General features: G+C 32.0%; 9 protein-coding genes across 13 annotated transcripts; 1 reads left to right on the top strand and 8 right to left on the bottom strand.

The window, feature by feature from the left end:
• Nucleotides 1-3170: 3170 nt before the first annotated feature.
• On the bottom strand, nt 3171-6820 carry LOC100787821 (protein TIFY 6B-like). The gene is given in 7 exon segments (NM_001255391.2): nt 3171-3568; nt 4264-4321; nt 4513-4810; nt 4951-5041; nt 5129-5397; nt 5844-6043; nt 6590-6820. Coding segments are annotated over 7 exon segments (1047 nt in total). The 5' UTR covers nt 6678-6820; the 3' UTR covers nt 3171-3525.
• A 12056-nt stretch (nt 6821-18876) lies between these two features.
• LOC100779271 (plant UBX domain-containing protein 2) lies at nt 18877-23797 on the bottom strand. Of its 2 annotated transcripts, none has more exons than XM_003530677.5 (4): nt 22506-23797; nt 21527-22417; nt 19866-20144; nt 18877-19288 (listed from the first exon to the last, which is right to left on the bottom strand). In XM_003530677.5, the coding sequence occupies exons 2-4, from the start codon at nt 22400-22402 to the stop codon at nt 19049-19051; spliced, it is 1395 nt and encodes a 464-aa protein (XP_003530725.1). In that variant the 5' UTR covers nt 22403-22417; nt 22506-23797; the 3' UTR covers nt 18877-19048. The 2 variants fall into 2 exon arrangements, with proteins under 2 accessions (XP_003530725.1, XP_006584861.1); XM_006584798.4 differs by having other exon boundaries at nt 21527-22404.
• A 2040-nt stretch (nt 23798-25837) lies between these two features.
• Nucleotides 25838-27674, bottom strand: LOC100785159 (uncharacterized). The gene has a single exon (XM_003530685.3). It carries the CDS (start codon nt 27524-27526, stop codon nt 27134-27136), a length of 393 nt encoding a protein of 130 aa, XP_003530733.1. The 5' UTR covers nt 27527-27674; the 3' UTR covers nt 25838-27133.
• A 4153-nt stretch (nt 27675-31827) lies between these two features.
• Nucleotides 31828-34690, bottom strand: LOC100781414 (plasmodesmata-located protein 6). The gene is made up of 3 exons (XM_003530680.5): nt 33737-34690; nt 32345-32470; nt 31828-32211 (listed from the first exon to the last, which is right to left on the bottom strand). Exons 1-3 carry the CDS (start codon nt 34461-34463, stop codon nt 32201-32203), a joined length of 864 nt encoding a protein of 287 aa, XP_003530728.1. The 5' UTR covers nt 34464-34690; the 3' UTR covers nt 31828-32200.
• An 11697-nt stretch (nt 34691-46387) lies between these two features.
• LOC100820440 (ubiquitin-conjugating enzyme E2 variant 1B-like) lies at nt 46388-50698 on the bottom strand. 2 transcript variants are annotated; one of them, NM_001254495.2, is given in 5 exon segments: nt 46388-46586; nt 47588-47714; nt 47788-47913; nt 48450-48589; nt 50580-50698. In NM_001254495.2, coding segments are annotated over 5 exon segments (480 nt in total). In that variant the 5' UTR covers nt 50608-50698; the 3' UTR covers nt 46388-46527.
• Nucleotides 50699-51732: 1034 nt separating this feature from the next.
• Nucleotides 51733-58533, bottom strand: LOC100777684 (histidine--tRNA ligase, cytoplasmic). The gene is made up of 7 exons (XM_041017919.1): nt 56946-58533; nt 55960-56139; nt 55396-55662; nt 54688-54822; nt 53444-53725; nt 52799-52939; nt 51733-52106 (listed from the first exon to the last, which is right to left on the bottom strand). The coding sequence occupies exons 1-7, from the start codon at nt 58227-58229 to the stop codon at nt 51804-51806; spliced, it is 2592 nt and encodes an 863-aa protein (XP_040873853.1). The 5' UTR covers nt 58230-58533; the 3' UTR covers nt 51733-51803.
• Nucleotides 58534-60080: 1547 nt separating this feature from the next.
• LOC100499657 (40S ribosomal protein S15) lies at nt 60081-61507 on the bottom strand. Its single transcript, NM_001250939.3, has 3 exons — nt 61457-61507; nt 61153-61368; nt 60081-60571 (listed from the first exon to the last, which is right to left on the bottom strand). The coding sequence occupies exons 1-3, from the start codon at nt 61457-61459 to the stop codon at nt 60323-60325; spliced, it is 468 nt and encodes a 155-aa protein (NP_001237868.2). The 5' UTR covers nt 61460-61507; the 3' UTR covers nt 60081-60322.
• A 2206-nt stretch (nt 61508-63713) lies between these two features.
• On the top strand, nt 63714-67351 carry LOC100814574 (protein XAP5 CIRCADIAN TIMEKEEPER-like). Of its 3 annotated transcripts, XR_005892437.1 has the most exons (13): nt 63715-63981; nt 64058-64123; nt 64220-64284; nt 64353-64471; nt 64608-64686; nt 64784-64860; nt 65063-65124; nt 65226-65357; nt 65489-65542; nt 66550-66615; nt 66772-66846; nt 67074-67228; nt 67258-67323. XR_005892437.1 is itself a non-coding variant. In XM_014778374.3 (12 exons), the coding sequence occupies exons 1-12, from the start codon at nt 63811-63813 to the stop codon at nt 67122-67124; spliced, it is 1011 nt and encodes a 336-aa protein (XP_014633860.1). In that variant the 5' UTR covers nt 63714-63810; the 3' UTR covers nt 67125-67323. The 3 variants fall into 3 exon arrangements, 2 of the variants coding, with proteins under 2 accessions (XP_014633860.1, NP_001242829.2); XM_014778374.3 differs by having other exon boundaries at nt 63714-63981; nt 64353-64465; nt 67074-67323; NM_001255900.3 differs by having other exon boundaries at nt 63723-63981; nt 67074-67351.
• Nucleotides 67352-68405: 1054 nt separating this feature from the next.
• MYB184 (MYB transcription factor MYB184) lies at nt 68406-70008 on the bottom strand. Its single transcript, NM_001248908.2, has 3 exons — nt 69838-70008; nt 69618-69747; nt 68406-69336 (listed from the first exon to the last, which is right to left on the bottom strand). Exons 1-3 carry the CDS (start codon nt 69983-69985, stop codon nt 68676-68678), a joined length of 939 nt encoding a protein of 312 aa, NP_001235837.2. The 5' UTR covers nt 69986-70008; the 3' UTR covers nt 68406-68675.
• Nucleotides 70009-71230: the final 1222 nt, after the last annotated feature.

Here is a 71230-nt window from a genome sequence, read left to right as displayed (position 1 = left end):
ATAATCCTTAGCATTTTATCTTCCATCAAGTGGATCTAGTTACTTTTGGCCCATAATTATATAGTTGTAGGTCTAGGACCTTAATTGTGTATCACAGAGAAGTTGCATTTCGTAACACCATCGGCACCAAACTTTCCCGGTATACAGTGTTTTTTTTAATGATATTCGGCACGTTTTCTTCTTGTCATTGTCTTAATTTTTTTTTATAAACTTACTGAAAATGATGCTATGGATCCAGCACACAGAGTATTAGCCATTTATGCTTCATTGCTTACATTTGTTCATGACATACTTGCATATTAATTTCTATGGTGTCCTCAGTGTACTTGATTTCAGTAAGGTAAAAGGACTTGCATATTTTAATAAGTTGCTCAAATTTTTCATTCTTATCCAATATAGAATTTGTTTACTCACACTTATCGTTCCAATATTAATTTTATCAGATCAGCAACTTTTGTATAATCACTTAGAATATCAAAACTGAGAGTAGTCTCTATTTTCATATACTTGTAAGGTCGCGGATTAAAACAGAAAGGGGGACTGTATTTATACAACAACAAAATGTGTACAATTTTTTGTACAAAAAAGAAAGAGATAAAAGAGAAATGTGAGATAGACAAGTAATGTGATTTAACAACAAATAATATTATAGAAGATATTGTAAGAAACCGATGAATGAATAATATAACTCATAGAAAGGGAAAGAAAAAAATTAACAGGTCGACGAGTTAACCCATGTGTATTATAAATAGTTGTTTCTGGAATTGTAGTCATATATCAGCAAGATCTCATTTCAGGTTAGAAATAGTACAACTGGGATAATTTTTAATTTGACAAAGGTTGCTAAAAAATTTTGTTGTAGATGTTTTTCTTCTCAACTCAACTTGTTCAATCTTTACAAACTGTCAAATGTATGTATGTCATTACACAAATAAACATCGTCATCATATGGTATGCGAACCCTGCGTGTCACTTTTTTGTGCAGTGATAATAAGTAAAAGGTACATGCTCCTTTATAATTAATTAATTAGACATTAAATTGTAATACAGACCTAACTTTGACAACAAAATTATTCATGCACACAGGACATAGTAAAAATCGATTGAACCTCTAGTTTACGTATTCTTTAATTTGAAAGATAAAAGAACTCAAAGAAACCCATTATACTTGATCACACACGCCTAATCGCTTATATCGCAAGTTTCGTTGAGATTGAGACTTGAGAAGCTACTATTCACCAATTCATGTATTATGGATAGATCGATAAGGAACAGTAATAAGAATGTTTTTGGTGCAGAAGCATCTTTTCATGCATGATGATGATATTTTGAATTTTATAATACAATAAACAAAATTGATGACATAAGGAGGTGGGTTATACAACGACAAGTGGGTCCAAGAATCTTTAGACACAAAAAAAAAAAAATTGAAGGAGTGCAACAATCGACCATTAAAAAAAAAGGTGATGCCACACAAAAATAATTAATTACTTTATTTTCCTATATAATATCAATAGTCCACGGGGAGTGACTTGTCTAGCTTTTAACACCATCTTTGTAAATATGGGATTCTTACTCGCTTTGGCCCTTGGGAAGGTTAAAAGAATTATTCGTTGTAAAGGCATCCTGGATGGTATTTTGGAAAAGAATAGGGTTAATGATGTGGAAAAAAAATTAATTGTTATTTTTTCTTATTTTCAAAATTAATTGTTTTCATCTTTATATTTTCTAAAATGCCTAAATTTTAATCCCTAAAATTAATACTTTTTTTCCTTATACAACGACCGTTCTGAAGTTACTTGTGCAGTAATCTCTGTTAAGATATGTCTACTATGATGTGCATGCTAAATCTAGTGGGGTACCATACAAATTGCTACCAATATTCCTCATGAATCATAATGGAGCAGAGGACGTCTCATCCACTTGACCCTTCTGTTTTTGCTTGTATAAAAAGCGACCCCTCCAAGACCTATTTTACAAGTACAACATATGAAAATGAGGTTATTATTTATGCACGAAAGGAACAACGTTATAGAATTTGTTCAACAATTACTCGTTCGTTGATAATTTATTGAGTGTAAGGCTGTTTTTTCTGTTATAGAATTTTCTTTTAGAAAATAAATTCTATTACAAACAATAATGTGTTTAAGGTTTTGTTTAAGTTTAATTTTTTTAAGATCTTAAAATTAAGTCTTTTATAGTAAAAAAAATATTGAAAAAAATGTGTTCCCTGAATGGATCTATTGGCTCAACTGTAGATTATAGAGACTTAAGTAATTTTTAAAACTGGTGGGTTTTAAAATGAAAAAAAAAATGTATCGTATAATACAAATTTTAAAATAACTTTGTAAAAGAACTAGAATGTGAACAGAAAAACTACTGTCTAGAGGTCTTTGAAAATGACAATAAAGTGTGACAAGCCAAGAGTCAATTAAACGCAAAAATCTTATCTAGTTCTATTGAGGGTTGGCAGAAATGCGCGTCATGACCATTCAATTTACTATTTTCTGAAAATGTGATTATCTTAGCTTGGACAGGTACATTTTTTTTATGTTTTTGGTAGAAAAATAATTCAGGTGAGAGTGGTGAGAATAATTAGTCAGTACGCACAATTTAGATCAGAACCACACAATTTTATATATGACAACCACACTTATAACCTATAGGTACCTTCACGTTTCTGTTTCCGCGTGAATGCTGTATATGATACTTTTAAAATAAAAATAAAAAACTATGATTTCAGACACCTTCATACATCGTTCTATAATTATTTATGTAACATCAATAAGGAAGGACTATGGAGATAAGTCAGACTATAATCTAATCTACATTAAGGTAGGACCTTTTTAAAAGTTTATTAAATTAAAAACTTTTGTTCAAGTAATTTAGAGAGTCTTTCAAACATGACAAACTAATTTGTTCAATAAATATAAATATAATATTATTATATTTATTTTGCTTTAATTATAATATGTTGATATTATGTATTTATTGATCTACTTAAGGGCTTAAACCATCAACTCGTATAAAAAAATAAGCTTATTAATTTATTTTAAAATAGGTTTATTGACCTATTTAAATGTACCATATCTGCCTTTTTTTTCCTGGTCCTTAAAAAGAATCCACAAAAGAAAACTAGAAATAAGAACTACTAAATAAACATAAATATCTAAACTGGGCTTTTACTCCACAAATTTAAACAAATCATGAGTTACATTACATAGTGGTCCAATGTTACAGTGTAGGAAGCTAACATTCAAACAACCTTTCAAATAACAAGGTAAAAGCCCTACACCACAAAAATAATTATGGTAATGGCCTATCTATGTGCTGAACCCGAGAATGTCAGCATAAGTTGTGATCAACGAAAATAAAAGCATCTGCTTACAACATTTTTAAGGTTACAACAATATTTTTCTCCGAAATACTTTGTTTCCTAAAGGTGCAGGCTACTATCCTTGCTTGGCCAAAACAGTGTTAGTGGCAGAAAAGTTAGCACCAGCGTATTCTGCAGTGGCACACTCTTCAGACTTTCTTGTCGAGGTTGTATGGTGCTGCACTCATCACCCTGCAACCACACACAATGACCTCATAAATAATTTCATGCAACTTGGTTATACTAACTGCCAGATTAAGCAAGGAGAAGATATACTAGACTAAATATCTTAAACCCAAAGCAGAAGCAATCTCTTATAGTATCAATAGCTGAGCCTCTCCCACCAACATCTTAAATTATACGAGTCTATAAACACAAGAATGCTATGTTTGCAAGTTTCAGCAGGTACGGGTTGGAACTGAAAAGGATGTGATGAGATGAAATGAAAGAGTTGTCTTTCCCCTTGATTGGATTGATTAAAATGGGGAATTAAATGTCATAGTAAAAGGTTGCAAGTGTAAAATTTCAATAATAAGATAATGTAAACTTCAATAAAAGCAGAAACTCTGGTCTTTAACTGAGCCAAATAACATTGTGTGATTCGTGTAGCCGACCTCATCTAGTGAGACAAGGCTTTGTTGTTGTTGTAAGTGGCAAGTTTAAATAAAAGCAAAGTTATTATCCTCATCGCCCCCCTCGATTTAAAGGGGTGCAAAAGGAGAGAGTTGGTGGACAGGTGGAGGAATGATTAGCTTTACTTTCCAATCCCACTCATAAATTTTTATGTTGTCAACCAATGGATGATAACTACTACACCTTCCTTTTTTGGAGAAATATAAATTGTATCAGATAACACCCACCCAGAAAAATATTGCATCCAAACTAACCTTTCTTTGCGTTTTTCTAAAAATCGAGCCAAGGATGCTTTCCGGGCCTGAGGTACAGCTGCATAACAGATGGCTTGAAAGAATCATCAATCTGAAACATTTGTAATGATGAAACACATAGATAAACTCTAGAATGAAGATGGATTCATCCCTCACTAGTATACAAGTTGTGGACAAATACCCTAAGCAAGAGATCAATACACAGAAATGATGTAGAACTAAAAAGAGCCATCAAACTGCAAAACATACCTGATGTCAACATAGTGGTTGCACTGACTATCTTTGGAGGCTCCACATTGCAAACAGGAGTGGTGGGAACTCCAGTTGTTTTATCAGTACTAGTTGAGCCACTCCCTGACTGTATGCCGGTATGTGAAGAAACAGATAAAGGACTTGAAAGACCAGAGCCAGGTGATGTATTTGCAGGTTGACTCACAGGCACACCATCACCAACAGCCAACTTCGAGACAAGCACCTGAACTTTTGGCTGTGCCATGTTAGAACCTGCAGATAAGCTATTGCCAGCCAACAACATGATAGCTTGTGCCTGTTAAAAGATGGCCACATTTAAAAGCTTAACCACGAGCAAGGCATGATCAGTAGGGAGTACAAGATGCATGCTCCCCTTTTCACTTTGAATTTATTTATTTTATTATGAGGAAGGAATGTGATGAACTAAGAAGATACCTTCTCAGCGGAGATATCATCAAAGACATTGACAGTACCAGCATAGAAGATGGTAAGTTGAGCAGAAGGCGCAGATGGTTTCACAGTGTTACTTCAAAATAACATAAATTAAAGAAATAAAACACAAGCAAGTTTGTGCACTGCACACACAATGGTTAAAGCGTAAAATTAAAACTACCATGATTCGGTCATTCCAGCAACAGCAACAGCAGAGGGAAGAACAGAATGAGGCGTGGTAACAGGTATTCCCCCAAGTAACAGCTTCTGACCAGCAGTTGCAAAATCATTCTTCAGGAATGGATTCCCCAAGGAAAGTGAAATTGCTTGATTGGGAACTGAAAGCATCTTCACATCATGAGGACGATTCACAGAGTTCACATCATGTTGTACAGGATATGGAGTCAGCGAAAAATGAAGGCGACCTTGCCCATCGTGATTGAAAGACTTCTAAATAGTAGTAAAAACAAACAATCAAAGGAAGGAAGGTCAAAAAAGACATCAGCTGATACTCATAGAAGGTAAGATCTTGTGGATCAAGTCTATATATCAAAGGGATGTTGAAACAACAGGCATGAGATGTTGCACAACAATCACATGTTAGGTTCTGATTCAAATGGAATGTTCATACTTCATACATCAGGACTTAGGACAACCATAAGCAAAAGCAGATTTTTATAATTATTTTTTACATAAAAGGGGAATAAAAAGAAAAATGGCTATCCTCTTAATTTTTCATAGTTGACTTAAACAAACAAAAAAAAAATCAGAATGCCCAAAAAAAAATTTGACTCATTTTACTTTAATTCAAGGGATAAACAACACTGCATGTTGAGCTAACTTTTCAATTTTGAAAAAATACAGAGATGAAAAGAGAAAAAGGGTAGTATTCTAACCTGGGGTTCACCAGCACAGCGTTTCTGACTAGAGTCAAATGCTTCTTGACTTAAGATAGACATAAACCCTGCAGATGTTAAGGGATCAGACACTATCTTCTTAGTCTTATCATCTTGAGAAGCCTTGAAAGACATCAAATGTGGAAGGGCAGATACTTTGTTCGAGAATGGCCACTGTGCAATCCGACCCTTTGTGAAGCCTACACATGCCCATAAAAACCACCATCAACATGAGCTAAGAAGTCCAAGACTTTACACCTCAGTTTATTGCCCAGTAGATCTTAAGGGATAAAAGAGATATTCAAAAAAGTTCCACAATTAGCACTTAATAACCTATCTACGTGTCTGAGTTTAGAAGCACACCCAAATCAACAAGAGACACAGCTTGATTATTTCCACTAATAAAATCTAATAACTCATGAATCCCTAATAAATAGGTGGCACAAAATTTACACGAAAGCAAAGTTTCTGTACCACCAATAGAAAAACTCATAAACTTAAAAAGAAAGAGCAAAGAAAAACTCAAACTATTTTTAAGCGTTAACCAAGCAAATCTATGAGCATGGTAAAAAAAAATATTTTTCTAGCATAAATCAACCCAACTGCAATCTAAAGAGGCAAAATTGAACCCAGAAATTAAAAAGAAAAAAGAAACCCAGACGTAATTGACAAGAATGAGTGTAATCTTGCAAGAGAGCTTTTAAATAGAGGAATTTAAAAACAAAAACACAAAAGTTGAAACATGCCAGAGTCTTCGAAGCCATAAACGTGCATCTCCTCCTTCACCACAGCAAGAGGTTCTTTTGAGTTGAGACCCATGAAATCTCTCTCCATTTCAGAGAACCCGATGAAAAATTGAAATTTGAAAACAAAAGGGAAGAAGAAGCAATCTCTTGTTCCTTAGTTACAACAACAAGAAGCAAGCAGAGAGACAGAGAAGGAAAGAAGACCAAAGGAAAAGGTTCCAACTGCATCATAAAAAAGCAAGTCCAATGGGGTTGTGTTTCACACGAGTTTCGTGAGATCTAGACCGTTAAATCTTATTTTATAAGAAAATAAAATGAGTTATCAAAGGTGGTTGCTTTACCGGTAAACCGGTCCGGTAAGGGAGCACGTGCGCGATCATTCACAAACAAGAACCTATGAGCCTATGTCGGTGACACTGCCACCTGGTGAAATAGCGCACGTGTGTACGACACGCGAGGACTTTAATGTACATAAGTTAATGTTAATGTTGTTACTTACCATCAAATTTACAATCTAATTAATGCTACACGAGTTAACAATCATCGAAGTTCGGGAATGAAGCTCATTTAATACACTTACTCACTTTTTCTCCACTTTTTTTTTTAATTGATAAATTGATTGGAAATATAAAAAAAATAAATTTAATTTTTAAATATATAAAAAATATGACAAATTAATTCTATTGTTAAATATATGAAATTATTTTATTATTAAGTTAGGATATTTAATAAGTAATTTAATAATAAATGATATTTTTTTTAAAATAATTTAATATTAAATTACAAAATTTAAGAACTCAATTATCATTAAATTTGTTGTTGAATTAATTTGTCATATTTTTTATATCTTCAAAAATTAAATTAAATTTTTTTATTAAAAATCAATCTATCATTTCATTACACTTTCAATAACTAATTTGATTATTTTTATCATCCTCTCGTACAACAAGTGAAAAGACTCATCTCCTAAGAGTTTGTTTGACTTATTAAAAAAATGTTAAGCAGTAGTCTTAAGTTACTATTGTAAAATATTAAAAGTAACAATACACTTCTTTTTTTTTGTGATTTATAGTACAACTCTGTCAATAAAAAATAATTATTTTTTGTTTTTTTAACTAATTAATGTTCTAAAGTTATTGGTTTATAAGAACCTAAAAAATAATAGATTCAATAGAACAAAAACGATCATTCCTTCCTTAATTTTAGAAATAGGCATGAAATAATGGGGAAAAATGAAGGATATATAAAGTCTTAAAACATAAATGTAAATATTTATTACTCTAACTATTTGACAATTTTCTCTACAGCATTATAAAGACAAAAATATTCGATTTATCCTTTTTATCATTTCAATTTTCTTTAAATCTAAATTTCAATAATTAATTAATAGAGTTGATTCTAACAAAAAAAGATTAATTCCAATCGTAATAATGAACCAAAATTTAAATTTTTATTAGAAATGATACATATATATCCATATTTCGAACAAAATTATTCTTAATTAAAAAAGAATATCTATGTGAGGGTTAAAAAAAAATTACCACAACTAATATCATATTCATTTATTGTTGTCATCATTATGTTGTACCACAACTAATAATTATGGAAAATGGTATATCGTATATTTTTATATTATTTCTTATCTTTAAATATTTTTATAAAATGTTAAAATAAAGAAATCAACAATATTAAAATTTGATATAGTTATATCATTAATCAAAATAAGAAATATTCATAAATAATTATTTTTTAATGAAGAATTGGTCTTCACTCTTTTAATTATCCAGATATTGATACTTAAAACTAAAATATGAATTGATGAAACAGTAAAAGAAAAAGTATATGAAGCATATAAATCAAAATATAAGTAAAGTAATATTTATACCAATCTAATAACTGCAAAATTAATTAAAACTTGTTATGTGGTTCTGATCCCTCCAACTTCACTTAACTAATCTCTCTTTCTGTTTCTCTCAAAACACATCAAACCATTCATTCAACAAATTCATAGTTTCATTATGAAACAAATAAATGTTACCTTCCAAGATTACTCTCAACACAGTGGCTTGCCACCACACCCACGTCGTGTCCTTGCACAGTGGTGCCCTGTCGTGGTGCAAGAGATGGACGCCCTGGTCTCTATAGTGTGGTTTGTCGTGCGGCGCTTCGACAACTTGTAGGCCTACAAGCACTTTGTCAAGAGCTGTCATGTCATCCTCGACGACGACAACGTTGAGACCTTCTGTGAGGTCCATGTGATCTCCGACCTCCTCGTCGCCATCAACATCCAGCGTCACATCATCAGTTTCAGCATGGTTCTCCGTCGACAACACCACTGAGGACATACGCATCTTCGTCGACACCATCCTCCGCTGCAACCTCCAATCCCACGCCAAATTCACCGAAAACCTAACCAACAAACTCCATCAACAGTGACTTCACGAAAATACTATCTGTATCTTTAAATGAATAAAGAGAAATTAAACAAAAGTTAAAAAATAATGATCTAAAAAACAAGAAAATTGGATAGTTATAAAAAAAATAGCCAAAAAAAGGTAGTGGACACATAAAAATTTACAAAGTTAATAATAAAAAAAGAGTAGTGAGTTTTTAAAAAATAATATTTTTAAATTTAAAAAATTAAATAAGAATCGCCCATTTTTAAATAATAGTGGTTTCTTACGTGAGAAGAAGTGGATACTAGAAGGTGATAAAAACAAATTCATTGGTTTGTAGGCATGTTTTTTTATACTTTAATTATTTTCTAAAAAATAACAACAGAATTTCATTAAAAAAATAAGCTTAATATTTTTTAAAATAAAATAAAATAACATAAAACTGATTCACAATTTCATGGGTTTATCTTTTTTTAAAATAACAATAACATTAGCTGGATTTTAAAAGTGAAACGGATTTACTGAAGAAAAAAAATATATGATCGAGTTTTAAATTATTAATTGTAAGAAAAATTCTTGCATGCATGGAGACAATAATAAATGGTGGTAATCCAATAGGTGAATATCAATACCAAAGGTAACATGAGAGGTGCTGGCAATTGTTGCAATTTTTATACTTAGGGAGAAAAGGTTTAACACACATATATAAGAAACCAAAATTTGAGGGAGAAAAAATTAGTGGTAGTTACTTCAAAAAAAGAAATTGTGAGTAGTTTTGTGATAACGTTGAGACATTCTTGATAGTTACACTGAAAAAGCAATTAATTAATAACGTTGAACAGTTTTGACAGTTATTGTCTGCCTAGTTTCTTTATAAATGATGATATTTACTTTTTTTTTATCAAACGTACACTATAACCAAATAACACGTTAAAAATAATTATAAATATCTTATATTTTATTATGTGTTATCTCGATGTTATATCATAGTTATTTTATTATTATCATGTACGATTTCATTGTATGATTTAAACTAGTATTCAAATATCAATTATTAATCAAGAACAAACTTTAACCTATTTTAACATAAAAAATTGATAAATTTTATTTTTAACATTCCCTATCATAGCAGATCTTTTTTTTTTTATTATTTTCATTGTTTCCTTCTAAAATAATCAATTGTTAACGTAGTATTCTATTTTTGTTATTCAAATTATATGGAGGGATAAGTCAAAGACAATAATTTATCAATTTTTTCATTTTTTTCTCTGAGATAAATTTATAATTTTTTTCAAACTTCTTTGAATTCTTTTTATATATTTTATCTAATATCTATTTGTATATCTATTAAAATTGAAACTAAATAATTGATAACTTATTAGGAATCCAAAATAGTAATAAAATTATCCTTATTAATCATAAAATATGAATTTCAAACGCACGCAGGGCAAAGACACAATAGCGAAATAACAAAATTAATATACAACTTAAGACATAATTTATAAATTACAAAAATATATTAATTTTAGTATATAAAAACACAATAGGAAAATAAGAATGCAGACATAAAGGCGTGACGACACTTGCATTTCTGCTAGTTATAATAATAAGTTTGGGACAGATTTTATTTTATTTTTTGAGAGGGGGACAGATTTTATTTGTAATATTTTGATATTAAGATGCGACAATGAAAATAGCTTTAGCTAATTATTTTAAACCTGGATATGAATTTTACAATTATATATTTTTATTGGTAAGGAGAAATTGCACTTCCGAAGGGTAATTCCATTTGAAATTTAGCAAATGAGGATAAATTTTGAATTAATATTCAAATAGAAGTCAGAAGAATTTTTAAGACTTTTGATTATGAAGTCGTACAAAAATTGATGACTTTACTTTTTTTCTTTATTGAAATCGTAAAAATTGAATAATTATAATATTTTTTTTGCTAAAATAGTACAAACTAAACGACTTCAGTCTTTTTTATCTTTTTTTATATAAAGTTGTTATATGTTTAATGACTTCAAAATCATTTTATTTTCTTATTTTTAAATTAATTTTTGATGACTTTAAAGTCATGTTAATTTCTACTCGTTTTTATTTCAATATTTTTAATATTTTTGTTATTGATATTAATAAATAATATTAACTTAAAGTTTATCAAATAATATAAAAAATTAAAATATTTTTTAATTATATTAACTTAAAATTTATTAAATAATATTAAATTCTTTTAAAATATTTTTTAATTATATTAACTTAAAATTTATCAAATAATGTTAAATTTCAAATATTGTCAGCAATTTCTTAGGACTTCATCATCAGAAGTTGTAAAAATTATCATAACTTATTTCTGTTTAGCTATTAATTCAAAATTTACTCCTATTTATTAAATTTTAAATAAAATTACCCCTTTTATCATTCGGAATTTGCACACATCCCTATCAATGGCATATATATATCCTTGTCATAACGCTTGTGCTCATGTATTACTTCGGATCAAAGAAACACAGAATCATGACTAGTTTAACTATTACTCTGGCAATATTTGATAATGATTTATTTATTGGAGTATAAATTTGAAGTGAGAATTGTTCCTACGAAAATAATATTATTTTTATGATTTTTAAAATTGAATCATAATTAAATATTAATAAAATTATTTTGTATCACAACTTGAAAATGGACAACATCAATATCATATAATTAAGAAAAAAGACTCATAAAATTAAATTAAGATGTAATCTCAAATTTTCTCGTGTAATTACTCATAATTCATTGATATAAATATCTTTTGTACTTATCCCTTTTAATTTCCCAACAATGATTCACATTAAAATCAATGTGTTGCATTATATTTAATAATTTTATCTTATAATTTTTTAAGATTATATTTCGCCTTTGCCCGTTTGGAGCTAAGTGGCCCTATTTTTCTTTTTGCAAACGTAGCATGTGTACATTAATATATGTGTTTTGGTGTGTTCTGTTAATATGTAAGTCCATTATAAATTAGAACCCATACTCTAGGGGACAGATCTTCAGCACTGAAAAAAAAAAATTAACTCCGCCATGTGAAATTAGTTTAGAGAGAATGTGAAAAATTGTATTTTATGTATTTGCTCAAATAAATTATATATAAAGTTAATAATCAGTGAAGGGTAAAGATTATGAATTAAAAACTGTGTTTTCATTAAAAAAAATATGTGCACAATTAATTATAAGAAAAAAATTATAATTTTAGTTCTTTATTTTACTTCATTTATAATTTTGATCCTATAAAAAAATATTTGATCTCTTATTTTTTAAATATTTTTTTTTTGGCTTAGCGGTAAAATTCAAAGCACTTACTGTTAATAAAAAACGCTGACCACTAAATTATGGATGTGAAAATATAATATGAAAAATTTTAATTATTAATTTGATTAATAAAACTTTTGAATTTAATAGGAATTTAATTAAAAGCTATTATTTTTTTAAAAAAACTATTTAAATCACTTACAAATTTAATTATAAGATTAAGATTATAGTATCACGTCAGTAATTTAGTGGTCAACATTTTCTTGTTAATGATTGACTTACATAAATTTGACATTTGAACCAAAATCATATCATTAATTTTTTGAAAAATAAAAATTAAATGTCTCTATTTTTTAATAGAAGAATAAAAAATGAAAATAAAATAAAATAATGAGAATAAAATTATATTTTATCCTAATTATAAATATGTGTTTTGTAAAAAAATTTATTTTAGGCTGTTGTGTGTCCTTGACAATACAAAAATATATATACGAAAAAAATTACGAATGTTTTATAATTAAATATCAATGAAAATAGAAAAATAAAAAATTATATAAAAAATGGTATATTGGTTTGAAATAAGAAAAATCTTTAAATTTATAAATAAATAAATAAAACCTACAAAAGATTTATATTTATTTTACATCAATAAATAGATCAAAATTTAAATTTATAACTTGTGCAAGATAAAATTATTAATCTTTTATAAATTAGTAAATCAATGTTTTTGTGTGATCATGATAATATATAAAGTAATTCCATTAAAAATAATAATTAATCTTTATCAGACATAATAAGCACACATACATAAAAATCATGATTTATTTGATAATCAAGAATTAATTAAAATTAAAATTCTAAATTAAGACATAAGTCACTGTAATCATATTTTTATAATAAACAAATATATTGATGCCGTGTGACATTTTTCATGTAATAATATAAGCAGTGGTGACAATGACTATCACATGGGGGAAGAAAACCATGTGCGCAAGGCCATCGGTCCCACATTGTTTTTGGTGAATAAACAAGTCAATTTAGTGTTTTTTCTTTCAAAAGATTGTTTATTGAAACATTGAAAATGTCCAACTACACTTAAACAAATGATAAGAAAAAGAACATTATCGTAATACATAAAATATAAACAACAACAAATCAGAGACACACACACTTAAGAACTAAATAAGTTAGCGATTTTCCTCTCCTGATAGAAAGAAACTAGTACGACACAAAAATAACCCACAACAAATATGAGTAAAGCAATACATATATAATTCATTTTCTGTCCTTAACCGTATATAGTCAAATTATCTACCCATTGACTTTAAATTGGCCATCGCAGCTGGTATATATATTAAAGTGATATTTGCCATTGTCATTAATAATTAAAGGTATATATTTATGATAGGCGATATTTAATATTCGAAAAGTCAATCAAATGTGACAATCATTATATTTATTAATAAATTCTTTAATACGTTGTTATTAAGAATATTATTTCTACAGTACTTGAAACAAATTAAATGCTAGTATCTAAGAAAAGATACATGCATCTTTAATTGATAATGTAAAGTTGTAGTGATTTGGATGAGGGGCTGCGGTTGGCACGAAAAGAAGAAGCACGTGCGTGAATTCCATTTTGTTGTTTGTTTTCCGTTAACTATTCTATTTCTTACCCTGATTAGTCGTATCTGTGTTCATTTCAAAAGTATTTTATTATTCAAACATAATTACAAGAAAATTCATCCAAGTTATATATCACTCTACAAACATCAGAACATCATTCCAGGATTACAATGATAATAAACTCTTATTACAAAAGACTCCTACATAAATGATCATAGGATGACTCTCTTCTCTTACTTTAATAAGGATGATCCATTTTCTTCCCAAGACCCTTTTATATAGTAAATATTTATGACTCCATTCATAAATGAGACTTAGTCAATCTTAATTGTCTCATTTCTCCACCTATTCTATCATTATGATAGTGAATTTTTCAAGAGTCAGGATACAATATTATACTACCTCTCTTGAGATGTATCTCTTGACTTTCCACTTGCTGTATTTATTTGGAAAATTGAATTGTTTTCCCAAACAGTCACTATTCCAACATACTTGACTCGTCTAATAATCCTTTCTGTGTAAACACACATCTCAAAATTAATCTAACAACATTTTAAAAATAATAATGTCCCTTAGAAGTATTTAATTAAACATCATACTTGTCATACAACTTTATGGCTTGCCTCACCATTATTAATCCTGATAATTAAGGCTTCAAACATCTAAGACCTGCTTGTATGTGAAATATTCATAATTTTTATTTATTTATTAACAATTTAATTTTATTTACATAACATTACGTAGAAATTAAACTCAAACTTATTGATTTTATGTGAAATATTCATTGATAGAACTAAATTCAAAAATCGTCCAAACCCAAAAAAATTATAATATTCAATAACATGGGTATGTACAACACCCATGCTATAACAGCTAGCAAGGGAAGGTTTGTCTGCTAGACTTTTTTAATTTAGCCCTACTATTATAGATAGAACTGGACATGCAGATCACATGCATTCATTTTGATCATTCTTTAGTGGTACACTAATAAAGGTCACTTAGTCCAATCATTTGCTTTGGTCTTCATAGCTTTTCCATAAAGACCTTGCCACTAAACCTAAGAGATTGTTTATTACGCATTGCTCCTTCCTGAAAATATATAATTTGGGAAAGTGTGACCCGCCATCCACGTGAACGTTTCCAAAAAATTCAAATTAGTACAGGATGCATGTATGGGTTTTCATTTGTTTGTCTGCGGATGCAAATAAAGAAGAAATAAGGTATAGAACAAAGCAAAAGCAGGGGTTCTATAGGACTGTCTCATTTTGAAAGTTAGGGGCTAATGCCCTATTATGCCAATTATTGATGCAGAGAATCCAAAAGAGAAGATGAACAAACAAAAAAGTGAACTGTGTGCTTTAATTTAGTTGGACATGGGTAAATGGGTCAGAATCAATTGAGTCCACGGAGCAAGGACTTTGAATATATTGTTAACTATATGTACTTACATTCAGGAAATATACTTGCTTCATTAATAATGCGTGTGAGCATAGGTGTTTGGTATTTTTTTTAACCATCTAAGGGTCAAACGCACCAAAAAAAAGACTTCATATTATCTTTCTCTGCATATTCTCAACATTAATCTCAGTTCAAGATATTCATTTCTCCTAGCCTATGTTTCATTAGAGTTTTAGAGTTACATTAAATCTAAACTCAATTTAAGATGATACTAATTGGGGAAAAAATCAAAGTCCTAAATCACTTAAGCTCAAATTCATGTTCTAACATGATACTAATTGGGAAAAAAAGGAAGATGTCACATCAACTAGTTATAATGCTGAAGCAGTGTATATAAGCTGAAGATTAACACCCTCGGGTCAACCATAATACTCACTTTACATTTACTAAACATAATTCACAACAAAATTTTCCAAAATATATGATGCACTAATTTATTAAATTATTATAATAAAGTCATTTTTTGTGTTTTTAATTTTATTTTCAAACTTAGTATTTATCTACTTAATATCACTCATTTTTCTCTGTGTGTAACTCTCATCGAAAGTTTTCATGGAAAAACACATTTTTCATAAAAAAGTTCTAATGGATGTCTTTTAAAATAATTAGGTTGATCTGCCTGCATCTTTCTTATGGTAGAACTTAAGATAGTTTCTTAATATTCTTATTAAAACTAATGATTGCTGACATAATTATGTTCTATTCTATCTTGCAGGTTCTTGCTGTTGTTTATCATGGAATTTGGAATGGATCCGTATAAATTTTATTGTTCTATTTTATTAATAGTATTGACTAGTCGTAGGCCCTAAAACTTACTTTCTTTTTCAGGATGTTGCAGTCAAGGTTTACTTCGGGAATGAATACACAGAGGAGACTTTACAACACTACAGAAAAGAGGTTTCTCTCTCTTTTTATTGGTTTTCATGGGAGCAGTATATTCATAGGAAAGACTTGCCATTGTGACTGAGTTATTACATAGGTAAGATTTTCAGCATCTTCATCTTAGAGCTTGTTATATTAACCGTTAAAGGAGTTGCACTTAGTTTAGAAGTACATAAAGCATCATGATGGATCATCCATTGTATTTTTGTGGCATTAGATAATAGATCTGTTTATTAGTGAATATGAATCTCTCAACCACTGTGTGCACAAAATCCCCATTTATTTTTCTTTTTGTATGGAAATTATGGGAACCATAGAAAAGGAATATAGTGAGTTAAAATGTAATGACGTGATGAGGTCATTTATAGGATCTATTTAGCAAAGTTTCTAAAGTTGTTTAGTTAGAAAGAAAAACGACAAATTATATATATTAAAAAAATATGACACTATTCTAAGAAACAAGCCCCTCACTTTTATCTAATAAAATATAAAATATTATTAACATTCCTCTTTTGTATTAATATACACTAAAAATATTTCAATGTGTGAAAGAAAATCTTTCATAGGAATTTGATTCTTCTTTTCTCTCTTCTTCTTCTTTTAATAAAAAACAACTAACCTTTATATGAAAAAAAAATCGGTTCTTGTTACGGTAGCTAACATTTAAGAAAAAATCATCACCTAATCGAACCTTGGCCACTTAGTTTAATTGATTACTTGAAAAAATTGAGGAAGAACAATTTCAACGTGTGATTGAAGTTGGGTATCTACATGTACATTGTTTCCACTCTAGTACAGTTTGCGCTCTCTTATTAGTTATGACCATGGTATCTGTTCATTGCACATTAAAAGCAAATTATTTGCCGGGTTATTCTTTTTTCTACTTGGGGGTGAAGTTGTTTAGGTTAGGTGTATATATATCATGTCCTTCACTTTTAACTTGCCCAGAACAGAACCTATGAGCTTATAAAAACTGACGGAATAAGCTTTTTCTCTTTTACATACACAACCATTAGAAATAGAACAATAAAATTAACTTTTTTTTATATGTAATTAGTGTGATATTTTTTTTTTATCAAAATATAATGACATGTTGAAATAAAATAATAAGTGGTTTACATTACAATAATAATTAAAAAATAAAAAATATTAAAAACAGTGAAGAAAATAACTTTTTTTTTTAAAAAAAAATGACATTTTAAGATGATTTTTAGGTCAAAATCATTTTAAAATCTTTAATTTTTTTAAATAATATTTTTTATAAAAAAAATAAGATAATTTTTTAAAAAATTATCTTAAAATGTTTTCCTTCCAATACAACTTTTCACTAAGAATTATTTTAAAAGATCTTTTAAGTCTTATTTTTCTAAGACGATTTTTTATAAAATGGTTGCAGAAAGTGAATAGTTCACTTTCTACTTAATAGTCCTCATCATATGTGTAAATTAACGAACCTAAAATGCGTTTTTTACAATAGTGTATCAATACTAAAAAAGATACACGCGTCATTTAAATGCGTGGTGCATCGCAAGGGTGCAAAAGCTAATTTAGTAAATAAAATGAACGTGAGTCATTGCTAAGAGTCCAAAACAAATTAGTGCAGGTTTTGATACATGAAAATGAGGATTGGTGAAAAAAATACCGAGTTACTTAGTAACATGTGTTGTCTTACTTACGAAATGAATTTTGTAATTAATAAAATTAGATATGATTTTAACAAAAGAAATTATTTAAACTTTTCTAGTTCTAAAATGGTTCTAATTTATAAATATTAAAAATTACACTTTAAAGATATTTCTATTTTATCTTTTAAAAAAATCAGTTCATCTAAACTCATTTAAAATATCATTATCTAAAATAAATCAAGTTTTTAACATTAATTATTTTGCTGTTAAAAAACATTTTATTTCAAAATCATTTTACCTTCATTCTATTAAAGTCTAAAACAAATAAACTGTTAAATGTCGAGAAAATATCGAGAGCAACAATTAATACACATTTGTACTAACTTACTCTCTGTTGAAACCATTTATAATCAATATGTAAGAGATTGTCGAGAAAATATTTAGAGCCATAATTAATGCACATTTGTACTAACTTAGTCTGTTGAAACCATTTATAATCAATACTGTAGGAAGTTGAAAAGAAAAAAATGTTTTTTCTTCAGAATCTAATCAAAATCAAACATCCCTTAAACGCTTGAAAGGGGTTTACTAAAATCAAATCAGAGTAATGTTCTCAGGCCACTTCTGTTTTTTTTTTATTTTAAATATCATGGGTTTGCTACAAGGGAAAGAAATAGATTTTATCTTGAGCACCCTGATTGCTGCTGATTTTAAACCTTTCTCGACTCCACTCATTGATGAAAAAGTTGAGCTTGCGCCAAGCTTGTTCTGTTTCCAGTGGTTTTAGCACCACATGCTTATGTTTGTCTAACACTGACTTGCCTGAGCTCAGTTCTTGAAAGAACATAGATAGTTATCAGAAGATTCAGAACAGTTGAGAACATAGAGATCAACTCACAATCACTAATAGAGATTAATCAACCTTAAAACACAAGGCGACTCTGGTATTTTCCACCACTTAGACACAGTTTAGAAGACATCCCCGCATGAATGTAGCCCGTAATTGCTTCATCAATCATCACAGTGATTTATTTGTATTGAGATGTATCACAGTATTATATAGTTTCATAGAAAATATCAGTTAAAAATGAGTAGAAAAAATTATATCTATATCCACACCAATTAAAAAAAACTCTGGAAAGTAGAACAGATATAATTCATACAAAATAAATTGCTTAACCATTTACAAGTGGTTCACTGATTTCAAGCAATTCATTTCTGAGACCGGTGAAAACAACAGAATCTGTTTCCAGAGGCTTGAACTTAATTAGAGCAGAAGGTACTAGGTCTTCTTCCTCTATTGTTTTAGCATTTTCCCCTGCTTTCGGAAAATGGGGGATCACGCGCCGTTGGATAAGTACAGGATGCATTAGCTCAAATTCCAAACCTGGTTCTTTTAATGCTGAGCTGACAAACTGTACATCAACATATAAAACAAGAACAGTGCTCAGTTGCTGACTTAGAATAAACAGAAAGACATAGGGAACGAGGAACAGACAAAATGGTCAAATCCATTCAAAATGTGTTGCAAACGTTCACATGTCTATAAAATATAGGTCAGGTTATCCAATTAGGGACTTGTGTGTAAATTGAAATTGTAATATTCCAACTTAAATCGCAAAATGTTAAGTAGGGAACTTTTATATTGCAATGAATAATTTCCAAGGTTGAACTCAAAAAACCTCCAAATTAGATTACCAGAGTTTAGCTATAATATGCAATAATGAAACTTATCATTGACAGAATTCCCAGAATCCTTTGTTAAATGCAATCAAGTTACACATGGAAATTGCAAAATCCGCTTCATTGTTCTTATGAGAAGTTTCATGTTGAGTGACATCTATCTAAGACAATAGTATAAAGGATTTAGAACCAGATGTAAAGCTAGATTGCTCCAGTATACCACAAAATACCACATCAGATGGACAAACAAAATCTTGGTCCAAAAACATGAGAAAAATCAAACTTAAAATCAAGTAGAAAAGGACAAACCTCATAGAGAGCAATAGTTGTTTCCCATGGAGCAAATACACCTTGAAGTACAACTCCATCTGGAAATTGAATCCTGATAATAGTTTTTGTGTATCTCTTCCTGGAAACTTTTGCTTGCTTTTCTTTAAGTGACTTGGGGATTAAAAGCTGAGAATCAGCAATCTTTTTTCTCCTTAATTCAGCTTCTCTTCTGACCTCTTCAGCTGAAAGTTTATAGAAGGAATCTGGCAGCTCAATTTTAGCTGCAACACTTTCAGGGACAGCAAAGAAGACCTTCACCTGTAAGAGCAATTTTAAATGGAAAAAACAGACATATTCAATCTAAAGATTAGTTGATTTCTTATTTTTGAAAATCAATAAAGAGCCAAACTAATAACTAAACCACCAAACAGAATTACTCAAAGTCTCAAACAATGAGATTTCACCAAGGAAATGAGAAATACTGGAGATTAGATTTATATGTCTCATACAGTCACAGTTACTAACAATTTCCGCAGCTGAGTTAGATATGTCAGCAATTAACAAAATATATCCTTGTTTAAATTTAGGTTTCTATTGCTCTGCCTTTTCCTCTTGATGAATAGAAAAAATGGAACGAAGACTGAAAATTATTCACATTCAAGTCAACAGGTCGTGGCCATGCACTCCGAAAGTTACATTAGTTTGGAATTATGGGGCTAACAAATGGAAAAAAAGAAAGAATTAGAAAAGTTCTGAGGATTTATTAATGACATTTTGGATCATACTTTTATGGCTGTAGACATTTAGCAGTAACTTGAGAGTAAATTACACATATCGCATGCATGATCTACACATAACTAATTCCAACCTTACATAAATTAAAACAGGTGCATTCCTTTTTGAAGAACAATAGAGACATGAACTCAAGTAAAATATTTAACTTTTATGCATGAATTATTTTTTTGTTGTTGAATTATTGTATCAGGATGAGTTTCTCTTTGGGTGTTTATACTTGGGCACCACCATGATAGCTTGCTAGTAGTTTAGCTTAAATCTTCTCTGCCTATGCCCCTTTTGTTAACTGCATATGACACCCAAATTTAAACCAGCATATGCCAGCCCTGGTTATCAACCCTTGCAGAAGTGTTTTGACCAAACCTATCACAATTTTCACAATGTCTAATTGTCCACACAACCCTAGACCACTGTCCAAAAGAACCTATAATTTGATATGCCCCCTACTTTTACATCCAGAAACAAAAGCAAAGATATAAGGGCAACAAAGAAACCTTAGGCTTCAACTCTATATATAAAGTTACAGTTACCAAACCTAATGGCAATGATTATATGAGAGAGCTTAGCTAATGGAGAGCTAATTTTAGCTTATGAAGAAGCTCATTTCAGTTTTCTTCTTCTCATAGAAGTGCTTCTAAAGAAACTTACCCAGACAGGCCTTGTATATGCTTCATATCCTATCTTAACTCAGCTATTCCAGTGTTAGATATCTTTTATGTTCTTAATCCTGTAATCCGTGCTACTGAGCTTAAAACCAGTGGTTTTCTAGATCTTCAACACATTAGTAAATTATTCACAGGTAGATTTTCCAGCCAGAATATGAATTCAAAACGCACAAAAACTTCCTATAAGAGCAAAATGCACATTGGCTATACTTAAATGCAACCAAGAGACACAATTTGTACTTGTCTGTCAACCGGCTTTGTTTCTGCCTTTGGACCCATCTCGGTAGAAGTTGCAGACGGCAAATCGTCTCTCTTAGGAGGTCCTTGTTGTACAAGTTGTGATTCCAGCAACACTATTGCTCTCTGAATGAATTTTATTTGTTCCTCAGAGGGAAACTCCATCACTGCCCATGTCTCTCCATTCTCCTCCCTGAGTTCAAACCCTACGAAACTCAGCAACTCAACTCCCCCGGCAACATCACCAACAGCCTCTTTAATCTTGGGATTATTCATCCTGATCCTCCTAAACTTTACATTCTCAGGTTCCCTACCAATATTCCTCAACAGTTTGAGGATCACATCAACCGATCCCTCAGATGGCTTCCCTGATATGTAAGTCCCAACACAAACCTCCAATTCAGTATTAGTATCATTAGACCCACCATCACTCTCTGAGACCCCATTTCCATCATCACTTCCACGCTCAACAGGGTTATTCAAACAACCGTCAACGTGTGCAGACACCTCTTCTTCGGATCTAAAGGGTTGTTTACAAATGGGGCATTCGAACACGTTCAGCGAATACCCATTTTGCGATCTATTGGAATTAGTGACCAAAGAATCAAAGGGGTCAAAGCCATCATCTTTGCGAGGCTTATCGGTGGTTTTATTTTGCTCCGTTTTCTGGGGCGAGGGTTTGGGATTGGTTACAGCTGAAGAGGAGGAGGGTTTCTGCGAATTAGGGTAGGGGCGAGGGGTAGGATTGGAATTAGCGGGTGTAGAAGAAGAAGAACCAAGGACTCTACCTTGGCCCTTGAATTTGGCAGATGAGGAAGAAGAGAAAGGGTTGTTGACTTTCTTCATGAAGCCCTTCACCTTGTCTTTGACGTCATCCATTGCTGAAAACAAAAACTAAAATAACAGATCAGAACAGAATGAGAATGGAAAGAAGGCTTATATGAAGACGTGAATAAATGAAATGGTTTGTTTGTGAAGAAACCTGGAAATTAAGCACAGCACAGAAGAGAAGAGAAGAGAGAATAATGTCCAGAACGAAGCTCCGGGTAGGGTGGGTTGACTTCAGACCTATTAGGAAACTTGTCTAATAAGCTTATGCCACTTCATAAAACCTCAATTTCTCACAAATCCCACTCTATTCTTTCATTTACGTCTCCTCAATGAGAGATAATCACGTTTAACGGTTTAAGCAGTGCCTCCCTCTAATAATAATAATTTTACAAAACTGACCGTATTAATAATATTACGTTTACACTTTTTAAGAATATTAGTGAAAAAAAATATTAATATTATATTAAAAAATTAAAGTAACACTTATTTTTTCTCTTTAGTTTTTGTATGACACTTATTATGAAACAAAAAGAATAACATTTAAGAGAAAAAGTATGTTTTTACTTTTTTATCTCTATATTTTATAAAATTCTTGATTTTAGTCTTTCTACTTCACAATCAAGCATTTTAATTTGTGAACGTTTCAAAACAACCAAAGACATTGTTAACAACATTTTCCTATGTGACATATGTCTTAAAGGACTAAACCTAAAAACATTGATTTTTAAAAGTTCAAGGATTAAAATATTCCATAGTAAAGTACATAAATTAAAATCAAGGATTTTATAAATTATTACGTGGACTAAAAACACATTTTTTTTCCCGACGTAGAGACATCATGTTTTCTTCCTTATAGATAACATATATTGTTTTAAAAAGTCATTTTGTTGAATTAGATTATTATGGATTTTTTTCTTATTTGGCGAAAGAACATATTTATTCAAAGACAGCATCTATTATAGTATACTCTCACCACCATATCCCGTCTCTGTCCCCTTTCTCTTTTACCGACGATACTTTCGACACCAGCAAACCCCTCATTGTCGCCGTAGACACCTTCGCCGTCCTCCTCAACACCTCCACTGTCTTTCTTAACACCACCACCACCACTACCAATCTGCTACCACATCATCGTCCTTTCTCGCTGCCGCAACAAGCTCCAAACTTTCTTGCAGCGTAACCTTCTTCGTCGCCATGCACTGCCGCAAACTACCATTGTCAAAGCTCCTTCACATCTTATCCAAATTGATTCAACATATGACAACCCTTCAGCCTCGCCCCTACAGTGAAAGAACCCTCGCATCCAACAACCCAACGCGAATCACAAATTGCCATGAAGAAATCTGCGTCACAGATCTCTCTCATCACACTGCAAGATTGAAACTTTCGTTTCCCTTTAACTGTTCCAGAATATGAACAACAAATTTGCAAACATCATATCACTTTTTCTTTAAAGATTTGTGCTCGAGATCTATTTCCTCACCCTTCGATGAGGTCGAGGTCGTTGTCGCGTTTACAGTGACCCGTACCGCAGCGGTTGTGGTGCCCTGTGTTGTCAGCATGTGGCCATGGTGGTTGTGTCTCCGATGAGGTCGAGGTTGTTGCCGCATTTGCATATTCATATTGGTTTTAATTTGATGATTTTTTCTTTGTTTGGTTTCCATGGCATAAGATTTGCATGTTCATATTAGTTGAGGAGATGGGATTTGGGGAAAATGGAGTAGAGGTGGCTAAAGAGTGCAGTGTTTTGTGGCGGTGACGGGTGATTAGAGGAGGAAAATGTCGTAGGTTGGAGGAAGAGGAAAAAACTTTGGTAACGACGAAGAAGAGATATAGCACCAAAGGTGTATCATAGTAATGTGGACTTTAGATTAATTTAAAAGTTAAAATTAATGGTTCACAAAAGATCACTTAGTTTGCTAGTCTATGCTAGACATCGTCTTATTCAAAACTTAAAATCTCTAAAAAAGATACTATAAGTGTTATTGACCTTAAGGCGTTACACTTGAACTAATTTTATTGGGTGAAAAAAAATTGGTGACAGAACATATTTATTCAAAACTAAAGATCTTTAAGGAAGGTAATATAAGTATTATCGCCCTTAAGGTGTTATAAATCAACTAATTTTCTTACTTAACGTATAAAAATCTGTGTGTAGAAACACCTATAGGACATAGTCATTTTTCACCTAACTTAACGTATAACTCGAGGTTCGACACATAATTCAAAGTAGAATGTATACAAAGAGAATCGGTGCTTGTTTTTTCTTAAATATTTTTCATTCAATAGGTGACATAGTAATTCTTTCAAAAGAAAAAAAAAGTGACATAGCAAATTTTCATAATAATAACCTCTTATGTTTAAATTCTGAAAGCAAATCTAAAATTACATTCTTAAATATTTGATTGAGTTCCTTCTACTACCAACCAATACATATTAATACCCTGACTTGAGAACATTTTATATAAAGTTGTATTTTAAAATATAACCGAGGTTAATTTTATTCGCAGCAGTTGCTTAATTATTCATCACTTTAGTATATAAAACCTTTCAAGTCAATTCATTAGTAAAATCATAAATACATTGCATTAGCAACTGCTTTGCTGAATGACGTAGCAGAAAAGTAGCGATACTTTGATACATATAGACTTATTTCCACAAAAAAAAATCTGTGTGTAGAAACACCTAGCGCAACTTATGTTTGTGTCCACTCGCCCCCGAGGCAACCAAAAACAACGTAAATAAGTAGCAACGATCCTTTCTCCAGATTCAATTATCATACAAATAAAAAAAGCTTGATAAAATAAAACAAACAAATTTTAACTACTTTGATCATCATACAAAAATATCTTCCCATTAACTGAATTTCATTTCTAGTGACTCTTCTTTATTCTTAATATCAAGTTATAACTAAGAAATTGCTTTAAAAAAATGATTAATTTTGCCTATATTTTAATTTGAAAAGAGTATAGTAGTAGTCCACACAGGACTGTAATAAAACTGGTTCCGGCACATTTTGTGACATCTCCTGTCTTAGACGGAGATGTAGTTGTTTGATGAGAGAGATTTCAAATTTTCAACGATACGAAAGATATCTACAATTCTACATGCCTCTGGTACTAGGCGACATCAATCTTGTTGCACAAAAAGAGAATGGAGCATTGGAAACAAAGCCTAATGATAATAAGCTGGATAGGGAAGCTTTATGCGTAATCCTTCCAAGGCCGACTTGCCTTTCTCGTCTAAAACCGTTGATGCTTATCAGTTAATTAATACTTACCCGCTTTCTTTTCTTTGTCCTCCTTGCTTGCAGGCTTTGCTGAAAACTTGATTCCAGATAGAAACAGAGAAGCTTCTCCAGCACACATGGCTTCTCAGTTGAGTAAAATACTCTATAAATCTTTTTCTTTTTTCAAATAACTAGCATTTTAATTACAGTTTCTAAGAAATTATCAAGAGATGCAAGGGCTAAGCGTTTTATGATAAAAGAAAACACTTTCCAGTTGTATAGATCAAAAGATTACTTTTACATAATTGAGCTGCCAATTCTTGAACACTGTTGAAAAGACATCGTTGCTTCTTGACAGATAAAACCATCCACATTCCATTACATTTAACAGGACAAAGCACTTGAACAGAGCAAGATTCTGCTTGTTGCCTCACCTTCAGGATTAGAATATATTCACTTGGTAAATAAAGGCAACCATATAATGTGAGACCCAAGACAAGTAGACAACCCAATCTCCAAAAGTTCAAGAAAAGAAGATTCAACCAAAGTTATAGTTTCTAGAGTCTACAGAACTATATTAACACCCCTCATCAAAAGTACAAAAGAATTGCTGACAGAGAGAGTCTTAAAATTAACATTATGTAAGTTAGACAACATTAACTAGCTTATAGTGTACGGAAAAAGGATTGCGGGTTACAACTAACAGGAATACAACACTAGAAGAAAATTTAGTAGGCAGACAAACGAGTGGTACACTATATTCAACAGGGGGCTATAGTTCATTGGCTCTTCTATAGAATACAAAGATCAGAGTAAAATTTGAACCTATAATAGAATTGGAGAACGGGGTTTTGAGTTACGTTAAGAGAAAAGATTCTTACATCAACCCCTTCTTTGTTATGTTATCTATTCTTTATGGTTGAGGGAGGTTCCTTCAACCATGCAATGCTAGAGATCCCTTTCCCTAATTTCACAGCTCTAGGCACTGGACAAGAGAAATTGATAACAAGATGCTCGAACTCGTTAAAATTAAATAGCCGGATTCAATACACGTCAAACTTAATGAGCCAAAGTTGTTGACAATCAACAAATTGAGGTTGAAAATTTAATAATTATCTTACTATCATGTCAAATTTCAAGCAACAGAACAGACTCCCATACGAGCATTCTCACGCCAATTAAGAAATCATAATAATGCGTAAAAGAAAAGTAAGTAGGCATTTCAGATAACACTCAACAATAATCGAAATCGTGTTTTCCTATGATACAAGGGAGCGACGAGGTGCACGGAATTGGATCCCTGAGCGCAACAATAAGAAAATCCCCAAAAGGAACCCTAGGTGGCGGAAATTCAAGTAGCATAGTTATAGCAAGAGTAATAATACTAAAAAAAGACTCAATAATCGTCATCACTCAAACATCGATTTAGAAAGAAAGAAAAGAAAAGACAAAAAAAGGAGATAGAAATAGATCCTTCCTAGCACAAGAAAGAAAACACCAAGTTTATATCCGAGGGATTGATTAACCGACTTATCTGCAAGGGTGAAATCTCAATCGCGATTCTTCAAGCGTTCGAGACGCTGGTTCAAGTGGTCGATCCTGACGACGAGGTTGGTGACGGAGTAGAGGAGCCAGTAGAAGAGGAGTGCGGCGGCGATGAGGAGGGCGTTGCGTTGGCTCTTCATGATAGATTTCTGGTGGCGAAGGTGCTCGGAAGGGGTGCAGGAATCTCCCTCACAGCTAGGCCTGGTTTCGTACTTCCAATATATGTCCATGAAAAGGAACAGGCAGAAAGGCACCACCGAGAGGAACGGCTTCAGAAGGTTCCGGGTCACCGCGATCAGACCCTTTCGGAGAGCTTCCAGGCCCGGGATGGTGAGGAGAATAACCATTATGGCCTCTGCGGCCGCGACGTACCCTAGCACAACCCACTCTAGCGCCATCAGATCTCCGCTTGCTTACCTCCGGACAGATACGGAATTCAAGCCTTTTTTATAGCCTACCGCTTTGCACTTGGATCTAACTCTAAGCAGACACGTGCTCTACACGTCGCACACACCTCCTAGCCTAAGTAACCGCGTCTTACCCTAAGGCCCAAAGTGAGGAATCGGCCCAGTTCATCTTAATGACTTTTCACTCGCCTTCATTGGTCCGACATTTTCTACAAACTCTGGCTCCGGCTAAATATATGTTTAATATATTACAAAACATACATTCCATAATACCTATATATTACGGATTAATTGATCTGGAATGATACTTGTATCACGGAAATGTATTCCAGAATGTTTGTTCCCTAATATATCAAACATATATTCAAAAATACATTTTTGGAATACTTGTACCATTGCAGATCAACCATTCTGCAGTGTGACAAAGGGTAATGCGGGCATGTTCAAAATTATGGGATGCATCGAGAAAAATGGGGTCATAAAGCAATAACCCACTACAGCACATATTTATTATTAACAAAAAGCCGTTTAAGCCCAAAATCGAGTCAGGCCTGGTTATTAGGGTCATATGCATGTTCACGTGAATTCACCTACATTTGGGCTTGGTTTGTCCTGCAATTTCCTCAGGACTGAGCTCATAAGTATAAGCCCTATTGTAATTCGGCAAAGGCTATTCTGCTTGTTTGTCAATATGATAATATGATGTGGCTAAATGTTCCGTTGTCCAGAATAGACTGTTCTGGCGTTCATAGTGCAAAAAAACAAGGTGGGTGAGCAACAAGTGTTTTGACTTTTGACCCTAATTATGCATGGATAAAAAAGAGTAGGTGCTTGACATGCACACATATTACTAATTACATGGAGAGAATCCTTCAAAGCTTTATTTTTCTTACTACAACTACAAATGTTGAACATTCATGAAGACCCAACCTAACCATCATTTGTTTTTTTAATCGTAGGTCATAATTATTATCCCTACAAAGGAAGTTACAAAGCTGAGCTGACTGATATAACTCACAGGGTTTTCTAACCGATCATCATGGTTAAAATGGTGTTGCAATAGTTGAAGTTGAAGGTGATATAGTTATTGTTTTACTATTTAAATATGTTTATAATGAAATAAAAATTAATTTTATCACATACTCCTTAAAATTGAAAAAAAAAAGAGTAGAAAAAAATTCCTCTATTTGATTACTTTCATTTATTTATAGGATCATAACCTTAATCTGTAGAACTGTTCAACCTTTCAAAAAGTGATCAATCTCTCATTAATTTTTTAACCTTTTTGTACATGAAGACGAAAATGAACGAAGAAGAAATAATCTCACAGATATAGCTTTTTCCCATTTCCTTCCTTCTATCCCCATTTTGTATCATCATCCAAATTAAAGGACTTAAGAAGCTTCCTGTGTTGCTCTTCATACATATGTCACGGCAGAAAAAGATAACAACTAATCGAATGTAGAATCTTACCTTTTCCAATAGCGCCATATTGCAAAACGAAGACCCAAGTGTAAGCCACGTACTGTTGCTTTACACGCCTTTGTTTCAAATAGACTTTTTAGAAGGTATAACATGCCAAAACTAGTTGTTCCGTCTTTCGGTATTTAAATTACTATTATGGTGAATGGAGTCACTTTTATGGTAGTTTCTTCGTCAATTTCATTCATTTCCCTTATATTCTCATATATTAGTTTTATTTCTTACATTAGCTTTTTAACTACTACTGAATTAGAAATTATAGTACCAACTTAGTAAACTATAAAATTATTTCTAATTCAAGGCCTAATTGATTAAAGTTCTTATCACATGGCCGAATTCACCACATCCATAACCATCGATGTATGTGAGAACCATAAAGTATGTTTGTGGATAATCGTGGATTATAAAGACCACTAAGTATGTTGTTTTTTTGGTCTTCTGATTTTGAGGATAATGAATTAAGAATTCTCTTTATTTGCTACCAATGTTGTAATTTGCAACAGAAGTAGTATGGACGAGAGTTGTCTGTAGCCAGCTAGAAACTGCATTTGTTGTGGATTTCGAGTTAGATATTAGTATTTGTCAAAAAAAGAAGTTAGATGCTGGTGATGATTTGAAATTCCTAGCTATACTCTGGTTCCTATTCATCTATATGGACCGCGTATTTTACCTAATACATTTAAATAAGGCATCAATGACACTCCTCCGAAATTTAACAAAGATGTTAAATGTATTGATAAATGCAAACCATAAAGCCAAACCTATAAACAAGAAAGCCAAAAGCAAAATTAAATGTACATAATGAAGGATTAATGTAGTGATGCTCTCTGTGAAGCCAATCTGTATTGCCAGCCTAACAAGCTATTAATCCAAAGTTAAAGAAGAAATTGTCATGGAGATCATACTCAAATCCATTACTGCACCTGTTCTTGGAACCATACCCAAGCTGGAAATTAAAAATTAGAAGTCTACTCTCAAACAAGAGAGTAATTAAGTTAGCGGTTAACGTAGTCAGAATGGTTGATAGCAAAATCTCCTACAAAGAAAATATATATACCATGCCTAAAACTAAAGCTGAAGACCATAATGATACATGAAAGGAGTGGGAAATGGTAGGAGACATCAATCCTCTTCGTTTTTTAGACTCATACATATTTCTTTATTTAGACAATCAGATTTGTAATATATAATTTAAAGTTTTATAGCTTTTTATTCAGTTCAGTTCTGTCATACTACAACCAAGTTTTGCAAAGTAATTTAAGCTTAATTCGGCTATAAAAAACAAATTACTAGGTCATCTGGTCATGCAATTAATATTACCACAATGTAATTGAAACAAACAATAACATTGACTTTTTCATAGTGATTTTTATGCCGGATTTGTTATTACTGCTCATACATTTTCAGGAGCATGAAGATGGAATATATTAAATTTACAGCTTTTTCCATTAAGTCTCTTTTTTTTTAGAAAAAAAATCAATCTTTTTAATATAAAGGTAGGTTACATGATGCGCAGCATTAAGATACCAAATTCAAATTGGTAGTTAGGCTTAAAATTTTTATTATCATCCTCTAGTTCCTTTTTTTATGACCCTGCTTACATTCGTCTTCACTTTAATGCCACTCTTTGCTCAATGCAATCATTTCTACTTCCCTATGAATTTGTTAGTGCAAGAATATCCAATGAACACGACAGGATTTCATAACTTTTGTCACGGATATGGTATCGTATGTTCTACATTCTGCTTAAGAAAGGAGAGACAAGAAATGTTTCCATAATAAAGATTAGTAAAGGATTAATAAAGTAAGTAATGATGCTAACTGGTGCCAAGAATTACATATACTAGGACAAAAACAAGTTTCTTTATTAAAAGCGAACCCCAAAAGCAATAGATGATGAAGGAAATAGATAAAGATGGGAAGAACGAAGAATCCGGAGGGATCTCGTGAACATTGTTTACTTCTGAGGACCATGGTTCTGTAATTATTAGTACTTTATACCAATATCTAATCCCATCCTTTTCTCTTAAATTAATGGCACATTGGTCTTCTTCTTATAGTAAAATAATAGAGTAATGATGATACTTCCTTAATCATTGCAAGATTATAATTTGGCATCTTTAGTATTCAATGTTTTCTTTTATCAAAAAACATATCTCATGAAAATTACAGAGTATAGTGCTTGGTCAAACTTGAGTAGGTACGTTTTTTTGCCCATCTTCAGATTAGAATAGAAAATAAAAGGCCATACAGGATTAGCTTCCGTAATTGAGATAGGAAGATAATTAAGTAACAATTAGTAAAACTAATTATTATAACGACTTCCAAATTTATATAAAACAAAATGGGTATAGATCTGTCAAACTGTAATGTTGAGATTAGCAGTACTGTGCTGTCTTTCATATAGATATAACCAATGGACTAAGTACAAAATTTTACATGCTAAGATGAATTTTGAACTCATATCATATAATTTTCAAGAGGGAGGTATTTTCCATCGGGTTGTATATTTTGATTCAACAATTTCGGATTATTAAAAAAGATGAAAAAACAGAATTCATGAATTAACACCTGCATGGAACATAACATATCTGGTATGATTATAATGGCCACACAGGGTAAAGAAATATTAGCGATAGACCAATGACCATGTCATTAGTCACAAATGACAACAAACTGGGACACCGATTTGACAGAAATTTTATCTTCTTAATCTCACTTTTCAGATCGAAAGTAAAGTTCTTCATCGTGATTTAATATAAAAAATATAAAGTAAGTAAAAACTCTAATTAATCATAACCATCAAAGGCTATAACAAAGCATGCATGCTGCACCTTTCACTAAAGTGTTCAGTATTTGTACACATCGGTGGACACTAGACAAGAAAACGAATGGTCATTAGAGAGTGGAATCTTTGAGGCTTTTCTCCTTATTGCAACCCTTGTGTAACTTGTTTCATGGAACAACTTTTTTCCATAATATATTTCTATCTATACCTTCGCTGGTGTTCTTTATATAAAGGGGACTATGCGGGAAACTTAAAAGATAAGAATAAGATCGATTGATTACAAAAAGGACATATGAGACTAAGAGTAGCAAAAGAGCTACCGAAAGACAAGTAATTTACCAGAGAAAAAGCAAAGGCAAAAGTTCAATCCCAGTACTGTGCACATATTATATTCTTTATTTACCACCTGCATAATTCAGAAAAGAGATGATGCATTAATTAATGTAACAATGACCAATTAAATACTTAAAAATGACCAATTAAATACTTAAAGGAGAATACACAGTTACACACATATATATGTACCAGAAAAACCATACCTTTGTGCTTTTCGCAGACCTTGGACAAGAAGGAAAGGAAAACGATGATCAGAGCAACCCCCGCAATGAGTCCAATTAAAATAGCGAGTGTCTTCTCGATCTCATCATCATTGTGATTGCTATCATCTACATTGTTGAAATTAAATAAGAAAATTAAGCATCTCATGTTCAATCTCAATGTTTAAAATAAGTGCTGTAATAGTATATACAATGAAATTTAGTTCTTTTACAGTGTTACGGGACTTGTTATGCCCTGAATTTTTTTTTCACATGTGCGTTACTGCAGTTATATGTAATGTTATGCGAACTCATGTCAGATTAAAGATTTTATTTAGTAATTTTTAAAAAAATAATAAAATTAAAAATATTATTTATTTCAATTTTTTTTAGATACCACAACCCATCTTAAATAACACATCCAAAAATCAGTAAGAACTTTATTACCATCTGACTTAATTGTATTAAGTGTAATATGCTTTTTTATCCTGTTTGACGATAATATCATTTCATGGATCGTGATTGACTAATTGTTCTTTCCATACATAGGATTCTTCATCAAATCAAAGCGGCACATCATTGTCAAACAGGGTGTTACTGGAATGTTAGCATATATGCATATACATATGCATTTACCCTGGCACAAAGACAATCCAAATACTTTGACGAGGCAAAATCATAATAAAATAGATCGAGCAAAATTTTGAATATCTCCTTTTTCCCTTTTTAAGTCTCCTCGTTTGCAGAGCCTAAAGAATAACTTTAATAAAGAATGTAAAAGGAGCACAGGAGCAGTGAAGCAAAATAGTAAAAGATTCAGATACAAAGCTTCTAGAAAGAATAAAATGATGATAATCACCAAACGTTGAATAAATAATTAGGTTTACTAAAAAAGATAATTAGATCACGTAAATCAAACTACTTAACCCATCATGGTTCATTGACACGTACTATAGTTTTAACAGCGACAATTAGCCATGACATACAAAATCTATATGTAATGGAAATTTCCGATCTAGGACGCAAAAATGAAACGATCCAAACAAGAGAAGCCTTGCGTACAAGTACTAACTTTCTCTTCTTCTTTTTTTTTTTTACAAAGAAAAAGTAAAAAGTAAAATTGAATATTTAAAATTAATTAAGTTTTTAAAAAATTTCTTTAATCAAATAAAAAACACATGGTCTTACCTAGCTACGGCTCTCTTTTCCCTGTTGAAACATAATTTAACAGTGACAGACAGTAGATAATAAAAATATAGAAAAATAAAAAAAGAAAAAGAAGTATCTAGACTAAATTGAGTTTCCACAGGAAATTGAATTATCCATATTAATGAATGAATTAGTAACAGAGACAGAGAAGCAAGGAAAAGGGATGAGAAATTAATTAAAGATTACCATTATTATTAGCACGCGAGCGAGTCCCAGCTTCTGAGTAGCGCGCGTAGCACTTGGCCAAGTAAATCTCAGCCCAGGTAGTGGGCCCGCAATCGGTTTTGAAGCGTTGGATGGAATCAGAAAGACAATCCTGGCACTGGCTGGGACTCAAATCCCCGGTGCACTGCGCCACACCCTGGAAATCCCCATAACCGCTCGTTCTGAATGTCTTGTAAACCCCATCGGACGTCTGCAAATATGCCAGCACAGCTTCTCTCCGGCTCAGCGCATCGGAGGTCAACCCAACGGACGGCCCACATTTCTTGCTGACCAAGGTCTTGTCCTCAACCCCAATGAAGGTGGTGTTGTCGTACTTGACGAAACAGCCGTCGAGCTGCAAGGCACCGCCGCAGGAGGCAAAGCAGAGGGTGCCGAGCTGGGTGACCGCACGCGAGACGCAGCGCGAGCACTGGTCGTTGGGGAGGTCGCCACGGCACTGGAAGAGGCCGTAGACGGTGTCGGAAGAGGCTGGAACGGTGAAGTTGTTGTAGTTGGCGAAGGCCGCAGAGTTGACCAGCGAGGTTAGGAGGGAGTTGACGGTGTTTTCGTAGGCGGAACCCGGCGTGAACTTGGCCTGGGAGCAGCCGCCGAAGATGAAGGTGTCGATCGCGGAGGTTGACGGAGTGGTCATGGCGGAGAAGATTGCCATAAGGAAAAGGAGAACGAGAACCATGTTTGCGTTTCGCATAAGTGAGGAAGAGAAGAGTGCTATGAATCGGTAGTTTGATAGCTAGCTAGGTGAGAGGGTTCTTTCTTGGGACTTGAGAGAGTGTGGTTATGGTCAGGGTTGCTTCGTCGAGAATTTACGTAAGGAAGTCACCAAGTTGATGGAAGAACAAGCTATATATCATAGTGGAAACAAAAGCAAAAGTCGAGTGCTCAATGGTTAAAGTTACTAATACTATAATCTATTCATATCTGTCTGTACATACCATAATATATATATAATATGATGATTATTTTTATATAAGATATATTTTATATTATGTGATGACTTAAAAAAAGGCGATTTTTTTTAACAGATGATGAGATGCTTTATGCTAATATATAGTACGTAGTTTGCTAATTTTCTTTAAAAAATATATATATGAACATTTAAGTTTTAATATTAATCATTTTGAATATAATTTCGGTTCTAGACAAAATATAACCCTATAAAGTAAGCCCTAATTAAAGCTAAACTTATGGTTAAAACATTGTGTCTCTTGTGTTATACAATTATATTTGATTTTTAACCCTTGAGAGGAGTCTCCCTAAATTGTAAATTTGGAAATTCGGTTCCTAATTCTTGAGAAGAATTTGATACAGATGACAATTAATGGTTAATTTCCCGATTCCTCTCGAGATCATAGTTGAGTTCATGGCACAAACTATATGAGACCGGAGATCAATCTTAATGTGTGTTTGAACTAAAGTTTGTAAAATTTTATCAAATTTTACTTTTTTAAATAAAAAAGTTACTTTTAAACATACTTTTGGATTCTTAAAAAAAGAAATCCACAGGCACCTTTAATCCATGAATGTCTACACCTATCCAAATTCAAATGACAAGGAAAAGAGTTATGGAGATTACCACTAATATGGGAAGGCCTAGTTTAGAATAACTTTGTGATTATTAATTAACTTAAATTTTTGTTATTGTTTATGTATAATTATATTACTCTTGGAAGGGAGGTTGGGTTGAGTTAATGAGAACGTGTATTGGTAGAGTATTGTACAGAGCTAATTAAGGTTGAAGTCAAAAGAGTGTTAAGGGGGGCGGGTGATGGTTGACTATAAAGGCATCCAAAGGCCAAAAGGTGGGCTGGGTTTTACCTACTACTTACTATTATTTTAGTATTTGATGGATGGAAGGTCACTCAGAGACTCTGAGTCAGTCATAAAGTTATAACAACTACTGTTTAAAAGAAAAATAATAAATATTAATCTGGTCATTATCTTCTTGTCACTAACAAATTCGCCTTTTAAATGATTGATGATGATCTTTATATAAATATCACTAGAATATATTTCTTATCCTTAAAATGTTTTTGTTTATATGAAGTTTTATATGTTCTTAGTCTTTATGTTTATCCACAGTCGTGTTTTTAATCTTTGATAATTAAAAAAAAACTAAAATTATATTACTTTTGATAAATATAAAAAATAAAAATATATATTAAATTTTATATATGGATTATAATCAACATTTCTAAATATTTTATATATACTTCAACGGTCAACAGATAAAAAGCGGCACGTGGAGTCTTAGAATATGTTATATGGCAATAAAAAATGTTGAACTTGCTATGATTTTGAAACTAAATAAAATCATAAGAAAAGAAGAGAGACCTAAATTAATAGTTTTGTTTTGAAAGAAGAAGAAAAAATGTCACTAGATGGATCCTGGCTTTATATAGAGTGAAGTTGCAATCTAAGTGCCCATCGCATTCAGCTGTATAGGCCACGGTTATTTTGCTAAATGGTTGGTCATGCGATTTTCTTCCATTTTGGAATGAGAACATATATATGTGTATATAAGAAAACTATACTTTTCAGAGGGTTAGGGTTGAATTGGCCTTGATAGGAACAGTTTGTTTGAATACGACGGTGTGACCTTTGGCATATCTGACCCCTTTAATTTCTTTCCACAATATCATTCATTCTCGTAATTATTTGGGTGTTTAAACTGTTTACCCACCACTAGCTACTATTAGAAGTAACAGATTGTTGTTGATTCTGAAAAAGGAAAATAAATAAAGATAAACGGGGATGGAAAGGGAAATTAAAATATTATTACCTTCTGTCAAAAAAATAATTATTACCTTTCTTTGTTCTAACTGTCAATATACCCCTAATAAGAGTGACTTAATAGTAGATATAACTATAAGATAAGTTCTGACTATTGCTTAGTTTAATTTTACAAATTAGCTAGGCTTATAATATTTTTTTTTATATCAAAACCTTACAAGGATAATGTTAGTCATATCTCTAATCATACCAAATCTTTTGAAATTTATTGATTTGAAGGCATTATGTATTATTGACATTTTTTAGAAGTCCAAGTTTCACTAACATATTAATTAAATTCATTTCAACAATAATTTATCACAGTAAAAAATAATTAATATTGACTGTAAAAAAATATTAATTGAATTGAGTCTAGAGAAAAGATATAGTGTTTAATAATATCAAAATATTTAAATTATCATTACAAAATTTATTTATATTTAAGGTTTAATTCTGTGTCTCGAACATGATTGTCTTTAACAAAAAATATTATAATAAATAAAATAAAATAATAATTATGCTTTGGTTTTAGTATAATCTTAAACCTCAATATCTGAAAGTCAAAATCTTATTAATGTAGCTTGAATTTAAAATTAAAATCATTTCAATGTTTTTTTTTCCGTATACATAATTCGAACAAAAGAACATGGAAAAAAAAACTTTGTTGCTTAGATCAACCCTTGTTGGTTAATTTCTATATATATATGTCTGGCTTTGTTGTGTTATGCAGTTTGTTTCAACAATTTTTTTCTTTTTGCTTTAGCTCATTTTTCTAGTTTTAACAAGTTATGATTTATTATTAACAGGTTGATTCGAATGAAATCAAGTTTAATTTTTTTAAGTAAGGTATGAGTTTGATTGTTATGAATGAAAAATAATGTAGCTGAATGATTTTTTAATTAAAAACAATCAATTAAAATTTTCAATCAAAATTAATTTTAAATAAAATAAAATTTACAAATATTTTACATCAATATTATATTGACCTAGATAAATCACGATTTACCAGTTCACAGCATATGTAACAAATTTACAGTGCTATGTTACATTCCATTTGCGGAGTTTAGCTTTATACATGCAATCTTATGAAAACTCTCTTTAGACAAAAAAAAAAATGTATTAAGCTTTAAAAGAAGTTTTAAGTCACACAATTTTCTTCATTTTCTTCAGGAAACAAAAGTATATGGCAGAGGAACACACAGCCTTCATGATGCTCTAATTATTAAACCTACGGACAACAATCATAGAATCTCTCGATCGTTGCTACTATTTTATTTTGGTCCATTATTTTTATAAAATGTATATATAAAATGCACTATCCATTTTATTAATATGTTTTATATTGTTTAAAAGATAAATCACAATTCCTCTTAATAAAATTATGAAAAGAAAAAATACATCTTAATTCAAAAGTTTTTAAAATTAGTGGAATAAAATTCAATTATGATTACCATTTTATGCCATTTTTACACATTTGTACAATTGAACTAATACTATAGGATAATATATCTTACACAAGAAAAGACACATTGGATAATAAAAATAAATTTATAAGAAAAATATAGTTATATTGCCCGATCTGAATCAATGAAAAAAGAGAACTACCTGAAACGTAAAATTTTATTTGATATCGCAAAGATGATACCACATATATAAGGGCTTTTCAAAAGAAGAAAAAAAATGGTGAACATTAATAAAACAATTAATAGAAATTAACATTTGCCATCGCATTTGCTAGCTGGCAATTCTAATTCCCTATGAGACTGGGCCACAAGACACCCCGTGAGTGATGCTCGTGGGTGAAGAAAATTATTTGAGGTAGATGGAGATCTCGTCGTTATTCAATTTATACTCCATTCCCATTTTCACTCAGCTGTTAGAGAGATTAGGTTGTGTTGGTTCGTCTATGCAGTTAGATCCTTTAATTTCAATAATTCATTACTTTTCTTTCAAATTTTAATCGTGATAAAGGTGTTCATATGTTAGTTCCAAATGCTGCAATTCAGTATTTTATTTTTTAAATGCATTGTTTCGTTTTAATATTTTGACTACTCTTTTGCTGAATATTAATGGATTTAAATTAAACACATTGATAATCTAACTATATTTTAGATTGTCATTCAATTATAATTATATATATTTCCATGTATAGCAACTAGCAAGAATGATGATTTTTTGTAATAGCTATTTTAAAAATTATAATCATGCTAATTTTTCGTTAGTTATTTGTGTAAAAGATTTTACACTAATAACACATAAAAGTTAAACTTGATATTTATAGAAACTTTTACTGATATATTTGTTGGATCCGGGTAGGTTCAATTTTTATTGTTTATTTTTGTTTAACACAACACATTTAATAGAAAATCAAGCACACCAAAATCATTAGAATCGATCAAGTAATAGAAAGTTTGAATATCAAACCTCATTCTTGTTATTGTAAAATAAATAAATCCGCACGAACAAAGTTGATAATAAGGCTAGAGCAGAGAGTTCACGCACAAATTTTAAAGAAACTTTTTTTAATCCACAGGCAATGGGGACATGGGACACAGAAAAGAGGATAAATATGTGTTTAATTTTATAAATTAAGGAGAAGATGTACTTAGGTAAATAAACTAGTGAATATCCATCCCGTGTGTTGCAAGCTAAAATTAGTATCATAAATTGAAAGACAAAATAAATTTAAACAGAACGGAAATCATGATAGTCAAATTGAAATATATATATATATATATATATATATATATATATATATATATATATATTATATGGATTAAAAATACTACGGGTTAGTCTTTAAAATAAAAAATTACCAGTAGGATTATTATTCCTTAAAATTTATCATGGATTTTTTGAAATGAAAAAGAAATTAAAATATCAAGATAATAACTATATTGTGTTTTTGGAGTGAAATAGAGGGACACAAATAAGTAGAAAAGAAATCATAATGATAGAAGTAAAACATAATAGAGTAATAATAATGTGTTGTTTGGATAGATAAAAATAAGACTAAAAAAAATCCGTATACTTAGTTGGATAAATAGAAGAGTCAGTGAAAATGAATATAAATAAATAAGTTATATATTATTTTTATACCAAAAAAGTTAAACTTAACTAAAAAGGATTGCAAAATTTACTATATTATTTTTCTGAACATAAAGTTATTTATTATTTTTTATGTTAGAAAAAATTATTTAAATTTTAAGAAAACTAAAACAAAATAAAACAAATATTCCTCTCTATCTCTCTTCTCACACAAATAGTGAAATTTTAACGGTATCCTTCATTATTTAGTAGAGATATTCAATGTGTACTTTTGAGTTTTGAATATAGCTAGAGGAAATTCTAAAATCCTATAGATCATTACTTGCTTTTGTAGAATAAGATTTTAAGAATTTGATAACTTGTTTTACAATTAATGCGTAAGGCACCGCAACTGATTGATGTTTATTAACTGAAAGAAAAGATACTTTTATGTCTAAGCATTATTGTTAGTTGGGCTAATCCTATAGTTGGTAAAAAAGCATAACATGATTGATACCAAAGAAACAAATATGAAATTTGGTAGAAACACAAGGTAAAGCATCGAACTTAAGCGTGAGAAATTCTTACCAGAAGCTACTAGTATTACAATAGCTAGGTTGATTGGACAAAGACAATATACGATAGAGTGAGAAGCTTCGTAGCTCCTTAATAGTCAATTCAACACAACCTTCGTAAGCAAAGCAAACAAAATTGATTGATAAGCAACAAACACTCATGCACATATCACTACCAATAATAATAAATTTCAAACACCTGCAGAAGAACCAAACCATTCTAAGTTCCAACGTTTTTAATTGGTCCTCAAGCATGTGATATGCCTTTTGATTTTTTAATATTATGCGGAGCATTGACTCATTCGGCTAGGTTAGTATTCCACAAACTCGAGGGAAAACTAAACGGTAAAATGCAATTTCTTGTTACCTTTTTTTTTTTTAATTTGTGATTTTAATTTTTATATTTTTTAATTGCAATATTTCAGCCTTGTTAATTGTGTATTCTTTGAATCAATTAAGTTTATTAGCAATTAAATAATTTTTTTAAAAATTTGTCATGTGTGTAATAAACTTTATATACACCGGTGGAAATATAGATGTTATTATGCCTTTATGTATTTTTATTTTGTTATTGAGCTTTCATATGTTAAAATTAATATATTTTTTTATAATTTATCTATTACGTATTAAACTATATATTAATTTTATTATTTACTTTAACACTTGTTTATATTTCTATGACGCAATCACATTCCTATTATGTTAAAGTTATATTATTTTCTCTTGAATTAATATTTGATTTATTATGTGTAACATATTTTGCTTCCAGTTTTTATGTTATAAATAAATATTAGTTCATTTTGAATTTGATGCAAATATCACTTCTAAAATATCATTGATAGTGCTAAAAAAATATTATTATTGATATAAAAATTATGTAGCATTTTTTTATCCTGCAATTCTTACAAATATTTATCCAAGTTAAAAATTTAAGATTTCTTAAATTCAAGCAATTAAGACTTTGACCATGAGGAAACATTATTAATATTTAATTTCAAATTAAATTTAAAGGTAAGATAAAATAATGGGTAAATAAAGTAGACCACAAAAAGAGAAAACTTTACTTTTCTTGTAGTTTCTCACACAGAATTGTAGAAAAATATAAATAATAGATAAATTTAATAAAAAAAGGCAAATAATGAGATAATAATTTTGATACTATTTGACACTTCATGCCTACCTAACACAAAAATAGAATGTAAAAAGAAAAACTAATTAAACTATTTATAAAAAAGTACATTAATAAATCTTTGTCTTTCTATAAATCATTCTAATTCCAATTTTCTTATTCTACAGCCCATCAAAATTCATGTTGTTTTATCTTTATTGAAAGGTTTTTCCGGATATTTGTCTTCTTTGACAAATCAAAATCCATTTCTTTCTTCCAGCTTAAATTCAAAATGCACAAAAAAAATAATCATTTAAAAAAAAAAAAACAGAGTTGCATATACTTTTCATTTTTTCCAACGTAATTTTTTTCATTGTTTAGACATGTTTTTGCTTAAGAGATTTCCACCATTCCCCGCAATGTCCAAATTGATAAAATAAAGACTAATCAAATTCTTCTTTTTTTGAGTAAAACAAAATACCTTAAACCCAAATTGAAAATTTGGGAACAATAAGTCCAAAATGATAAGATGCAAAGAGAGATGGTGGTTCAAACCGCAAGAGAAAAAATTGAAGCAAGTACAACACTGAAATTTGGTGCCCTTGATGTAGATGCAGTATAATAAAATCAAATAAAAATGCTTCAAAAAACCATGTATTCACACGGGACAAAATACTTTAAAAAATAAATAACAAAAAAATAAAAACAAAGGCTTGTAAAAACACATTTGTATTGAAAAAATAATCTCTTGGGTTAAACGTGCATAAGTGCATCCACATCTATATCAACACAATAAAATAAGATATCTCCGTCATCTATTATTATAGATGTGAATAAGTGCGTAAAAGATAATAATCAATAAAAAAATTACACATAATCAATTGTTTGATATTTAAATAAGAATAAATAATTTATGTATTGATAATATAAAAAAAAATTATTAGTATTTTCAATAACAAAAGGTTATTTATCTGATATGTAATCATCTTTATAAAATGATAAATGATAATATATAATTAGTTGATAATGTAAAAAAAATATATCCACAAAATATAAAAATTAAACTCTTAAAATAATTTCACAAAGAATTTAAATTGCACGATTTAATTATTTAAATATAAGGAGCAGAAGTTGCAATTTAATAATTAAGAGAACAGTAATACTGTAAGACACTGTGTGTGATGTTTACTTATTATACCTATACATACATCACATGACACTGGGAATGACAAAATAGATGAATCGGATAGGTTTTAATTTTAATTATAAATATGTCGAATCAAAATAATCTATTAAAATATTATTTAAAAATTTCATTCAATTCGATACATTTTATAAAAATTTATTTGATTCATCCATGAACATTTGTTTCATGCATGACAAACGATTTATATAATGAGAGATAGCAAGAAAGAAAGAAAACATGGCTTCCCTGATCTCATCCCTCCGCCTCTGTTTCATGGAAAAGTTTCATTACGTATTGTAATTTCCACCTATCAATAGCATGAAAAGAAGAGAAGCGAACCGCCAAAACAACTTCAATTATTTTGTCCTCTTTTAACTTGTCGGGCAATAAGAAATTTTATTTATATTCCCACATAAGAACAAAAATAAGAAAAGCGATCAATTAATGGCCTAGACTTCTTTTTATGTTGTTGTAAGTATTACGTAGAACCCTTAAACAACATACGAAAATAGGAATTTTGTTGGGTTTTTTATATATATATATATATATATATATTTGCATTCCCATTTAATAATAGAAGTATTAGATTCATTTTCCAATAATCAAATTGAACAGCCTTACTATCTATTTTTTTTCTTTGTAGAACTTTAGCTCAAGTCAACCGTCAAGGAGTTGGCTATGCCGGTCTTCGTGAATTATGGAGAAGCAACTATAGTACTCTCAATAAAGTATTAATTAGTTTGAAATATCATCACCTTAATTAGTCAATATAATAAATTCTGCAAACTTAATTCAAAAGCTATATGATAAGTAATTACCAGTCAATTATATGGCTTTGGGATTGTCAATCTTACGTCTTACTTTCATATGAATCCGTGAAATTATTACTTAGAAAGTTTGCTCCAAACTCTGAGACCGAATTTCCCCTCTCCATATAGAAAGATTTCCATTTTCAGAGTTTGGAATATAAATCCCAATTAGCAAAATAATTTTGTTTTGTATTAATTAATATAAGCTTGTAATTGAATAAGATGAAGTTGATTGATGCCTACGTATCAAACAAGGTCCCATTATTGACTAAATAGAAACAGAATTCCTTCAAACCCGTCTAAGCACAATCTTTATACCTGGTCAGGTCGTTGTTGTATGAAAAATGACACATTAAATACATCTCTTTTCCCCTAGCTCATCAAATAGTAAAAAGGAAGGGTGAAAATAATCATAGTTTGATTCAATGATTGACTATATATTAATATATATCAAACCATGCACTTAGCATTCGAAGTATTGTTTAAGTTTCATTCTTTCTCTCTCACTGAGTGACACACATGGTTGGTGGGTGCAGTGCCACATTCACATTGGTAAGGAGTGTGCATTGGGAGTTCCATCAAAGGAAAAAAGAAAAGCGAAAGAGCATTGGAAGAGAGAAGGGAAGGTCACCTCAGGTTCAATAATGAAGGGCATAGGTTTCACTATCTTTGATAAAAATATTTTGTTTACATTATTCTGTTTACATGAGAAGTTATGAGGATTTTTGTCTTTGCCTTGTGATGTGCCACCACAAGAACACATCACTACAACTCTACATTAGGCTTTCTGCCTCAACTTCCGACCAAAAAGCCAATTTCATTTTGCCCTTATGGATAAGGTTTTGCATGAGTTATACCATCGCACCGAATGGCTTTCCCTTTACATTACATAAATAAATGCGATCAACCCCATTGCCGAATTTAGCGTTGATTGAATCTCTGTCCGCTGGCCAACCTCATTTTGTATCATTAGCCTATTATACTAATACTACACACAAACTGGGAACACACAGACATAAATTATTGAAAAACCCATACTGCTTATTGCTAGCTATATTACTTTGGATTCAGCGTATCCACATCCACGTCAAAGTGCCATTTCTATCTCATTCATTATTATTGTTTCATGTACTAGTAAATGTTCATCAATGTAGTGTACCTCCCATAACAAAGTTTTAAATACCATACTCAAAACTTGGTCTCTGTATACGATAAAAAAATGTATATAAATTTAAAAATTTGGGGGCTAAATTTTTTGGGACTAAAATTAGCATTAACCCAATTAAAATTGTATCTCACATCAAATGTCAGTTATCACACGTAGAATGTGCAGTTCAGAAAATGAAAGGATGGACGTTTTTCCTTTTCTCTTTTCTTCTGTAAATTAGTGCTGTAGACAGCTCCACATTCGTATCACTCGTACCCATAAAGACTCTTATACTCACGTGTCCCTGCCACTCATTATTCAGAATGCTTGGTGAATAAAATTGACAAAATGTTTTCTTACCCATATGATCATGTGTTGCATCCATCTTCACACAAAAATAAATGGAACAAAATTTGCACTACACTATGATTCGTATGGCCGCGACGATGAAAAAACATGTCAAATTAGATGAATCGTAACACGATTCTTGCAATACATCAATGATCATATTATCTGATTATAATTCTACTACGTATGTTTTTTTTTCCTTTCTGGCACGGATTGGTTTATGATATTAATATTATTACCTTCCGCCTTATGTCTTCTGATAATAACTGTGTGGTAAACATTTCGGGGTCATTTTAAAAGAGTGGATAAATTATAATAGAATGGTCAAAAGAAGATTTTTTTTATTTTAAAATGTGGTGAGGGGTCAGGTCCACCATGGAATCATTGGCTGAAAGTGTTGATGGGAGTTGTAGAATGCAAGTGTTTTCTACAGAAGGAATTGGGTCTTGCGGCTACGTTTTATTTTGTGGAAACAAGATCTGGTGTCGAAGAGTGGTGTTGAACAAGTGGAGTTTGAACTGCATCATAACCCTCAAAATGCAATAATTGCAGACAAGACAATCCAGCGTGCTACATTTCCATATAGACCTTCAAATTCCTTTCACTACATTGTTGGCTAATGGTGTGGGAGAGAGGCTGTGCTGGAGGCATAGACAATCAAGTAAAATTCAATCCATAAAATTATTTGATCTATGGATAACATAACTATGGTAAACTTCGTAATGTCTGAGCAATCATTATCGCAAGACATAAAAATGAAGGTGGAGATGCTAAGGAGAATTGAAGTTAAAGAAGAACTGAAAAAGAGAGCCCTTGTGAGGAAACTTAAGACAAACTTACATTCTTCAACAAATTTACAATAGCTATCCCTTGGTGCATCATATCTGTATTTTTCAATTTAAAGTTTTAACTTCAGTGCCGCATCTCTCTAGACCCCTTCGTAGACATTAACACCACCACACATTCCCACGATATTTTTATTTTAAAAAACCTCCGAATTCTTTGAAAGGTTACTTGGGAGAAGATTATTCCTTTGGAAACAAAGTCATTCCAAGTAAATTTATCATCAAAATGACAAGGATGGGAAAGTCAACAAATAGAACAAAATTTACTGTAAGCCTATGTGATCTAGACGACCTCCAGAATGAAGAAAAGTAGAAATATAACAAATAAAAATTAGCAATATTAATTAGTATTTTTAATTATCCATTCCGTTCATTATCCAAACAATGAAATAAGAATTTTGTTTCATTCAATTTTATCATATCCGTTCCATTATGTTTCATTCCACTCATTCAATTCTAATCCATTCCCTCCCATATTTTTCTATCAATTCAAATATAGCCTAAAAGATAATGAAAAATAAGAAATATAATCTTGAAGGATATTTTAAAATATAATCATTAATAAGATTTTTTTTTATAATCTGACACTTAATATGACCTAATTGTCATATGGTAAAAGCACCAGGATGTTTTGGAAACGAAGTTGGAAAACAATTCAATGATATATTGAATGTTATCCCACAATATTAGGATCAAAGTGTGCATACGGTTCACACCTACACAGATGAATACATATACACTTCCAAATTAGAAACCGCTGTAAAATCAGTTTCAACATCATTGACTGTAAATTTTCAAGGATACGTAGTCGCTCTTTAATTGCTCCATGTTACATAAGCAAATGGTCCATAATTACATTTATAAATGTGTTAACCCACAAAAGGGATTATCTATTGAATATAACTATTTACATTATTATTCTTTGATTCTCACCTGAATTACATGATACAACATCTCAGCACCAGCCCCTTTTGATCAATCCTGCCATCTTCATTGCCTAAAAGTCATACACACGATTCAGCTTCATCATACACTTTATGATTCATAGAGAAATGCAAACCTTCTAACAACCGACTACAAGTTCCAACAATGTCATATCACGGCAGCTTATAATCCAGTCATCACAAGATAAAAGCTAGGAGCCTAGGAGTTTAAATTTTTTATCCAGATAATGTAAGTTTTCTTACACTAATTCAGTGACATGGTTTACTTCCTAGTGTTGCAAACTAAATGGGACTGTTGGATTAAATGACACCAAGTATTGAATTTAGTAAAATGACATCTGTAATAACATTTTATCAACCCAACTGTTGAATTATGTTGTATAAATGCAATGACCATAAACATAAAATTTTACATGAATTAGACATTCATAGATGTGAAATCAAATTGTAACCATTTAATTATATTTTAAAAAACATGTTAAAGTTAAAATAAAGGCAGATGATGAAATATCAATTTTTTTACGATACATGACGATAGTGTGTGTACTTCAACTTCTTTTTATTATGTGTAATATCATGAAAAAAGATAATAATTCTTTTGTAAATTATCAATATAAATAAATTTATAGTTACATACTAATCATACATTAGGCACTGAATTGGTAATTTTTAGCTAAAATACTTGTCAAAGATTCAAGTCTATAAATATCAAATCCTGGGAATACCCACAAATGTAATGCAGTGTATCAACTAACAAAACAAGGTGTCTACCAACAAAAATTCTTAATAAGATGACTAGCACAGAACAATTCATTTGAAAATTATATTCTTGAAATAGCTCATAAGTAATTAGGCATGTCTTCATGTTTTCAATTACCTCTATTCCAAAGCTCAACAGGATCAACACTCTCAATAATCTTTGACAATTAATATTCAATCACTTAACCAACAAATACATAAAGTTCACATCCAATCACTTATCCAATAGCTAAAATAAAGATTACATTATAAATAAACTATCAAGTAACAACAATCAGAAATAAGATTGACACACCTTCAGGTGGCTGAGCTAGCTTCCGATTTTGTGGAGACATCATTTCTTTCTTCAATTGCATCAAAATGTCTTCCATTGTACACTCTCTTTGCCAATTAGCAAGCATAGGAAACAAATGTGGCTCAACCTGGTAATTTAGATATTTATAAGTTCAAATTCAATCACAAGTACAAGGAATCCTTTGTGAAAATGTTACCTACCACTCCAGTTTCTTGGTTGACACAAGTCATGTTAATCCTAGTCTGAAATCTAACAGTTGGTGGATTGTCTGGATAATCCTTGCCACAAAATAATTTCAGCTGGTAGATACGCCCTTCATGAACGCCCTTCAAGATGGACAAGAAAAATTCATCATATCAATATATTGCTTTGGCAGACACAGCTGGTTACACCTAACAACTAGAAAGCAGTACATACTTCCTTTGTATGGAATTAATTTATTAAGAAAAAAACTAGTGGTGATAAAAGTAATTCAGATAATGGAAGATAGTAAAAAATTATCTTGGAAAGATGATATGGATTTAATTACTTAGAAATATTAACCTCTATATTTTAAACCATGTTAGCTCTGAATTACATGGTTCCACAAGAAAAGAAAAAAGACTCTAAAGGAAAATGATATTGCCCATAAGGTCATGACCATTTAGTTGCCAAAGCAATGTTCTTGGAAACCAAACCCATGGTACCCACACCAAAGTTTGCTAACATAAGTTAACAAGGATGAAGTGTATTTTTGATAAAAATGGAAAAGCATAAATAGAGAGCCGTAGACTCTTAAATTTCTATAAAAATAATAAGTTCTGCAATTTTGCAAAGATGTTATCATTGTAACAGAATTTCTCCAAAGAACAGAAAAGCTTACACCAGGGGGGCCAATAATAGTCCCAGTCCAGGACTGCATGTAGATATCATCAGCATCATCCATTCCGTAGCTAACAGTTCCATCTCCAATTCCCTTCTCACCTCTCTCAAGCTCTTCCAATAATCTGAAATTCCTAGGAACTGCGAACATAGACCAAAAATTTTAACAAGATAGGTGCAAATTACAAATTTACAAAAAAAAAAGAAGTTACAATAAAAGATGAACACAATCAGTGATAAGTTACATTTACAAGTAAGTTAGAAAAATATGCAAAAACATTAAGTTGCATCATAATCTTGAGTATATATTTGGTCACTTCTCAATATCTGAGTTCACATATCCACTATGATTGATAAAAGGAGAATGACCTGATCCAAATACTGTCAATTTTAGTACCAAAGTTATTGACCCAATGACAGCTCAAAAGTTGTTGGTCTGATTTTAGCTCAAGAGTGATCAAGCTGGCTTGGTATTAGCCCACATGTGATCAAGCTTGCCTGATTGCAGCTGAAAGCAAGTGACCCAATTTCAGATTATTAATAATAGCCTAATAGGTCCCAATTGACCTGCCTGACTCTTGTCTATTGTTCCTTCAAATCCAATAAAAGAAAGAACCAACGTCAACACAGAAATCCCATTAACTGATCTTTAGAAGAGTGACATTTCTTACAGTACATGTTACACAAAATTACGCTTAGCTGAATAGGGCTGTTATTAGTTAGGTTTCATCTTCCTGCTCATCATATGCCGCCAGCACCACTACCAGCACATTCTTCCCCTGCTTCATCTCAGCAACTGGCAAATTTGTGTGCTCTCATTTCCTCCTTTTTTTCGTTTTTGCAATTCAATGGCAATTCCTCCATTCAATGTGTTTATTTTCCCCCCCTCATATTTCATTAAGTTCAAGAAGTTGGTTCACCATTTTGCAAGATCTGAATTGCATTCCAGATCACAAAAGTACCACAATTTAGTTTTGAAATTTTGCTATATAGCCATATAGGACAAGGGTGGTAGGAGCAAATTTAGCAACTATGATGGAGAGAGTAAATGAGACAAAAGAAAAGGAAAGATTTCAAAGAAATAGGATTTGCCTTAATCACATCCTCCCAAAATCAAAAGCAAAACCATTCCCCAGAAAAGGTTAAAATGAGGGGTGTACCAACAAATACAACTACCAAAAACTGACATGTGAAATGCCACCCATTCTAATGAAGTTCATGTAACTACTAATTTTCAATAACACAGGTCGAACAGAAGCTTCAACCAATTAACCAATGACCACTAAGGAAATATTTTTAGACACCAGATTCCCCAGGGCCAGTCTAATCCATGCTGCTTCAAAAGTCATAAAAGACATTTCCTAGCAGACAACATGATCCCTCCTATGATCTCCTTCTCCTGACAAAAGAAAGTTTTTCATAATCTCCTCAATCTTTTGCATCACATCCCCAGAATAAGTGGATATACAAGTTTGTATATGTAATGACCATTTACTTTAAGAAAGATAGAAGTTTTTTTTTTAAAAAAAAAAAATTAATTGAGAATTACATGACCATTTTGACCCTCTGCTTTTTCCAAATTTTACTTCCTCTCAACTCTTTCAATCTTTGTATTTCAATTATTTCCTAACCTTGCACACAATTGTGAGCTCATTCTAATATAGTGCCAGGGAAGATGCAATTAAATATCCAGAGAATATGCCAGAGCATGGTGTCTAAGTTAACTAAGCAGCAAAGAATTTATGTACAATCTCAGCAAGGAACAACACTGGAAAAAAAATGCTAATAAATATAAACAAAAAGAACTCAAAGTTTATTATTACGAACTACTCTTTAAAATCAAAGTTTTTTTCCTTTTTCATATTTTTGTTTTGTTTTGGTCCCCCTGTTTGTTTATCATAACACTAGTTAGTGGTTTATCTAAACGATATAGCTCATATTCCACACAGCTCCAAACAGAAAGTAATTGTATCACCATTAGCCATATTATATACAATAGCAGCCGAAGCATTTCAAAGAATATCAAATAGAAATTATAGCCAAAAAGACATAATTAGCGAAGCACAAGAGTGAGTACTTGATAGAGAGAAGGGAAAAAAGATAATAGGAAATGAAGAGGTTGAATACTGACCGACGACAGTGGAACCTTCAGAACCCATGTTAGAGGATGAATTGGAATTGGAAGGGGGTAGGGTTTTGGAATTGTAGAGAGAGATAGAAATCAGAATTAGAATAGAAGAGAGAGAATGTGACTCAAGTCTAAGAGCTGTTGGGAAAAGTAGAAGGTCCGTTACACGTAACAATATAATAATATAATACTCACCTAGGCCGCTAGGCTAAGTGCGTCTTTAAATTAATTAGGCATATGTTACTTCTTCAGATTAAAAGCTAGCCCCAAATTGGAAAATGGACAACTCAAGCAAAATTAGTCATTCAACCTGAAAAATATAAATAACATATTTTTAAAACAAAAAAAAATAATAAAATATAAAAAATTATAAACTAGCATTTTAAAAAATATTATTTTAAGTAGTATTTCAAAAAATAACAGAAAATACCTATTACCGAACAAATTTTTTTTAAAAATTGTTTATTAAATAATCAAACAATTTTTTTAGTTATTAAAAAAAATTAACTGAAATAATTTACCGGACGTAACCTAAAACTAATAATTTATTGATAACCAATAATATTACTAGTACCATTTTATTGAAATTGTGGAGTTTCTTTAAAATTAGAAAAATATCAAATAAATTTGTGAAGTTAAAATTTGTTAAGCTATTAGTAAATTATAAAAACTAGGAACTACAATGATAAATAAGGTATACATGTCAAAGACTAAAATAAAATTTCACAAATTCATTTGATATTTATCTAATTTCAAAAACTGTTATGAAATGTTTCATAATTTCTTTGTTGTTGAATTCGATTGCAAACTCGTGGTTGACAGCTTTCACTCCAAATCGAAAGGCAATTCAGAATTTCATCTTGTTTCCAAATGTAAATCTGCTATGAATGTTTTCCAAAACTCTCATGAATTTTGTATGGAGGCAAGTAAGTCAAATAGCTCGTTCTTTAACAAAAGCTTCTAGGTTTAATAAAGCATCCAAGAATTTAAGCGTATTCCAAATTGTATCCATGCACTTTTTTGAATGAAATGAAGTAAATAGACTTTCTAAAAAAAAAAAAAAGTTTCAATTGAACGATGCATAATGTTTTTGAAAAATAAACACGTGATTTGTGCAATTAACTTTCCTAAAGGAACATGGAACAAACACCAAAAATCATCAAAATCTATACTCCTTCAATTCTGATTGTTGAACTACAAAGTTGGCTCCGGCATATACTGGGGGCCTTAAGGGTATAACCGTCTACGAAGTTCCTCCACAAATTCTGCTCTAGAAATCTTAATATCAATATTAGCCTCGAGATTTTTCAATTGCACCACGCCTTCTTCTTTTATTTCCTGCTCATAAACAAGAACTATCCAAGGGATCCTTGATTCTTTTGCATATTCGAAGTGCTTTGTTCTTCTTTTATTGACCAAGAATTCTGCTTTCACCCTAGCATCCCACAGTTCTCCGGCTAGCTCTGCAGCAAGTGTAAAGTCATTCCCCACTATGCTCACTAGGACTTCTGTCTTGGTTGGACGAGCCATCTAACAAAACCAAAAAATATATTAAGACATACTACAAAGGCAATGATAAAAAGGGAAAACAAATCTAGCAAATCCTGGCTAGACAATGCCACCGTTCAAACTTTCCTGGCCATGAAATAACCCAAACGTTCAGAACTTCACAAGAGCATATAAATTATAAACTTGTTGTCAAAACTAGTAACCAAAGGGGACAACTGGGAGATCAGTTTTATTTATCATCATTAAATGCAGCAAAGTGATGCAAATGAACATGTTTCCACACTAAAACAGCAATATTAGGTATACATAAAAGCCTTTTCAGTTAGTATTATCATGCAGAACAAGTCATCATAATTAAACCATAATAGAAAATGTTGGTTACCCATAGATGCATGAAGGCAAGTATATGTACCACGATATTACAGGAAAATCCCAGTGAACACATACATACATGTGCTGATGACTGTTTGTGGATATCAAATTTGACCCACTATTTTAATGTGCACTTCATTAGGGTATCACATGTACTACTCCAGTTAGAATGTTTGGTACACTAATTTGAATCACAAATGTCCCTAATAAAATTCACTGAACTTTGTAGCAAAATTGGTGTTGAAATGCGATTTGATAGATGATCCCCAGAATAAAATGATTTTTTTTTAACACAAGCAACTAATAAAGTTACTTATCACTTATTCAAGCATTTTGATCACCTGGTTCTGATCCTTCTGTTGTTGCTCCATTATGGCAAATACTCTTTCAATTCCCAGACTTACACCAACTGCAGGCACTGACCTTGAGCCAAACATCCCTATAAGGTTATCATATCGGCCACCAGCAGCAATTGAACCAACCTGCATAAAAACCATATGCCCATTCCTAAATAAAAGCTGAAGATTTCAACAAAAACAATGTAAATGAAACACAAAGAACAGGGTGTATGCAAAAATGTGACTGTCATAATAAAACTACAGAGAGGTAACCCACTTCAAAGAATCAAGAATTTCAATTCAATTTTTCATATTTCTTAAGCTTTTAGAATGACAACTTTAATCACAGAAAAATGGTTGAGCCTTCAATTTCAAATCAAATATGATACTGATTGATTGAACTTTCTATACAATAAAACAAGAGCTGAACTGAACTACAAATATCAAATCAAATTTCTGATTAACGAAAAGTTTTGGTAAATGTTTATATTCAATTAAGTTGAATTATGGGAACAAGTGTGCACATGTTTAGGGTGTCACACAATATAACTAAGCTAGCATAATGCATAGTTGCCCCCGGAAGGATGAACAAGGGATGAAAGAAGAAGCATTTTACAATGGAGAGAAGATAAAAGACATGAAAAATACCTGAGTGCCTCCTTTAAAAACAGCTTCAAATATAACTCCAGTGTAATAATCCAGACCTCTGGCAAGACTCAAGTCAAAAACCACTTTATCAATACGTTTTGATTTTTCCAGAGCTATAAATAAAATTTCCAGCTCCTCCAATGCCACAGAAGCTCCTTTGTGTTTAGAGAAATCACTACCCTCTTGTTTAAATTTAGATAATAATGCTAAAGGAGATCCTTTTTCTTTAACAAAAGTTTCAATTCTGTCAGCTGTCTCAGCGGTTAATCCTTTTTCTTCCACCTACAACATCAGAGTATAAAGCACATTACCAAACACAACAAAATCATGAAGTTAATTAACAAAACAATAATTTCCAGATACTAACAGTTAATGTGGAATTTTAATGTAAACTTTAACCAGAATTATACCTAAAAGTAAGACAACAATAATGACAGTCTTCAAGACCTAAGCCAATGGAATGGATGATACATGTAGTTCTACAGATATATAAATCAAGAACATAATTTCTTTTTTATTTTATGGAAAAATGTAAATTACAAACAAACACAAACACACAATATGCACACATAAACAAACATACTAAAATGCAACTAACACAAATCTTTTACACAAGCTAGACTCTTATAATAATATGAATATACGGAGACTGGATATTAAATCATTCCACTCAAAAAACACATTCAAGCAGATTCCAGATCATAAACATTTGATGAGATTTAAGTTAGCTTTCTAACAGAATAGTAGTACTTAACTATATTGTAACAAACGCAAAAACAATATAACCAGTTTTGAAGATAGTAACTTCAGCACAACCTTTTCTCCCCAACTCCAACACATAAAGCTCAGACATTTTTTACCAGTAATTTCTAAATACAAAATGAATGGATGTGTAAAAGAAAACATTTTTCTTAGAACCCAGATGACTCAGGGAAGAAGAAACCACACAAAAAAATTCTATAGAATGAGGCGACCATACAGACAGTGACAGGGTGTTTGCTTCCTCCATAAATCACATGACAAGATTTACCCAAAAAAGCTTGAAGGTAACAAAATGAGTTCAATCCCTAACCAAAACTGCTTCCCATAATAAATAAAGCATAAATTATTAAATATTTTAAAAATGAATATTGAAAAAAAAAATCATACATCATTTATAATGTGCAACAGAAGGAACAATATAAAGATCAAAAACACTACCTATTCATCCACTAAATAAAAGACACAAGCAGCAATATCCTCACCATTTCTTTTCTTATCTGTTGAAAAGACTGTTTGTCTAACTTGTCAATGCTTGAACATATTGTCCTAAACTTTTCAGGAGGTACTCCACATATTTGCATCATGCCATCCAGTAACTTTCTATGATTCAACTTTATCTGAAAAAAAAATCAAGAAAAAGGTCAAACGTGAACACACTTGTATTGCAATCTGAATATGGTTTTTAACCATTAAGTAGGAAAACCACAGTCAATTGCCATCCACATTCAAATGAATGATAATAGGTTAAATTCTAGTTCTAGCACATAGGCTGATCAGATTTTGCACGAGCAGAGCAAAGATCACTTCAGTTAGCAAGTAATCTGAAAATTGATACAATAAAGACTTGATAACAAAGTTAGGCTATAGGACAAGAAAACAGGCATCAGCCAACAGGTAGCAAAGACCTGATGCAATCAACAATGATGCTAAAAATCCCACTTCAAAGTGTAAAATGAAACACACCAGATATATCAATTGTAGCCCAACATCCCCATATACTAAAGCACATTCTGATTTCTGAAAGTATCACTTCATTCACTTGGCATAACCATTACAATGATAAGCAATCACCATGAAATAAAAAACATGACGGTTGATGCCAATTTTAATTTATGAACTCAATAGACAGTTCCACAATTTCAGAAAATCAATAATTTTAGATATTGGAAAATGAATATTAAAAAATTTACCTCATATTCCCCAATGTCCAGCTCATCAAGTAGTTCAGTCAAAATCCTAACAACCTCAAAGTCTGGACCCATAATTTCAGATAGACCAGGAGTACCAGCAATATCAAAGTCACATTGATAAAATTCACGGTATCTTCCTTTGGATGGGTTATCCCTTCTGTAAACCTTGGCTATTTGGTACCTTTTGAAAGATACCAGACCATTCATAGCCACAAACCTAGCAAATGGAACTGTCAAGTCATACCTCAAAGAAAGAAGCTCCCCACCCTGTTAAACAAGTTGATTAAAAATTAGCATGCAATTAACTTTCAACTCTCTATGGATTTAAACAGGAAGGGGGTACCAATCTTGCATAGAATTCTAACCGCAAACATTAAAAACACAGGTCCAATTCAGCATCAGAAACAGAAAAAAGAAAATTTCTAGATGAAAAAATATCCACTCTTCTCAGACTCTTGAACATTTAAAGTTTTCCCTCATAAAATATCTTTACCCATAGAAAAGAGAAAGGTTTTGTCATAACATCAACTAGTCAAGAAATGAACAAGCAATAAACATATTTACCTGGTCAGCAAGATCATAAATCAACTTTGAATCTTCTCCATATTTTCCCATGAGAGTTTCTCGCAATTCAAAAACAGGAGTATCTAAGGCAGTGGCACCATGCCTCTCAAAAACTTCTTCTATTATTGCAAAAGCTTTCTTTCTAATTGTCATTTGTTCTTTAGCAAAATCACGAGTCCCCTGGTACATTATATTGTGAAACTCAAGGTAAGACTACTGACAAACATATTCCATCCAGGAACAGAAACAAACATTAAAAATCCCATTATCTATAGACAACACCATCACATGACAATATGACATAAATAATAATAACAATAATAATAATAATAATGGTTCAGCAGTAGTGCAGTAAAAGCAGTAAAAATTGGGTTATGCATGATTAAAAGTTATGTCTTGAACAAAATGCCTTAAACTACAGATTAAAATTAAACAATTAATACTATCATTCTCATGTCTCTTTCAGAGTGAATTATGGCTTACAACAATCACTATCATATTACAAATACATAAGTATACACCCACTCTTCCACTCTTCCAGTACCTGGCCAACCCAGAGGATATAGAAAATACATAATGCATATATCTTATTCTTCCATTATTCTCTGCCTCTTAAGATAATTTACCCATTCCTTTGAAAATTGTCAATGAGTGCACACTTTCAATAACAAAATGTCAACAAGTCAGTTGCTATATTACTTTTATATTCAATCAATCTTGAATACTTCATAGGTCAGTCCTTAGTACTAAGGATGTAACTTCCTACAACTGATCAAACAACATGCTCTTTTATTGAACAGTGATATAATCCTCTCCTCACAGCAGTGTGCAAAAATGCATTGGATAGATAAATTATCCAGTAAAATGCCCAAACATAATTTCTATTTGTCCACAAAAGAGTGGAAAATCTAAGCAGACTATAACACACCTAAAAAACACAAAGGTTAATCAAAATCATACAAGTAACCAAAACTTGAGAGAATTACCTTAGGAATCTTGGGTAATCTCCTGCTTTCATTGCTGTCTACAACATCCTTTACTTTCAATAAAAATTCATTAAACTCGGGCTTAGCCAAATCCAAAAGTGATAGAAAATCTCCCACCCAGGTCCCCAAAGCAATCTGTCCACCACTCAGTAACCTCTCCTTGATCAATGCCAAAATCGAGCTAGTCCCTTTCCCCAAAACAACTGTCTTCTTCTTCTTCTCCACTTCTTTCGCGTTATCCTCTACTTTGATCTCCTTGACACCTTCGATCACCTCATTCAACTCAGCAGCCTGAAGCACCGCAACCGCAGTCACAGCTTCCCACGCCACAACTTTCCACACAAGCCCCAACAGCACAAAGACCTCGTGTGCGAACTTACCATACTCCTTTCCCAGAAACAAGTTCACAGCCTTATTAAATCCACCGCTCAAACCATCCTCAGCGGAGCATTCCTTCCCAAACACTTCCCCAATGCCGAATTTCAAACCATCACCAGCAATAACCTCCAAATTACTCTTGGCACGTGCGAAACTACACTCACCAAGTTCTCTAAGTGCTGCAGCCAACGGCAACAGCACAGTGCAGACAGCTTCCTCACTTCCAACGACACCCTTAACCCCCGAATTCAACTCAACACGCATTCTGGAGTGCAAGGCTTTGGCCTGCTCCCTTACACTCCCGTGAACCTTGGGAACCCTCGCGACGGATCGAATCTTCTCCTTGCCGACGGACTTGGATCCGTTGAGCAGAACCCGAATGTTGGCGGCGACGGCGACCTCGTCCTTCGAGGTGTGTCCGTCGCCGGAATCCATGAGATTGAAGGGCGTTGCGTCGGCCTTCAAGGCCTCGCAGGAGAAGGCGGCGGCGACGTCGGCGAAGGCGGAGAGCGCGGCGGACTGGTGGTCGACAATGGCGGAGACAGCGAGCAGCGTGGAAGAGGTGAGTAGGTCTTGTTGGGTGACGTCAGCACCATCGTGGAAATGGAAGGTGGGAGGGTTGGAATTGAGGGTTTGGGAGAGGAGGAGGGGAACGCGGGAGGGGGCGTTGGAGAGGACGAGGTTGTTGAGGAGGACAAGAAGGAAGGCGCGGGATTCCTCTAGGGTTAGGAAATCGGGGACGCTGATGCGCAGCTGAGGCGAAGCCGACGTCGTTTCGGTCTTGGGGAGTCTATCGAGCGCGGAAGAATCGATCCGCACGTGAGCGCGGCCCGTGGCCACGGCGAAGACGGAGGAGGAAGAGATAGAGGAAGCCTTGCCTCCAACCGTTACGGAAGCTTCCGCCATTGCTAACGCTATGGGAAGTGAGGGTTTAAGTTTTCAGGGTTCCTTTGCCGGCGCTACCTACGCTTTCTTCTTTTCCCTAATTTTTCTATTTCTTTCTTCCAACGGTAAAACTAAAACTATAGTCGTATTGTATTATATTGCATTATATCTTTACTTTAATTTCAAAATATATCTATGATAAAAATATTTAGTATTTTAATCCATTTCAACCCGACTTATAAAATAACTGGGACGTGGATTATGTCATTTGGAACATGTATTTTATTCTTCCAAAAAAAAAAAGAAGACAGAACATGTATTTTGTTTTATAATGTTAGATTTAGACAGTTCGACTTATATCTTCTTATTTTTCTGATTCTTTTCATTTCAAAAATATACTATTAGTTGACCCAAGTATGAAGTACCCAACTCAATTCAACTTTTCTGTAAAAAAAACAAACTCAATTCAACTTAATTGCATTCAATTAGATTGCTTAACAAAAATTCTTAAAAACCAAACTTACTCAATTTAGACCACTTACACCCTTAACAAATACAGTACTAGGTAAGATTTTCCAATAAAAAACAATCATCTTAAATTAAACCAAACTTGACTCGATTATTTTAAGGTCCTCGTTTTACTGATATTTATAGGCAGACTTTATGAAATGAGAACGTTGAAACATTTATTATTTTTAATAAGACAATGACCAAAACAGCCATGAGAAATGAGAACGTTAGAAAAATACTACAAGGAGGATACATTCAAGAATTTGTTAAGACTCTTATAAACTCTGTTTTGGTCAAAATGATAACAATTTGTTTTTCTATATTATGCGTTAGACAAATTGTTAGAAAAATACTACACTCTGTAATTTGTTAGGACTCTTCATATTGCTTAACAATATGAAACGGACTGTCTGAATCTTGTTCAATGCTAGAGTAACAAGGAGTCAAGGCAGGAAGCTTTTCCATGGTCTGGTTGATGACTGCATAAGGCTGATTCATGGCTCTCATACGAATAAGCTTCTTTTCACCAAGAGAAGTGGAAACAAGGCTGATCAATGCTGGTTAGAGGAGGTCCCCCACCAATATCTCTTCTGATGTAAACTTTATTGTTGCAATCAGTGAATAAAATCAGCACTTTTATTTATTAAGAAAAATCTTCATGTGTTCTTATTTCATTAAAAAACAATATTTTGTACAAATATTAATATGAAAATAGGATATAAAATGTACAAATTCTAATCCTTTTTAGGCGTAATTTTCTTCAGATTAGAACAAAGACGAAAATTCACAAGAAAAAAATAACGTTGTGAAATAATTGGATTGTAAAAGGCTTATAAAAATAATTAAATACTTTCTGCTGATAATTTATTTTATTTGCTTAACAAATAAATAAATTAAAAAACAAAATACGAAAGATACATTTATTTTTATATTTTTTTAGAATTAAATCAAATTAAATTTACCGCAATAAATCCAATTATGTTAAAAATTGAATAACTAAGCAATTGACTACAAAGGAAATAATCAGTTCACCATCTTATATAGAAACTAATGCCTGTAAACGCGTCAGTGATCTGGTTTCTCGCAACTAGAATGAAGATGCCCAAAATACATTTATGACTTTTTGCTTGAAAACATTTCCAAACATGTTATATAAATGGGGCTGTCACATCTGCGAGGGCTGAACAAGAGTTGGGAAAATAGGAACACCACTGAACCAAACCAACTCAAGCTAAAAGAACAGCAGCCAATCCGGCTAACCGATGAACCCATTACAAATTGGTGTATCAAAGTTCCAACCTTAAGATCGAACCATGAACCAAGTTCCATTCTATCGATTATTCCATCAAAAATCGGTCTTCGATTCTATCAAGTCTCAAATACGCTTAAATACCATCTCAACAAACATGTCAATAAATAAAACAAACTTCAATGGATTAAACAGTAAAATCTTGATACTATAGAATTAAGTCATGATAAATCATGTCAAAACATAGATAGACAACTCGATAAAATGCGCAACAACAAACAAAATCTCTGATAGGAGTCGAAGGTTTTCCTCAGAACCACTACAAACTAAGAAGTAGCTTTCCCAATAACAGTCTTCACTTAAGAGGAATAAACCTGGATGAGTGAGTAGCACCAATACCAGGTCTCCCGTGCTTAACGGGTTTGTATGAAATAGAAAACTCAGCAAGATAATGCCCAATCATCTCAGGTTTGATTTCAACCTGATTAAAGGTTTTGCCATTGTACACTCCAATAATGCTACCAATCATCTCAGGCACAATAATCATGTTGCGGAGGTGGGTGCGTACTGGTTCTGGCTTCTCACCTGGTGGAGCTTCCCTTTTCTGTGACCAAACAAAAAGGATATGATTGTTAAACAGAGAAGCTAATTCCTACAATTAAACTTCACAGAAAACAAATATCTATAATCCATCTCAAACAACAGAATACAACTTGTCATCGAGTAAGTGAAAAATGAACGAATTAACAGATATTCACGGTAATAAGTATTAACAAAAACACCGGAAGAAATTAAGAGAGCGCTTGGTTTCATGGTGGGACTCATGAAAATTGACTTTGACCGAAATCAAATTTGATATTATAAAAATATAGGTGTTTGATTATTGCTAGGTAAATTCGATTTTATCTCAAAACCTTGGTTCAACTAGAAATCATATAAAAAAAACGTAACTATTTTATTGTGTTAAGAAATTTACAATAAGTTTTATAGCCCTAAATTTCAGGGTAAAAGCATCCAAAACAAATCAGTTCACTAGACAATCAATTTTACAAAGCCAAACTTTACCGTCATCTGGGGCCAACACACTAAATTAAACATAGAACATAATACCTAAGGAATTGACGCTTGACAAAGCATAATTGGAAGCAGAAAATACGAAGGATAAAAGAGGATAGAAAAGAGTACCGCTTTACGGAGCTTCTTGATCAAGGCCATGGGCTTTCTGGTGAGGCCTCTCTGGAACCTTCTACGAGCGCGGGCACTGAACATCTTGACGAGTTCATCGGTGGACATGTCGAGAAGTGCATCGAGATCCACGCCTCGAAAACTGAACTTCTTGAACGTTCTCTTCTTCGGCAGCCCTGCTGCTGCTGCTGCCGCCACATCGACTTCAACGTCTGCCTGCAAATGCAATTCATTGAGACCATCAGAAAACATAAACAGCAACACAGAAATTAGGCGTCAATGTCATCGGAGAAGGAAAACTCACCATTGCTCCACTTGCTAGGGTTTCTTTTCAACAATGAGAAGCAGCAGATCTGACTACTGAGTGTCTCGGATTTGCTTAAATATGAGGGTTTATGCTGTAACCCTAACCCATATAGACTCGGTGGACTGGGCCTCAATATCAGTATCACCATCCCCAAAGCCCGTTCAATAGTATAGTATAGTTAATTTCTCGGTAAATATTAAAATCTCGTCATTTTTTTTTGTTAAATATGACGAATAAGATTATTATAAAGACTAAAAAACAATTCTATTTTCATTAATAAAATATATATTTACATTTAAATGAGAAAAATAGATTTAGAGATGATTCCTATTTAGCATTTGAACAAATTAAATGATAACTTGAATAACAAAAAAAAATTGTATAAGAAGACTTTTGTTTCACCAAATCGGTTAGGATTCTCAAAAATATGGAGATTGAATGTATATTCTTACATTTTTTTAAAGGTAATAAATAATGTTTTCAAGTATCTTTTATTACTAAGAGAGTGACATGTGAGCTTTATGATGATTATGTATTGAGATTATTCTCATGACAAGAGAATGAGAATATGAATTTTTATCAGGGTGGAATTTTTATGTAAATTTTTTATTATATCCTCAATATCAATACTTATGTATTAGTTCATATTTCAGATTCTATAATTCAATTTTGATAACAAATGTTTGTGAATTTGAAAACAAAAGACAAATATGTTATAGATGTTTTTGAAATTTAATTATTGATATGAATATAATTTATCAATTTTATTTATTTGGGTGTGGTTAAAGTTTGGTTGTACGGTGTCCTTTTTGTGTTGCTTGCTCTTCACACCGAAGGGGATATTTTGGTGTATATTAAAAAAATTAATAATAAGATGTGATTAAGTAATTTATCAGGAAAAATTGAAAATTCTTACTCCAATTGGCAAACTGCAATGTTTAGCCTTGTTTCTTGTTGTTGTGTAGATGTATAGAATAAGTTATTTAATATAAAAATGATATTTTAGTCATATAACATATATTCTTAGGAAAAAATAACATGAACCAAACAAAAAATTTAAAATAGTCCTGAGAATATAAAAAAGATTTCCGACCAATTTTAATAATTAAATAAATGTATTTTTGTTAAAATGTCCAAGAATGTTATTCTCGTTTAATATTATTGAGAATAACATTCCCCAAAATAAAATTAAAAAATCATGAAACAAATGTCCCATAAAGCATATGATTTCATAACATAGACTGGGAGTGAGCATGCCCACTAATCTGGTAAAGTCCGGGTTGGAGTTTTGAAAATGATAGTTGTTAAACACATCTCCTTAATTATTAGATGTACCTCTCCTTTTTATTTTATTTAGTTGTTATTAAATTTACTTAAATAATTCCACCCTTTATCTCCCTTCCATCCAAATATTATGAACAATTACTCTCTCGCCTGTGAACGAGGCATTGTGGTAGCAAGAAACGATGTAATATATAAAAAGGATAACAGGTGTTATAGCATTAATTTGATGGGTAAAATAATGGTTCCTCATGCATTGAATATGTGGGTGAAAAGTGTATAAAACAATTTATGCCCTATGTTGTATTAGGAGTAAAAAACTAAAAAAACACTAATTGTTATGAAAGGGGGGTGCATAGGTCACTGGTGTTTAGGATCGTACTCTACCAATTTGGTAGAGTTTTGGGCTATCCGTCCCAGTCTAAGGATTTCCCATCAACACGAATTTTGCAACATTGAAGTGGAATCTAATTCCCTTGTTGCATTGCAACTCATTTGGGAGTCTTGTCATGGTGCCCACCTTTGCGATGCACCAGTGTTAGAAATTAACAAGTTCGGCCACACTCTACGAGAGGCCAACCAAGTAGTGAATGTACTTGCAAAACCCGCTTTATTCATGCACTGTAGTTTTCAATTATCTACTCAATTACCTAGTTTTCTTTATATAGGAGATGTTAACTGTTTTGGATTTTCTTGGTGTTTTTAATAAATCTTTGATGTGGGGCTAGTTCCCCATTTTTGCCGAAAAAATAATAAATGTAAAACCAAAAATGTTTATATTATATTTTTTTATATTTATTTTACTGATAAAAATATACTTGGGAGCATTTTTAGTTTTATATTTTTTTTTATCAATTTTAATTATATTTTTAAGTTTCAATTACTATATATTTTACTATAACTTTGAATAAAAATTAAAAGTAATTTGGGTTGGTGTGGGGCTTTTGGTAGTATAATGGGCCGAAATGTGAAATGGAAGGCCATAGCAGTAGTGAGTGGAGAGCGAGAGGCATAACATAACATAAGACCACAAAGCTGTGTTGCGCGTTGAAGAGCGAAGAAGGAAGAAGATGTCGGGTATGGGAGATGGGTACGTGGGCACCGCCCAAGACGCGGTGAGGATTCGACGGTTGGAGAAGCAGAGAGAAGCGGAGCGTCGCAAAATCCAAGAGCTGAAAACCAAGTCTGCCTCCGCCAAGGACCAACCCGGTCTTCTCCAATTCGGTTCCAGCACTTCCGAGGTAGGTTTTCTCTTCTTTTACCCTTCCATTTCCCAATCATCTTTAATAACTTCTTATGTATCTTTGTATGTTTCAGATTCTAGAGACTGCCTTTAAGAAGGAAACTGTGGGTTTGGTCACTAGAGAGCAGTATGTAGAAAAGGTACCTTCCCTCTCCTCTCTTCTATTCTCTTCTCTTGTCTTTTCAATCCCTAATTTGTGACGTTGCTGATTTAATTTTTGTATGCGTTGATTGTAGAGGGTTAATATTCAGAGCAAAATTGAGGAAGAAGAGAAGGAGAAACTTCAGAAGCAACAACAAGAGTACGTCTTCTCCCCACTCCTTCTTCTTTTTCATAATTTGTTACTTACTATTCTCCCTCTCCAAACAGAGAGGAGGAGCTTCAATTACAAAAGCGGAAAAAGAGGAAGATCAGGGGCAATTCTCGATTGTCCTTTGCTGAGGATATTGACAATGAACCCCAAGAGGACGAACCACATCACAGTAAGGGTAATGCTTGCTGTTCCTAATTAGAGTTTTTCTTCATTTTATCAATGTAGTGCCATGTTGCCAAGCTGTTTAAATAGAGATTTGTGAATGTTCATTGATCAATGCTTTTTAGAAAACTTTGTTATGCTTCTAGCAGATAATCTGGAGGCAAATAGATTACGGTGTGGTAAGCTTGGCAAAGACCCTACTGTTGAAACTAGCTTTCTACCTGACAGGTGTGTGTGGCATCTCTTCTTTTTCCTTTTCTCTTCCTTTCTTTATTGGCTGTTGCCCTAACCTTCGGGCATAGGAGTGCTGAGGATTCTTGTTCAGTGAGCGAGAGGCTGAGGAGCAAGCTGAGCGTGAAAGGCTGCGCAAACAGTGGCTTCGTGAGCAGGAGCAAATTCGAAGTCAGTCTGCTCCCTCTTTTATATTACTTTTCACTGTCTCTTAAACTCTTTTTGAAACAACAAAAGGGTTAAGAAGTATAGCTAATGCAATATGATTATATTAGTGGTGTCTTATTTGACCCTTAGGCATATATTAGCTGATGCTAAAAACTCTTGTAACCATATAAAGTTTATGACTGATTAAGTTATTTCTGGGCATCAGATGAGCCTCTTGAAATCACATACAGCTATTGGGATGGAACTGGCCACAGGCGTGTGATCCAGGCAAGTAAAGGACATATGCTTCAACTTATCAATTTCCTGAACATGCCTTTACTATATGATATTATGTCTTGGTGTCTGAATAATTTTATAATATGATTCAGGTACGCAAGGGTGACAGCATAGGAGAGTTTCTTCGAGCAGTTCAACAGCAACTTGCTCCTGAATTCCGAGAGATTCGAACAACATCAGTAGAAAATTTGTTATACGTGAAAGAAGACCTTATCATTCCTCATGTATTAGCTTTTAATTTCAGAAACTCTGTGTGCAACTTGCTATCTTGTTTGTGTGTGTATAAGCTATGTTAACATTATTTTAACCAAAGGATATCTGCTAACTTATTTACCTGTTTCCATGTGTATTACAGCAACATAGCTTCTATGAGCTAATTGTGAACAAAGCTAGAGGCAAAAGTGGACCGGTATGTTTATTTTTTTATTTTACGTTATTCTCTGTTGGAAGGTGCATCTTTTGTTGTTAATAACATAATCAATTTCTTAATGGTCAGGGGCAAAGCATAATTAGGATTTAGGCCCCGCCAAAATTTTCTGCAACTGATTACTCATGTGTACTTTATTTTTCCAAAAAACTGTTCCCCTGTCCCAATTAATGTGTTTGTTCTTTTTGGCTCCTGTGAGAAAATTTTCCTGTGTAAATGGTTTCTTTTTATTGACAGAAAATGACAGTTGTAGTATTACAGTTTTAACATTCTGCTTATAGGATCGATTTATTTATTAGAACAAGGAAGATCACATTCAAAACTATATGGATACTTGGAAGAAAGAAGTCAGAAAATAAGCAAAAATAATACAAGAGTGACAAATGTAATAAGATGGAAGAAGATACAACACTGAGCGAAGTTTTGTTCCACAAATGCTTACTTAATTAATAAACCAAGTTGTTTTGTTCTGTCAGTGATTTAAGTTTTTTAACCCTGGGAGGAGGGAGGGGATGCTGTACTGATTTTAGTTCCAACATCCAATTTTTAAGTTGCATGGTTCTCTGTGTTGCCTTGTAATCCTTACTGATGGCTAATTAAATGTCAGGTTTAAGCATGCCTCTCTTTTTTTCACAAATTTATTTCCTTTTTTTAAATGGTATAGAGATACTAAGTTGGAAAACAATGAATAATAATTTTTCATTTCCGATCTTCTGCAATGAACTTAACTGTGATGGCTTAGATAACAACAGTCAGTTCTCATGACCAGTTGGAATTCCTCTTGTGATAATTGCTGGTTTTTTTCTTATGATGATGCTTCAATGTTGTAGTGTTTATATAATTGCTGCTTCAAAATTGCATATCATCTGAACTCTGAAGCATCTCATCCCTAAATAACATTTGCATGCCATTATAAACTTGAAAGTGTCCCCTATTAAATTTTGATTAATTTTGCAGTGTTAAAGTTACTTGTTTTTCTATCTGTACAGCTTTTTCATTTTGATGTGCATGAGGATGTACGAACAATTGCTGATGCCACTATAGAGAAGGATGAGGTATACTTTCTTCCTAATTATTACTGCTAGTCTACTACTATTTTCAAAATCTACATGTTCAAGATAACGAAAACAAGTGTGCATATTGTCTTTTCTAGTAAACTTATGGGTTTTTGCTTAATTATCTTACTCTGGTGATCTTGTCTCAACCAACAGTCTCATGCTGGGAAGGTTGTAGAAAGGCATTGGTATGAAAAGAACAAGCATATATTTCCTGCTTCAAGATGGGAGGTACTCTCTCTCTCTCTCTCCCATGTGTGTGGATAGTGCATGAATTGGACTTTTCACTCTTTTGTCCTCCTCTTGGCTGCATTTGTAGTGATATTTAATAAATCTCTATTAGATAGGATAGTCTGAACTGGCTATTTATTATAAGTCTGTCAGATTAGAGTGCATAAGATGTGTTGCATTTTCCTGCTTAGCTTCTGATTCTGCCATTTTTTCTCCTTCTATTGCAGATATATGATCCAACGAAGAAATGGGAACGTTATACTATCCACGGGGATTGATTTGAGGCTGCCAAATAATTTGCATTAGCATTTCCTGTATTGACATTTAATTTGGTCATGCGTTTGTACGCCTTGGTGATAATTATGCTATTGTTAGTCATTTCAGTGTTTAGAATGACTAGGTTTTGTGTTTCTGTTATTCATTACAGACAACATGGACAATTAGTCAGATCTATATTACAGTGGATTTCGTGTCAAATAAGCTAACTTTAATCTATTTACTAGCTAACGTACTTGTTTAACGAAATTAAGCATTTGGTAATTAAGCTTTCAACAACGACAAAGCTTTATTTCTTTCAATAAGTGTGGTTAGGATGACGAAATTATGATATTTGGTAATTAAGCTTATTTTACTATAATGAGCTAAGTTAAAACTTCGTAAAATTGAATTGAAGTGTGATGTCATGTTTCTTTTTAGGATAAACAATGAATTGAATTAATTTGGACATAGTTCAATGTTGAATTTGATTGATGAATTAAATAAGTTGAATTTGAGTTTAAAGTTGAGTATGATACATACACGAGTTGAATTACATATAGTTTGATTTGATTAATTCATGAACTAGTTTAATATAAAAATTTATCTATTTATTATATTTAGATCGATAGATCTATCTATCAATTTATGTATATATCAAATATACTATATTATTGAATTCCTATATTGAGTATTTTTTTTTACTGAATTTCTATAATTTTTTAGTTAATTTAATATATATATATATATATATACACTTTTTTTTGTAAGAAATGAATAAATAAAAATATGTACCATAATTATAAATTTAATATATACATATATATAAATACTATATAATATATTTTATATTAAATTGATTTAAATAAATTTTTTAATTAATTTCTTATTGACTTTATTTTTGCGTAAAATAAATAAATAAAAATATATAAAATAATTATAATTTAAATAGAGTTGAGTTGTGGAGTTGAATAGGATTATTTTTTTTGTTTGAATTCAGTTGAGCTTGAGCTAAAAACAACTGTTCATATTACATTTCAGACAAATTTTGAGCTGAAACATTTTTTTATCAAATCGAGTTCTAGTGGATCCATTTTCATCCCAAGACTTGTTCCTCAACCACTAAACGTATCTTATAACATAACTCACTCGCAACAAGTCCAATTACTGAAAAACGAACTATCTTTATTGGCTTCAATTGCATCCTCATTCAATCACGGGCCCTCTTCATTTAGATATCATAGTGGCTGCATTCGGCATTCCGATTTCCCCTACAAATGCACCAAAGTTTCTAAAAGTGTTTACTTCTATATATTTACGAATTCTTTATTAGCACTCAATTTCCAACTGTTTGTGTTTTGTACTAGTGACTAATTAATGACTTTTCTCAATCAATACAAATTACAAAAGTACTTATCTGAACAGAGTAATACAAGACAGATGTACAGAAAACAATCGCCATCTGTATTAATTAATTCGGTAGCTAATCCACAGTTCATGATAACAATAATAACGTCATCAAAGAAAGAGTTTTGGACTTTTGGTTATTCCAAAAAAAACAAAACCCTAAAATCTTATTTTTGTAACTTGCTAAACTGCCACAGTTCATCCATGTTCCACATGTTACATGCAAAATCGTTGTTTACCCAATTGCTTCCTACCATTTGACAATCACCAATTGGGTATTGCGCATCCTCAGCCACCCATGTAGTAGTCGTTTTGAAGTTGTCCATCTCATAGACATTGTTGTTTACATTATAACCTTCATATGTGAAGGTGCCAAAGTCATTGGTATTCAAGGCATGAAATTGGGTGATGGTGGTGTGTCCAAAATGCTGAGGCACTTTTGGAATATTTGCTGACTCAGACAAGGAGATGCATGAACCATTGTTGTGTTCCGAGTCTGAGTTCTGCTCATGTTGGTCCATGTAAGTGGGACCAGCTTCATTCATACAAGGTCCCTGCCAAGGAGGTATGGTCCCAACAGTTAAATGCTGAGAAACATAATCAAAAGGCATAGGAATTGCCTGGTTTTGAATTGACATGTTTGAAGAAGATGATTCTTTTGCTTTCTGAAGCAATCTAGGCATCCAGAAACGCCTAACAAGTTCTTGAAACTCTCTGCTGTCAGTGTAAATTTTCAAATGTCTTGCTTGTTTCTGAATCCTAGTTCTCCAATAGTTCTTGATTTCATTGTCTGTTCTGCCTGGCAAATGTTGTGCAATTTTTGACCACCTATAGTCATTAAAGAAAGAAATGAAAATCCAGAGAGAAGATAATATTTTGGAATGGAAATCATGTTTGTTGATAGTGGCAAGATTTGAATCATTGCTTCTACCAGCATTTTGAAGAGGCAGGTTTTAAAAAATCACGATTTCGGCCGCGGCCTCAAGGTTTTGAGAGTCCTTGTGACCGTTTTGCGGCTGCATTGGCCGCATTTGTCTACAATTTCTCACAATACCAAGAATCACGATAAAACCTGTGGAGCTCAAGAATCAAATGCACAAGATAAGCACCTGTTTCCCCACTTTGAGTGGAGTTCAAGAATTATAAGTTGCTCTTGTGGGGTTAAATTTCCCCGTTTTACATCTGGCTTTAGATAATTTAGCCACCTTAATCTGCAACTTTTCCCAGTTCTCTTTAATCCTGATTCATAAAATGGAAAGGAAATTAATCAGAATAAAATAAAATAAAATTGCAGGGCCTTTCATTTATGTATTTAACTTGTTGTGTTACCTGAACGTTTAGCCAGCAAATTCCATCGCCCTTCCCCATGATTAAAAATATATTGGGAGAGCAAGTTATCCTCTTCCAGAGTCCAAGGCCCTCTTCTAAGTTCATTGTCATCTTCACTAGAACTGCTGACGCTCTTTGAAGTAGACATGGCTATTCTCACTCACTGAAACTATAAAATTAAACTATGCCTATATATGCACTCATATGACTTAAATGGGGTCAAGGGAGAAACTAGAGTTTCAAAGCAAATTGGCCTACGCAAGATGCATAGGGTATAATATACTATTACTATATACTGTATGTCTGTATCCCATTTTGGAGGTGAGAATAATTAGATGAAGTCAAAGTGAATACTATACACTTTAATACTTTTCTTTAATCATGCTCTAAATTCCATACGACACCTTCCATAGTCATTGCCACAGGAAACATTGAAAGGTGAATAGGTTCATTGCTTGGCATCTTACCTTTATTTCTTGACAAAACGACACAAAGCTATGAAATTGACGTTACAAGCTTATGCTATGCCTAGAGCTACATTCAATCGTTCTCAGTCAAAGAACAGACTTAAATGAATTGTATTCCAAATTAATCACTCAATTTCCCACACAGACATCAATAAAAGTCTCCACATATATGGATAGAAAATGAGTGTTATGTCACGTTCTTTCTGTTTTTCAATTGCCAATGTAGGATGTGGTGTTGCTGCAGTGATTTCAACATTTACCTTTGAATTGTCTTGGACTCTTCTTAATTTCTATTCTTTGCCAGTGTGTTATGTATTCTCTTCCATCTATCAATCCAAGCGAAGTGGGTGAGAGCTAAACTGTTAGCTTTGGTATTATTTGGTTCCAAAATCATACGGTTATAAACTAAAACTTGTTATTCTAAAATTGGTTTTGGTCTACTGATTAAAAAAACGCTTAAAAACAAAATTACTTAAACTCTCTGGCCGATAAAAGAAATTAGAGAAATAAATAAGTAGAAAGGTATTATTGTCTGAATAAATAGAAATTAAGAAATTTCTTTCTACTTGTAGAGTGAGTAAAAAAATGTGTTACTTTAAAAAAGTTAAAATAAATGGAGATAAAAATGGAAAGAGAAATTTTTCCACACTTAAAATTTCTTCTTTTTTCTCTCAAGTACTTTTAATCACATATTTATTTTCTCTTTCATTTTCTTCTTTATATTTCCTTCTTTTCGTTATATTACATTGTTTATTTCTTGTTCTTTTATTTACTTTTTGCTTTCTTTCTCTCTTCCTTTTATCTCAGTTCACTCAAAATGAACAAATTATATTTTTCCACTTCTCTTTATTAATATGAAAAGTACGCGGAGAATTAAATCATATCTAATATAATCTTTATTTTCTTTGATTCTTATAGTGCTGGTT

Source organism: Glycine max, chromosome 8, assembly GCF_000004515.6.
Source record: "Glycine max cultivar Williams 82 chromosome 8, Glycine_max_v4.0, whole genome shotgun sequence".
Taxonomy (NCBI): Eukaryota; Viridiplantae; Streptophyta; class Magnoliopsida; order Fabales; family Fabaceae; genus Glycine; species Glycine max.
The sequence above is the reverse complement of the archived record's forward strand: the minus strand, read 5'-3'. Positions and strand labels throughout refer to the sequence as shown.

What these genes read in the sequence shown, in the direction of transcription:
- LOC100779271 (XM_003530677.5), bottom strand. Translation starts at nt 22,402, where the DNA reads ATGGATGACGTCAAAGACAAGGTGAAGGGCTTCATGAAGAAAGTCAAC. An exon ending in CAAAGCCGGTTGACAGACAA is followed by an intron (nt 20,145 to 21,526) that starts GTACAAATTGTG and finishes TTGCTCTTACAG; the next exon opens with GTGAAGGTCTTCTTTGCTGT. An exon ending in CAACTATTGCTCTCTATGAG is followed by an intron (nt 19,289 to 19,865) that starts GTTTGTCCTTTT and finishes GTTGATGTACAG; the next exon opens with TTTGTCAGCTCAGCATTAAA.
- LOC100785159 (XM_003530685.3), bottom strand. Translation starts at nt 27,526, where the DNA reads ATGGCGCTAGAGTGGGTTGTGCTAGGGTACGTCGCGGCCGCAGAGGCC.
- LOC100781414 (XM_003530680.5), bottom strand. Translation starts at nt 34,463, where the DNA reads ATGCGAAACGCAAACATGGTTCTCGTTCTCCTTTTCCTTATGGCAATC. An exon ending in CTCGCGTGCTAATAATAATG is followed by an intron (nt 32,471 to 33,736) that starts GTAATCTTTAAT and finishes TCAACAATGTAG; the next exon opens with ATGATAGCAATCACAATGAT.
- LOC100820440 (XM_041017657.1), bottom strand. Translation starts at nt 48,512, where the DNA reads ATGGATGATGCTGATGATATCTACATGCAGTCCTGGACTGGGACTATT. An exon ending in CTATTATTGGCCCCCCTGGT is followed by an intron (nt 47,914 to 48,449) that starts GTAAGCTTTTCT and finishes TCCATCTTGAAG; the next exon opens with GGCGTTCATGAAGGGCGTAT. An exon ending in TCAACCAAGAAACTGGAGTG is followed by an intron (nt 47,715 to 47,787) that starts GTAGGTAACATT and finishes CTAAATTACCAG; the next exon opens with GTTGAGCCACATTTGTTTCC.
- LOC100777684 (XM_041017919.1), bottom strand. Translation starts at nt 58,229, where the DNA reads ATGGCGGAAGCTTCCGTAACGGTTGGAGGCAAGGCTTCCTCTATCTCT. An exon ending in TTTTTAAAGGAGGCACTCAG is followed by an intron (nt 52,940 to 53,443) that starts GTATTTTTCATG and finishes GTTTTTATGCAG; the next exon opens with GTTGGTTCAATTGCTGCTGG. An exon ending in AACAGAAGGATCAGAACCAG is followed by an intron (nt 52,107 to 52,798) that starts GTGATCAAAATG and finishes TGGTTTTGTTAG; the next exon opens with ATGGCTCGTCCAACCAAGAC.
- LOC100499657 (NM_001250939.3), bottom strand. An exon ending in TCAAGAAGCTCCGTAAAGCG is followed by an intron (nt 60,572 to 61,152) that starts GTACTCTTTTCT and finishes GTTTGGTCACAG; the next exon opens with AAAAGGGAAGCTCCACCAGG.
- LOC100814574 (NM_001255900.3), top strand. Translation starts at nt 63,811, where the DNA reads ATGTCGGGTATGGGAGATGGGTACGTGGGCACCGCCCAAGACGCGGTG. An exon ending in CGAACCACATCACAGTAAGG is followed by an intron (nt 64,472 to 64,607) that starts GTAATGCTTGCT and finishes TGCTTCTAGCAG; the next exon opens with ATAATCTGGAGGCAAATAGA. An exon ending in ACTAGCTTTCTACCTGACAG is followed by an intron (nt 64,687 to 64,783) that starts GTGTGTGTGGCA and finishes ATTCTTGTTCAG; the next exon opens with TGAGCGAGAGGCTGAGGAGC.
- MYB184 (NM_001248908.2), bottom strand. Translation starts at nt 69,985, where the DNA reads ATGTCTACTTCAAAGAGCGTCAGCAGTTCTAGTGAAGATGACAATGAA. An exon ending in TTTGCTGGCTAAACGTTCAG is followed by an intron (nt 69,748 to 69,837) that starts GTAACACAACAA and finishes TTTATGAATCAG; the next exon opens with GATTAAAGAGAACTGGGAAA. An exon ending in CACTCAAAGTGGGGAAACAG is followed by an intron (nt 69,337 to 69,617) that starts GTGCTTATCTTG and finishes TAATGACTATAG; the next exon opens with GTGGTCAAAAATTGCACAAC.